This window comes from Megalops cyprinoides, chromosome 23, assembly GCF_013368585.1.
Source record: "Megalops cyprinoides isolate fMegCyp1 chromosome 23, fMegCyp1.pri, whole genome shotgun sequence".
In the NCBI taxonomy this organism is placed as follows: domain Eukaryota; kingdom Metazoa; phylum Chordata; class Actinopteri; order Elopiformes; family Megalopidae; genus Megalops; species Megalops cyprinoides.
The window spans coordinates 5,313,211-5,385,299 of NC_050605.1; the positions used below are offsets into that span (position 1 = coordinate 5,313,211).

The following is a 72,089-nucleotide window of genomic DNA, read 5'->3' on the forward strand; positions in this document are numbered from 1 at the left end:
CTCTCCTCAGCGCCCTCTGCTGGTTGATGCTTGCTTTTGGCATCCTTGTTAAAAGCCAAGCGCTGGCAGTTTTCCCAAGTTCCAAACTCCTCATTCTTCTCTATCATTTTTTTCTGGGCTCCATTCTGGTTTTCAGTAAGAGTTCAAATAAAACTAAAATTTGACATTTAATGTACCTGTTCAAAAGCAAGATTTGCTCTGTACGACATCAGCAAAATCAGGCCCTACCTATCTGAATATGCTGCACAGTTCCTTGTCCAGGTTCTTGTCATCTATAGACTAGACTACTGCAATGCTCTCTTGGCTGGCCTACCTGCATGCACCATTAAGGCTCTGCAGCTGATACAGAACGCGATGGCGAGTCAATGAACCAAAGAGGGCCCATGTTACACCTCTCTTTGCCAGCATCACGTTCAAGAACATCTGACGAACATCTGACGAAACTGCACCCACCTATCACTACTACAAGTCTATGTTCCCTCCTGACCACTACGCTCTGCTACCGAACGGCAACTGGTGGACCCGTCACATTGCGGCACAAAATCACTTCGCAGAACCTTCTCCGCCGTTGTCCCCCGATGGCGGAATGAACTTCCTTTTCTTGTGTTGTACTCTACCTCACTTGTAAGCTGCTTTGGATAAAAGCGTCTGCCAAGCGAATACATGTAAATGTAAGAAGGTACCATTCAAGCAGCTGTGTTGAGCTTGCCTACGGTCAGTGGGATAGACAATCAAGCCCGAAACCAAACTCCAGTGATGTTCCATTAAGTAGCTCGGGTTACCACAAAGTACCTAGCTCTATTTTGTAATTATTCATTTTGCTTTGTACTGATCATCAATGGTAGGCAGGTTCCATCAGTGCACTGTATTTCCCTCTACCATCTACGACCACCCTTGTATAGTATGGCTTCAACTTTGGCTCTTTACCTGCTGTTTAGTCACTTCCTTTGAGTGTGGCAGATGAGTTTCTTCAGAGGCCCAAGGTCCCTCATGGCATCAGCATCTACAGTCCTGTGGTAAATACCACCTGACTTGACTTGTTTGTAGAGCCCTCGTCTGTACATACAATAAATATGACAAATAGCCAGTATTTCTCCCCTTAAATAGCGGATTCAAAGTAAGATTCACAGCAACCTCTAGCAATGAGGGCTGGAGTTATATCCCCAAAATAACTGCTTAACTGGTGAAACTTAATAAATGTGTATGTCAGTCTCAGGATGAGAACACACACCTAAAGAAACCGGTTTCAAAGCCATAATTTGCAGAGCTGAACTTGGGGCTTTTTAGCATGTCCCAAAGGAGACGTAGCACAATGCAGAACTCACTGTTACTCAGGTTGTGACGTACATTACAAAGTGGCAACTGCAGATCATACATTAGTGGAAGCAATTCTCATGGGGAAAAACGCTGGCTGGATATGTTGGGACAACTAAGCAGTGAATCTTCGGACATTACAGGATTTAAGAACAAGATCAAAACTGAGGGGCCTCAGTTCAAAGAGCAACAAAATCATTTCACCATTTTATTCAGCTCTGTGTTGAATTCTGCTATAGCTGTGATTGGGAGATCACGACTCCTTATTGACTAAAGCTCAGTCAGACATGAGACACTTTGAGCGCTGAAGAGATCGGTCTTAAAACTGATTCTTTAATGCAGGGGGCTCACAGCAGGCCTCTTGTGTTGCTTTGTGTAAACTCCCTTTCCTTGGTGAAATCTGCTTTGAGAGCCATCTTGAATATTTACTTTTTTTACTTCCAGGGCAATAGACATGACAGAAATGCATCTAGTGTTTTCCTTTCCTCCACCTTTGGTTGTGATAACCATCATTCTCACGGCTGGTCTTCTGCTCTGCCTCGGCAGTGCCATCCTTGTCTGGAGACAGTCCATCCACAGACAGTCTCTATATTGACCCCAGTCAGCTCAATGCAATTCACACTTAAAAGTCAGCCTCCGTCTTTGCCAGAGCTGTATGTGATGTGATTTGTTGGCTTGTTATGAATATTCCTGAGGGGGCTGTGGTCTAAAACAGAATCTTCAGAGTTAACATGGCAATACAACCAGTGGCAGAACCTACATGCAAACGTCCCTGGGAAGGCAGTAGTTGAATAATTTGGTTGTAACACAGAATATCTGTTATGTCTGTCTCGCTGGTCCCCCACTGACCCACAAGACAACTGGAAATAGTTTTCCTGTGACATCAGCATTGTGACACACTAAGGTAGTTAGAAATTCTATTTGCAAATTAAAACAACTTCTGTCATACCAGTGGTGGATACCACGTTTAGAACACCTTCAACAAAGCACTCAGATAAAATATTGCAATAAATGCACAATCTGTGGACTGCTGAATAGGCTAAATATTCATTTTTTATTTTTAAAAACCATACACATTACTCGACAAGTTTCAAATGTAAATCGAATCACGATAACCATTTACATTGCTCAAGATAAACAGACATGAAGTACTTTATTTCCAAATGTTAAAGATAATAATAAAAAAAATAATAATCCATAAAACAGATGGATAAACATTCATTCCTCTTACAGGAAGATGCTAAAGAATAAAGTTTTTATGGATTCTTTTTTTCCCTCCATTTCTCGCTTTTTGCAAACTCAAGCTGCTTTTTTTTTTATTTGTAAAACAAGGAAAACACAATTGAATCCCATTATAAATTTGTGAGTGAGCCTACGGAAACTCGGGTCTCGTTTCTCCTCGTCCGCCTCCCCCTCCCCCCCCAAAATCATCTGAACGTTCCCTTTTAAGGGGGGCGAACGGGTGCTCGGACCCTGCCATCTGTGCCTGAACCCTGCTGCCAAAAAAACAAATGCAACCCACGTGGTGAACAAGCCATTTTCACAACAATGATTAAAAAATAAAAACGTAGTATTTTGACGGCAGGCTTGCACAAAAGCCCACCTCTGACTCATACTATTGCCACCCTGAGAAAAATATTCCTAAACAGAACCGTAATAACCCTTCTCGACCCCAGACCCCCTCCCCCACCCCCTCCAAAAGACATAGTTGTGTTGATACCCCAAAAAACTCTGGTTCTGTAGGCTGCAAGTTAACATCTGCATTTCCATAAAAAATACAAAGGTACATTTTACATGGTCGTGTGTATCAAAGTTTTCCTTCGGGAGGTGTTATGAAATAAAGTACCCTGTGCAATATTACCAGTGTATATCTATTTTTTTTCTCTTCTGCAAAAACTAATGTCAATTCTTTAGTGTTTCCAGTATATCAGGTGTTGATATTCTACAAACAATTTCAACGCAGCAACATTTCATGACTGTGACGGGAGTCACGTGGACTGAGAGGAAGAAAGAAAAAAATATATAGCTTTATTGGTTTTTTGATGTCAACAATCCATGACTTTTAAGGAAGTATTCAGTTTTTTTCTAAAAAGAAACCTTAAAAAAAAGAAATAAAAACTGAAAATAATCCACTCGCTTTATTTTTGACCAAGACAACATCACTAGCTAGAGACATAATTCTGAGGTTAAAATGCTCTCTCTTCTGGGCTTTAAAATTTAACATTGTTATTTGACTCAATCCTTTTCTAAGCCTGAGTAAACAAAAGTGAATATTGTCCATTGGCAGGGCCAGACACTGCAGAATGAAAGCTGAACCACTTCACCGTGAAGCCGGTGGGTTTTTCACCTTTTTTTTTTTTTAAGTCCTGTATCTTCAGAGTAGAAAAATAAGGGATTGTCTCGTGACCCTCAGGGAAGCTGGTCAGCTGACACCCGCGCTCCTTCAGAGATCGAACCCTCAGCGGTGGAGGCTCCAGTGGTGGACTTCTGTGTGTTTACATCACCTAAATGTCCCAATTTAAAGAACCCCCCCCCACCCCACTCCCCCCAATCCACTGACTGAAATATGAGAGATGGGAACTTAACTGGGTTCCCACAAATGCCACAAACTTAACTTTAACTTTTGAAAATATTTTTAAAGCAATGCAGTAGGACATATTTATAGAAATGTAAATGGACAGAGGCTATTGTCCCTTTCCACTCCATCCTTCCCTTCCCAAACAGACTACAACACCTCTGCTCATCGCTAAACAAGCCTTAGTGTTATCTATTTGGCTATAAGGATCTATTTATCTACAAATATTTAACAAATAAAACTTGCAGGCAAAAATAGTTCAGTTTCAATAGAAACACCCTTTTTTTCCTGAAAATACAGCAGTATCTGAAACATTGCTCTCGCTCTCTTTACCTCGCACGCCCCACCCCGCCCCACCCCGCCCCCTCTGTCTGCCTCACTCATCAGGAAGCTTCTTCACCTACAAACGCATGAAAAAAAAAAAGTATCTACAAACCATGTAAACAGACCTGCTTTTCTGAGACCATAAATAATTCAAAATATTAACAGGCAATAATAGAAGAAAATGAAAGTGTTCCGACGGGCGGGGGCTGGAGAGAGCGCGGTGCGTCCGCCAGTCCAGAGGAAGCCCACACGCCTTCTCGTGCGTCACCGCTGATCTTCCATCGCGAGGAGAAACGCCTCCCCCAACCTCACCTCCCCTCCCCCCCTTTTTTCCAATAAAATGATACAAAAAAAAAATAACAGGTCACTTTTAATCCCAGTTTATACAAGTCCCTCCTCTTTTGCTGTAAAATATTTATCAGGGAGGGAGGGGTGGAAACAAAGTGCCCTCTGCGTTTGGGAGGGATATTTAAAAAAAAAAAAAAAGTGACAGCGAAAACCAAACCCTACATTCCGACGAATGCCTGCTTCTCGTTTCAGTCCGGTGGCGGCCGGGCTTTTGGAGGACGCTCCCATCTCCCTCCATCCCCTCCCCTCCCCCCCTCCACGGCGCTGTCCCCCCCCGAAGCCTGCTCTGCTACGTGGGAAAGAGAGGCGGCCCGGCACGGGCGGGATCAGAGGGAGGTCTCCAGGCTGTGGAGGGGGCTGCCCGGCGCCAGGGGGCTGCCCACCTTGCCGCTCTCCAGGAGGAGGTGGAGGCCGCTGCTGTCCACGGCGTTATTGTTCTTGTTGGGCGAGGGCGGGGGCGTGGAGACGCGGGGGGACGAGGAGTTGCGCTTGGTGGGGGCGTCGTCCTCGGCGTCCGTGTCGTCGATGAGGGGGATGTGGGGCTCCGAGTCCTCTATCCGGAACTCCGGGTGGGTCATGAAGTTGTGGATGGAGCTGCGAGACTCTGGCTTCTCCAGCCCCTCATAGGGGGACAGGGAACTGCGGAATGCGTTCACCACCCGGATCTGCGGGGAGGAGGGGGGAGGGGGGGCGAGAGTGACACAATTAACACCGCGCCGTGGTGGCAGCTTCCAGTCAGTCCAGTTTGCATTTTAAACAGAGGTTAACCGACAGTGTATGGACAACACAGGGCTTGTTTTAGTGGTTAAATTGCGGTGAGTTTGGGCACCAAAACCACATGACAGCTGGGCGAATGCTGAGAAACGTGCAGTATGCAACGAGCACAAAGACCAGGAGAAACGCGTGACAAAAACCTTTACCCTGCGTCTCCCTCCGAGCGGCGGGAGAGCACTCAAGACGGGACACGGGTCACATCTAACTTCCAATCGCAGGCTTTCAAAACACACGGCACGACCAAAAATCCTCCGCAACCTTCACATATCCTTTTATTTGCACAAAAAAAACCCCTCTTACCCTCTCGCCCTGTTATTCAAAATGCAAAAACCCAGATGCAAAGAGAGAGAGAGAGAACCACAGATCCACAAAAGGACAAAGCCGAACACATGAGGTCATCTGTCACCATGCTTGGAGGAGGGGTTGGGGTCAGTCACTTGATTATGTCGTGGAAAAACAAACTGGAGAAGCCAAGCAGACCTAAAGCTTTGCAGCACAGTAAAACTCACAATGAGCAGAGACTGACCCATGCAGAGCGACACTACCTTCGCTTCAATAGCTGTAAACCTTTGAGTATAGCCCATGACACATTTCACAGAATCTAAGGAGGAACACGTTTCAGTCAGTATTAATCGTGTACGTTTGGCCACGTCAGTGGCTTGAACATAGTGCATGATAGGAAGACCTTATAGGTGAACAGACAGGCTGTGGGCGTTAGCCGCACAGCACCTGGGAGAAAAACATGTATAAACAAGAAACAGTGAGTCAGTTTACAAAAACATGTATACACAGAAGGCAAATCTTGCTTCCTAGTGCAGACCCTAAAAGAGAAGGGTAGAGAGGGTTATTAGAGGGAAGAATGATCTTTCCACATTGACTGATCAGTGAAACAATGCTTTGTAGTGTGTGTGTGTGTGTGTGTGTGTGTGTGTAAGAGAAAGAGCGCATGTTTGCGCGTGTGTGTGTGAGAGAGAGAGAGAGAGAGCATGTTTGCGTGTATGTGTGTGTGGGAGAGAGAGTGTGTGTGTGTGTGTGTAAGAGAGAAAGAGCGCATGTTTGCGTGTGTGTGTGTGTGTGTGTGTGTGTGTGTGTAAGAGAAAGAGCACATGTTTGTGTGTGTGTGTGTGTGTCAGAGAGAGAGAGAGAATGAGTGTGTGTGTATATGAGAGCGAGACAGAGAGAGCATGTTTGCGTGTATGTGTGTGTGGGAAAGAGAGTGTGTGTGTGTAAGAGAGAGAAAGAGCGCATGTTTGCGTGTGTGTGTGTGTGTGTGCGCGCGTGTGTGTGGGACTGCTGTTCCACGCAGGGTGCAGTCCCACCCTGTACCCCATGCCTGCCAGGTTTGGCACTGGTCCCCCGTGGTGTTCTCAAGGATAATAAGGCAGCTAACACATCTGAATGCGTGTTCACAGCTATTCTCTTTCACAGCATTTTCGCACTGCACTCACAGGCAGCGCAGCAATGTGCCTGTAGCACATGCGCTGGGGAAGAAGGCCTTTGCCTGACCAGCTGAACACACATCTTTATTCAACCAGCCTTCATTCTTCACGCAAGACTGAAACATAGCTATGACATTACAGTGCAGTCACAGAAATGGCTGCTAATGCACTCTCAAACTAACTCAAGGCACCATGGAGGATGAGCTGAATGAAGGCTGTTACAGAGTGTACCCATCAGTTTCATAAGAGCTGGGAGGAAACAGAAATCACACGGAGAGCAGAGAATGGATATCACACAGATAGCAGAGAATGGATATTACACAGCAGAGAATAGATTCCACATGGATAGCAGAAAATGGATATCACACGGATAGCAGAGAATAGATAATACACGGACAGGAGAGAATGGATATCACACGGATAGCAGAGAATGAATATCACACGGATAGCACAGAATAGATATCACACGGATAGCACAGAATAGATATCACACGGATAGCAGAGAATGGATATCACACGGATAGCAGAGAATAGATAATACACGGACAGGAGAGAATGGATATCACACGGATAGCAGAGAATGAATATCACACAGATAGCAGAGAATAGATTCCACATGGATAGCAGAGAATGGATATCTCACGGATAGCAGAGAATGGATATCACACGGATAGCAGAAGGTGGATATCACACGGATAGCAGAGAATGGATATCACACAGATAGCAGAGAATAGATTCCATATGGATAGGAGAGAATGAATATTACACAGAAGACAGCAGAGAACAGATCTCACACCAACGACAGCAGAGAATGGATATCACACAGATGACAGCGAGAAACAGTTATCACGTTGATACCAACACGGTTTCTTGGAGACAGATGAAGTGAGAGAGAACTTTGTTTCAGAAAGGGGCAAAAATCCCTTCTGAGCACACTATGTCAGAAAATCCCACACCCATTCACAGTGAGACAGGGAGACAGAGAAGCCCCTGTTCAACCACATCTGCAGCATCTCGGCCACCGTTACGACAGGGAAGTGACATCAGCTGCCACAACAGATGTACAGACACAGGAATTGCCTGTGCTGCCAGCTGAACGAAACAGTCATTACAACACACACGGATAAACATTTTTCACATTCACATAAACCCACAGTTCCTTTTTTTTTTTCACCTCGAGAACAATTTTAGTCCTGTGAACATGGGCGTATACTCAAAAAATTTACACATTTACTAGCTGCCACAGACCCACGAAAGCTGGGGACCAGGGTACAGTGCAGCAGCTGCGAACAGAACGGGCACAAAGCCTATTGAGTTAACCCCCCCCACGCCCACCCTCACCCCCCCCCCCAACCACACCACCGCCCACAAGATATCTAGCGAAAGCGAAAAAAAAAATAAAACACAAAAAACAAACTGCCGACAAAAAACCTGGAGGACGCGTGACCTTGTTAAAGAATTCACATTTATAAATACAGTACACACTGGTAATGTGTAGCAGCCATTATGGAGAATGTGCGTTTTTTTTTTTTTTTTTTTTGGACGTAGAGGAACATTAGGAGAGAATGAGAGTAGGTTAGGCGCGCGTGGAAACAGGGAAAAACGTTAATGTCATGCACTAAGAAACACGCACTCACACCCCACAGTGGTAGCAGCAGTGCTGGCGGGAGTAGCGGCAGTAGAATAGGCTACATGTGTAGGGCTAGAAACATTGGTTACATCGTGCTGTTGGCTGGTGCTGGAGGCTTGCCGTCTGAGGGCCCCCTGAAAGGAAGCTCCGCTCTGGAAAGCACTCACTACATCCATCTGCAAGGAACCAAGAGAGCGGGAGAGCTGTCTGAGAGAGAACAGAGGAAGGCCACACAAACGGCAGAAGAGCAGAGGACAGAGAAAGGCACTCTGGAGCTGGGTCTGACCCCGGCCTCGCGCCCGAGGATAACCGGGCCTGGATCCCTTCGACATCCTTAGCTTTGGCTAACCGCTAAAGGCGAGTGTTCCTTCGCTTGCTTCACAAACTTAGCTTGGCGAGTTCAAAATTAATTTGAAAAACTGTGCCTGTCCTGGAAAAAGCGACACTTTGGACTTAGGCGTTAGTCGAAGTTAAGGATGCACTTGACTCGAATCCAGGCATTCTTTCTGCATTTTCGCTTCCAGATCTGGCTGTATACCGGTGTGGAGTCTGCCTGCTCTACGACCACCTGGAGTTAGTGATGGCGTCATGTGGAATGGAGTTTGCGTGCAGTGGGGAAAATGGGTTACTTTTCCAATTTGTTTGAATGAACTTCAATGTCAAGGTACATGTCTTAATTCAAACTCAGTATTAGCCCATACTGAACATTAACTACACAAAAAAGTCAGGTAATGTATTTTTCATATTCATCAAGGGCTGTAAAAGTCTATGAAGAGGGCCAGATCATCTGTGGTGACATGATTTAAATATAAATGTGGAGGTTCGCTGATTTAAACGTGTCCTCTCGAGGCGGAGGCCTGAGTAAGGACTACGGCTGTACTGGTCAGTGCCAGGGTTATCAGGACACAGGGCGGATAGAGCTCAGACTGAGGGCTTATGGCACAAGTTGCTCCAGAGGTCAAGCTGGAAGAAGAGTGGGGGCAGGGAGAGTTAAGAACAGAAGAACGAAGAGTCCGGTTTAAGGCCACTCCCGGGGTCGCGGAGACGGTCGCGGTGCGGTCAGGGGCACCGTACCTGAGTCTGGATCCGGTTGAGCCCCCTGAACCACAAGATCTGACCGCGGCGCAGCTCGCGCTCCGCGTGGTCGATCTCATCCAGGTCGTCCATGTCCTCCAGCTCCTCGTCCGGGATCTCCTCCTTCTGGGTGCCGTGGCCCGCCGTCTTCAGGAACTTCAGCCGGCTCGTGGGGATGGAGGAGATGACCTGTCAGGGAGGAAGGGTGTATCAGTGCAGGAGGAACGGGATCACGCTGTCGCCTCGTACAGGAGTGAAAGGATCACTCTCTGTGATCATACAGGGAGGAACTGGATCACGCTCTCGCGGCATATAGGAGTGAAAGGATCACTCTCTATGATCATACAGGAACATGATCACGCTGTCGCCTCGTACAGGAGTGAAAGGATTACTCTCTGTGATCATACAGGGAGGAACGGGATCACGCTGTCGCCTCGTACAGGAGTGAAAGGATCACTCTCTGTGATCACAGGATCACAGGGAGGATCACAGGGAGGAACAGGATCACACTATGGGCTCATACAGTGGAGAACAGGACCACACTATGGGCTAACGCAGGGGGGAACAGGACCACACTATGGGCTAACGCAGGGGGGAACAGGACCACACTATGGGCTAACGCAGGGGAGAACACAATCACAACCTGCTCATTCAGGGGAACAAGAACACACTGTGGTCAAATGGGAGAACAGGAATGGGATCCTGATATGGACTCAAAGGGGAAACAAGATCACCCTCTGGGCTCATACAGAGGGAGCAGGAATGGGCTCTGGGCATAAAACAGGAGAAACTGGATTGTGCTTTCAGCTAATATGGGGAGAACTAAGCTAACACTCTCAGTTCATGCAAGGGGAACAGTATCTCACACTGTGCTCACACGTTTTTTGGACTCATACAGGAGGAGCAGGAACAAGCTCTGGCTTAATACATGAAGAGCTAAAACACAACAACAGGTGCCCCGTGTACTTGGTAGCGGAAATAATTCAGCTGTGGGTGTAAGGTCACATTAGCAGCAGCACCGGCTCTTAAAGCTGTGCCTGACGGCGCTGTTTACCTCAGCCCGCCTTTCCAGAGCTTGTTTGTTTGCTGGGACGACTGATGCAACCTCCCGTTAATAACATTTTATAACCCGATATCCTCCAACAAGCCACTGAAAGATGACTTGATCCGGGGATGTTTTTTTTTTTACGATCCCGCCACAAGGGGGTGCACTTTCACCACCTGGTACGAACAGCTGACCTCACCCCGCTGCGGCTCGGCGAACGCATGGGGGGCTCAGCTGTGCAATTTTCAGAGGTGTCGCCGTGCGGTGCATCAAGCGCGCGCTCACCTGTCCCCACAGGAGGCAGCCCATGCCGAGGAAGACGCACCACAGCCACTGGTCGATGGTGAGTCCCACGCAGCTGAACGGCTTCCCCCCGAACTGCACGATGACGATCTGCAAGACACGGCAGCGCTGTCTGGAGGGTTCTTTGAAAGGGTGGCGATTGCACATTTCGGACGAGCGCCCTGGAATTGTCCTGTCACTCGATTGCGCTATTGAAGCTGAAAATCAGCACCGCTGCAGCTGAACTGAAAGCTGCTGCGCTCGGCGCGTGAACCCAGCAGGCAGGGAAAGGCCTCGGTGTGCGGGCGTACCTGGATGACGAACGTGCCGAACACGATGGAGCAGAAGATGAGGTTGTTGAAGATGCCGTCGAAGACGTTGCGCTCGCCGTGGATCTTGCGGGCGTTGATCTCGTTGAAGAGCTGCATCATGACGAAGGTGTTGAAGACGATGGTGTAGTGCTCGGACGGGGGCGAGTGCAGGGGCGTGTTCCTGCCGCTGTCGATGTCGAAGATCTTCTCACCTGCGGGGGGGGGGGGGGAGACCAGAGGGGTTTGGACGTGGTCATACCAGCACAGACTGGTAGCTGACCGGTAGCTGAACTACCACGCATGATAACATTGCTGGCGTTTGGAGAAATCCATTAAAAAACTCCAGCAGATCCTGAACAGAGCACTACACTGACCACGCTGGTGTAATGTACACGCATTAGAAGCATACGTAGGAGAGTGTGTGTGTGTGTGTGTGTGTGTGTGTGTGTCTGCCCCACAGATGTGAACACCAACTGCTGGACACCTCAAAGAAAAATGCCGCCTCCGTTGCCTTTTTCCAGGTAGCACGGATGGCTGAATGCACACCACGAAGTGAACACAGCCTGAAGCAATACAGCATGCCGCGCCTTTGTTAGCCGGAATGTTCTGGTTAGGTGTTGTGTAGTTTATCTGCGCTACCCCTCATTTAATCCCGTGCCGGTCGGTTCTCACGGCGAGCCTTGACAGCGTGCTGTGATAATGGAGTGATTGCTCAGAGGCGTCACTCGGTCCTTACCGGCGAACAGCAGGGTGAAGATGATGGTGAGCTGGTAGACGGCGTGGCCCAGGATGTTCTTCATCATGGTGCGGGAGATGAGGGGCTTGTTGCGGCCGTAGGGCTTCCTCAGCAGCAGGGACTCGGTGGGAGGCTCTGTGGCCAGGGCCAGCGAGGCGAAGGTGTCCATGATCAGGTTCACCCAGAGCATCTGCACCGCTTTGAGAGGGGAGTCCTGCAGGGGCGCGCACAGAGCATCGTTACGCTCATACACAGACATGGCCGTACACACATACACACACGCCGCATCCCGCACTGCAGACACACGAAGGTCACTGTCACTCCAGGTGCAGCGCACCGCTGAGAGGGCGGAGTCAGAGCTTTTTGGTTCACCGTCACGCCACTGCAGCGTGCGAACGACACATCAGGCACTGAGCGCAAGGCTTGCGTTTTCCGTGCTGACTCACCACAGTCCCTAGAGGGCACTCCGACCCCACACATCCCATCTTCCATCCGTGGACAACTCCCTCACACAAACAGGCACAGCACTAAACAGCCATCCATGTCCATTCTCTGGAGGATCACTGACTGATTTATCCTGCCTGTGTGAGAGGCTGATGCCTTTTCCTACTGACTCGGCCTGACCACCAAGCAAGCTATGCTAAACAGTTTTCCATGCTTCACTTTCAAATGCAAAAAAAGAGATGGAGCGAGCAGTAATGAAGCAAGCAGAGCACTCTGACATCAAACCACAGTTCGATTTTTGAGCACAATTTGCAGGGATGTGACTCATACTTGTTGGAGAGCTCCTTTTCCTCACACTTCATGACAGGCTCACACAGAACAGACATGATTTTATATAAGCCACTCATCATGGGAGAAACATATCTAAGCAGATTTTTAGTTGTAGTCCACAAACCCCCCCCCAAAAAGACCAAACAAAAACAAGATGACAACAGCCAACATGTTCTTGTGCATGACTTTCAAGTGCTAAATATATAATTAATAGCAGAATGTGAATTTAACATCCTGAAACTTCTTCGTTTCTTCTTTGTTGGAGTTTTGTAGGGATGAGCTCTTGTTTTGGGCCTGAGAGCTCTTCTCTCCATCCCCAGCCTCAGGCCTGCTCCCCCACGCACAGACACAGACTCAGACACACAGACACAGACACACAGACACACAGACCAGCCAGCGAGGGGGACTCTGACCTGCGTGATGCATGCGCCGGTGAAGGCCACGATCACGGCCACCACGTTCACCGTCAGCTGGAACTGCAGGAACTTGGAGATGCTGTCGTACACGTTCCGCCCCCACATCACCGCCTTGACGATGCTGCTGAAGTTGTCGTCCGTCAGGATGATGTCCGAGGCCTCTTTCGCCACATCTGTGCCGGCGATGCCCTGCAAGCACCAATTAGTGTCAGCACTGCGGGGCAGCACTTCTCTGTAAAACACCTATTATTCTCCACTGTGCTGAGCAGAAATGCCCTGCAAAGCCCGCACTCTTAAACACACTCTTAGCTGCAGGGAGTGCAGAACGGAAGAGACACACAATGCATTCACATACAATGCAACAGCTCCTTTTAACCCAAGGTGGAGCACATCATTCATACGCTGACGCATTTATCTGTGGAACGCTCGAAGGGAATCTTGGGTGTTCTTCTGAGAAGTGAGCCACACTTGACTGAAAAAAATAAACAGAAGGTCTACTGACTGAGCCTACCAGCTCATAATTTATTGCCCCTGAATGTAATATCATTTTAGTCTTCTGTTTGCAGTTCTTCTGTCCTTGCGCGCTCCACTCTTGAATTTTTTTTTTTATAACTCACTACTTTCCCCCACAGGAATGAATAAAGTATTTATCCATCTTAGTGCGTGCTTCCTGTGACCTACCAAACGCTTGGCCTTTTTAAAAAGCCACTGACGACTGGTAGCTCCATCTTGATAAAAATATTCAATGACAAATTTAAGGTCGAATATTGTTCATTTCCCCAGAAAAGTACTCCAGGTGCCCTTTAGACTGCATTAAGAGAGATAAAAGCATACCATGGCAAAGCCAACGTCTGCTTTCTTCAAGGCCGGGCCGTCGTTGGTGCCGTCCCCGGTGACCGCAACGACCTGCCTCTGTTCCACTACAGTGCTGTCGATTATACCTGCCAGACACATGAAAAATGTCAGTAAGACGCAAGCTTTGCACTGTCACTCATTCCAGCTGGTCACAGTTACAGACATTCAGTTAGACTGCAGCTCGTTTTAAAGATATTACATTTGACCTTGGAGAATTCTCAACCCACTAAATCCTACACATTTCATTGAAGAAAACACGTCTTCAATGAGGTCAGTAAGGTGTACTTTTCGTAAGAACAGCTGAGAACATTTGGTACCTCGAGACAAAAAAAAAAAAAAAAAAATCAATTCAGGACAGAAGTTCTCAGGGTACCTTTCACTAGCGTGTGTTTGTCTGTGGGGGAGGACCGCGCCAGCACCCGGAGCTTTGGCCATATCTTATCAATGCGCTCCTGTTCGATCTGAAAGGGAGGGGAGCAGCGCGTTAGTCCCGCTGCTGGTCTGAGACCAGCCGCCTTCCCCGTGTCGCTGCCGGCGAGCGCCCACCTCTCCCTTCTCGTTGCGGATCCTGCGGTTGAACTCCTTGCCCTCCATGCAGAGGAAGTCGTCGCCGGGCTGCAGGATGCCGCACTTGGTGGCGATGGCGCGCGCCGTGTTGATGTTGTCCCCGGTGACCATGCGCACGGTGATCCCGGCCCGCTGGCACTTCCGGATGGCATCTGGGACCTGTGCGGGGTGACACCATACCCTCTGCCAGAGCCCAAACATGGCGCACACCTTCCCCCTCCTATCCTCAGCTGGCCTGCCAACCTTTTTCGTTGTCTCATTTTAATTCTTTTTTTATTTTCAATCCCACAAGGCCTCCTGTAATGGCACACTTAGTTTGAAATAATCACTCAATCCGTGAGAGATTCCATTCTACCACCGGCGCAACAGAATGGAATCTGTATGTGAAAACCATAAACTACTTTCTTAAATCAATAGGCTTTCCTACTGTCATTTTCTCCACAGGAAGGAGAGCAAAACCAGCACACATGTAGAGTTAAACAAGACAGCGTATGAATCTGTAATTAAAATTAATTGAACCCAGCAGAGGGGAAAACAGAAGCAGCTTCATCAGTAGCCTTGAAGACGCATAGGCAGCAAGCAGCCCTCATGAGCATATGTGTGTGTGTGTGTGCATGCTCAGAGCACTGTAGAAAAGGCTTCTTCAGAAAATAGGACAATGTGTTAAAAACCAATTCCTCACAATTTATGGAGAACCTGACCCAAATGGTCTCTCACCTGGACTGACTTAATTTAATCAGTAACTGAAATGTGATGACTTGCTGGGTAGCAGAAGCGTCGGCATTCACAGCCAGATGTTGAATTAAAAAATCTCCTTTACTTGTTTTCAGTGCTAGAATCCTGACAAGTGGTTTTGTTAACAAGGGAAATGAAGTAGGAATTCACAGTAGTCTCTGTAGACCAGCTGCGGAAGGCCTGAGGGCTGGTCACTGGACACCTCTGACTGCACCAGCTGTGCAAAATGTCGGCTGTGCTCCTCCCAGGAGACCAAATTAAACCAGAGGCCAAACGACCCACTGTTTGCTGGTTAAAGGTTGTGAAAAAGAAACGTTTTTGTGGGAGAAACACAGGCTCCTAGGAAAAACATTAGCGCAGATTTCCAGCTATGGCTTTATATTTGCTTTATGTTTAGCCTGAACAAAGTGATAAAATTGTTCCTGTGAAATCTGGCCTGGAAGCCAAATTTTTGGATGCCTTCAGGGACAGATAAAACAGACTAATGCAGCAGCCTGCCTCCATGCAGTCCTACCATGTCTGCTCTCACCAAAGGAGACATTGTAGGATGTGTTTTACTCCAGTGGTTGGGCGTACCTCTGGTCGCACGGGGTCCTCGATGCCCACCACGCAGATGCAGATGAGGCTGGTCAGGATGTCGTTCTCGTTGTCCCAGTCGGGCTCGCCCTCGGAGGCGGGGAAGTCCCTGTAGGCCAGGCAGATGGTCCGCAGCCCCTCCGACGCCATGGGCTCGATCACCTTCTTCACCATGTCGTCCCGGTCCCGCGGCCTGAACACTTTTTCCTCGCCGTTCGCCGTCAGGATTTTACAACACCTGAAGGACAATCATGGAACCGATGAGGAAATTCACGGCGAGGCCAACAGCATGATCAAAAGGAGCGTTCAAGAGAAAGCCCAGGGACAGAGCTTTCTTGGATATCCCAAGAATTTTGCCAAACAGCATTTTGACAGCCACTTTAGCAGTGTGGGCCTGGTATCCAGTTAAACTTTTTCCCCCAGTTCCACTTTCAAATACTAGTTTTCCCAACCTTTACATTTATTTCAAGCTCCAACCAGATTCAGAGGTTAAATGATACCCGCAGGGTACAGTACTTGTCATTCGTGGACCCAGAGGTCCCTACAACAAACAACAGTACACTACTTATATGCTACTTGTAAAATCCGAGAAAATTTTGAAGGGACCTGAAGTAAATTCGCTGCTGAATAAACTGAAATTTGTGCAGTTGGGAGGGTTATGACGGCCAGCGTACTTCTTGAGGAGGATCTCCGAGGCCCCTTTGCTGAACATGCGGTAGCTGCCGTCAGCGTTCTTCAGCACCGTGCTCATGGACTTCCTGACCGAGTTGAAGGTGTAGACCTTGTACAGCTTCTCCTCGGGGATCTCGTTGCGGATGGCTTGGTAGTCTCTCTTCAGATCCAAGGCAAACCCCAGCAAGGCACATTCAGTCTTGTTCCCCACCTGTCTCGGCAGCCCGCCCTCCTTCTCGGGAGACTGGGGAGACCAAAAAAACGGGCGAATGCATTTACACGGGCATCCATTTTACTCAGATCAGACTGCATCAAACCGCATGGTTCAAGCCTGCACAGATCTGGCGAAGGTAAGACTCTGGGTGAAAATGAAAGTTACTGCTGTCCAAGACTCTGTGCCCCTCCCCTACCTAATTCTGTGTTGTGATGAACCACAGTTTCTGTTAATGGACAATTACCTGCCATTTATCAAATTCTGTAAGCAATGACAGAAAAGTTTTAAAGCCATCTGTCATTTTGACAGACAAAATCTGGACTTTCAATGGTGTTCAACTACCAGTGTTAAAAATAAATTTCATAGGAATTCATCAAAATCAAAACTTATGAATGCTACAGAAATGTTAAGCTCACTGCACTCACTCACTTCTTCAGTTTAGAGGGGTTACCATTTGTAAAACATACCTTTATCACCTTGTCTTTCTGGCGGTACTCCGACATTAATGAAACAATGACTTGCCAATCTATGAAGACGATAGTGGACAAAACTTCTTGACAGATGATGTTGAAACCTGCCTGTCACTGTGACGGATGAAAATTCCTGCCAGCAAGGCTGTTTCTTCTCTATGAGAGAACCAGCACCGCTCTGCTGCTTAAACATAGGACCCCTGCTCACCATGATCTTGGTAGTGTAGGCGCAGTTGACGCCGATCCCCACGATCAGCAGGTCCATGATGCTGCCGGGGATGAGCTCTGGCTCAGGCACCTTCCTGTAGTGCTTCTCCGCCACGTACGCCTGCACCACCGTCATCCTGTTCATGGTCAGGGTTCCAGTTTTATCGGAGCAGATGGCCGTGGCGTTGCCCATGGTCTCACAGGCGTCCAGATGCCTTACTAAATTGTTGTCTTTCATCATTTTCTGAAAGAGGCAAACAGAAGAGGAAACGGCGTGAGTCAAAAGCAAGTTTCACAGTTTAATGGACAGTGACTGTTCTGTTGTGCTTACATGTTAAAATAGAAACTTTGCACAGTGTCTATTTTAAAAAATGCCACTTGGAAAGAAACAGTTGTTGAGTCAGTAAAATGGAAACCACACGTTTGACTGTGCAAAAGAAAACCTGTCACTTTGTCCATGCAAAATAAGTGGGCAGCCAGTGTCAGTGTTGCGGAGGGGTCACCTACTTTGACAGAGTATGCCAGTGAGATGGTGACAGCGAGCGGGAGCCCCTCAGGCACGGCCACCACGAGCACGGTGACGCCGATGATGAAGAACTTGACAAAGAACTGGATGTAGATGGGGGTGCAGTCCTTGACCCACGGGAGGCCCTGGAACCAGAAGGTGTCGACCACGAAGAGGACCACCAGGATGATGACCGTGATGGCTGACATCACCAGACCTGGCCAGGACAAACACAAACAGGGGGAGAAGAGGAAAAAAAAAGTCAGTTATTTCCACAGTCTGAGAGCAGGAAGAACTCACGGAACGGCAGCAGAAGGCCATGCCCCCTCTCACCTGCTTTGCCGATCTGCACTGCTAGTTTGGTCAGCTTCCCTTGAAGAACAGATTTCTCCTTCTTTGGCAAGTTGGCTTTCCTCTTTTCTCGCTCGCCGCCCTCCTCGCTGTTCAGAGGCTGCATCTCTACGGCGGCTCCATCCTGGGCCTTAGCTGCGGAGAGGGGAGAAGGACGACAACGCTGATGAGAGCAGCACAGACGCTAATGCTAAAGGAAGGCAGACAATTGCATAATTGCTAGAGAGAGGGAAGAGGGAAAGAAGACAGATGCTAACTCAGACTCCGACTGCGAAGGAAAGAAGAGACTGATGCTAATGCTAAGACGACATGGATGCCAATGATTCCCATGACTTGATTTGATTCCAATGTTTAGAACAGGGGAGACAGATACGAATGCTAATACCAACAGATAAGAGAGGCGGTGGGCCCTAACAATGACGATAAGAGATAAGGCACCAGTGCTGTGGGGAAGATGGCAGAGGAAAGAATAAACTAAAGCTGAAGATAAGGAAGACAGATACTATGCTAAGATGCTATGCTAACTCTGAGGAGAGTGCAAACAGGCGCTGCCTCTGCTGTTGAAAAGGGGAGACAGATGCTATTGGCTACAGTGTAGGAGAAGGTTACTAAATGGCACAGGAGAGTGCAGATGGATGCTAATGCTACAAATAGGAAGGAAAGACTCAAATGGCTGGCAGGTTTAGCTGAGGACAATGCAGACATTTGTTAATGCTAACAATGAGGAGAGGGGGCAGATGCTAACTCTAATGCTGAAGAGAGGGGAAATGGGGGAAGGGAGAGTCCGCTTACATTAAAATGACTCTCTCCACTCACAACATGGTTACAATGTGTGGAAAACCACATTAGATGGAAACAAGCTCAAATGCCAAAACAGAGAATGCTTGTAAACAAATGTTCAGACTGGTAACTGATCGCCGCATCTTGACTAAATACAATACTGGGAATTAGTATCACATTTCACCCCGAATTGAGCTGCCAAGAGTCTTGTGTTACTGGATATTGTACTTAGCCACGTTTATTTCTACAGAAAATGGGGAAAAAATGCAAGCTCTAATTAATGATCTCTTTCACCTACCTGTCAAAACCCTGCCCTTACCCTCCCTCAGTTTGTTAGAGTGCAAAGAAGAACCCAAAAAGCATAAATCTAAAGCAATTGTAATGGTCCCAGCAAAGGCCATTTAAAGGTTGAGAACTTGCGCGATTCCTAAAAACGACACACAAGCGCACTGCGAGTGACCCTGATGTGCCTTACGTGAGGACTTGCTGGGACTGATACACAACAACAACTTTGGCAATCAGGGAATCTCATGGTGCGTCATCACCCCCTCACTCGGCAATGCTTTCAGAGCCACACAGTGCTGCCCACCTGTCACTGACGCTGCCCTATACGGTTACAAAGCACTTAACTGTAACTCCAGGTCACACAAAGTCACCAACTGTTTCCTTAAAGCTGCACAGCGATTCATCCCCGCTTATCATGCTTGTATTGTGTTTGTAATGGTGTCCTGATGCTGTCTGGTGTGAATTTATGGGCTTGCGCTTGTGTCTTGTGCTTTTTTCTCTTTCTAACACCACAGAGAGAGGAGGGGCTACAGTCTGAATTTTTCAGCTGTCAGAGAAGGGAAGGGGTTATAGCGCCAGGCATGGAGCTCCCAACACGGTGGGCTTGTTCGAGCAGGTCACCTAGGCAACACAAAGCCTGGTTTCCCCCCCCGCCTCACAGAGACAGTCATTCCCCCCCCACTCCACACACCGACACAAAACATTGGTCCCTCTCCTCTGTGTTAATCCAGCGGGGCGCAGCGGTAACTGCTCTTACTGTGGTGTCTGTGATGGGGCGGGGGGCGGGGGGCGGGGGCTGTGTGCCGCGGTGGCGTGCTCTGCAGCACTCTGCACTTACACGGCCCGTAATCCCAGTCTGAGGATTAATGCTCATTCCTGGCAGAGAATCTGTGCATGGGATTGCTGCTGCGCCGCCGACCGCGTGCGCTCTGGCAAACACGCGGGCGCCCTGTCGCCGCCCCGGACCCTCCCCAAACGCAGGGGGGCGCACTGAGTTTCCGGCTGCGCTCCAGCTTCCTGTGAGGCCTCACACCTGAGCTCTGCTTCCCAGACGACTTTAATCTCTGTGCGCAGTCAAGCGTCCCATCAGAGATCCCTCTCAGTCAAGCTTTGCGTGTCAGCTCCGTCTCATGGTGTGACCTCATACTTGAGCTTCATCTCATCATGCGACTTCGTATCTGGGCTCCACCTTAACATATTACCTCACACCTGAGCTCCACCTCAGCTTATGACTTCATATCTGAGCCCCATCTCGGTGTATGACTTCATAGCTGAGCGCCACCTCTCAGTCAGGCTTCATACCTGAGCTCAGGAGGCCATTAGAGAATAAGGGGGGGTAAAGCAGCTGCTCTTCCCCCATGCTTAATCTCCTCACTAATCACCATAACTGGATTCACGAGCACCTGCTGCTCCTACACTGCACAAAGGCCATATGGGCTGCAGGAACACACTGGCCCATGCTGCAGCAACACAGGACCGTACACACCCAGCCATACATACTACAGCAACAGCAACACAGGACCGTACACACCCAGCCATACATACCACAGCAACAGCAACACAGGACCGTACACACCCAGCCATACATACTACAGCAACAGCAACACAGGACCGTACACACCCAGCCATACATACCACAGCAACACACGGGACCATACACACCCAGCCATACATACCACAGCAACACACAGGACCATACACACCCAGCCATACATACTACAGCAACACAGGACCATACACACCCAGCCATACATACCACAGCAACACAGGACCATACACACCCAGCCATACATACTACAGCAACACACGGGACCATACACACTCAGCCATACATACTACAGCAACACAGGACCATACACACCCAGCCATACATACCACAGCAACACACAGGACCATACACACCCAGCCATACATACTACAGCAACACACAGGACCATACACACCCAGCTATACATACCACAGCAACACACAGGACCATACACACCCAGCTATACATACCACAGCAACACACAGGACCATACACACCCAGCCATACATACTACAGCAACAGCAACACACAGGACCACACACACCCAGCCATACATACCACAGCAACACACAGGACCATACACACCCAGCCATACATACTACAGCAACACACAGGACCATACACACCCAGCCATACATACCACAGCAACACACAGGACCATACACACCCAGCCATACATACTACAGCAACAGCAACACAGGACCATACACACCCAGCCATACATACTACAGCAACAGCAACACACAGGACCATACACACCCAGCCATACATACCACAGCAACAGCAACACACAGGACCATACACACCCAGCCATACATACTACAGCAACAGCAACACAGGACCATACACACCCAGCCATACATACCACAGCAACAGCAACACAGGACCATACACACCCAGCCATACATACCACAGCAACAGCAACACAGGACCATACACACCCAGCCATACATACCACAGCAACAGCAACACACAGGACCATACACACCCAGCCATACATACTACAGCAACAGCAACACAGGACCATACACACCCAGCCATACATACCACAGCAACAGCAACACAGGACCATACACACCCAGCCATACATACCACAGCAACAGCAACACAGGACCATACACACCCAGCCATACATACCACAGCAACACACAGGACCATACACACCCAGCCATACATACCACAGCAACACACAGGACCATACACACACAGCCATACATACCACAGCAACACACAGGACCATACACACCCAGCCATACATACCACAGCAACACACAGGACCATACACACCCAGCCATACATACTACAGCGACACACAGGACCATACACACCCAGCCATACATACTACAGCAACACACAGGACCATACACACCCAGCCATACATACTACAGCAACACACAGGACCATACACACCCAGCCATACATACTACAGCAACAGCAACACACAGGACCATACACACCCAGCCATACATACTACAGCAACAGCAACACACAGGACCATACACACCCAGCCATACATACTACAGCAACACACAGGACCACACACACCCAGCTATACATACTACAGCAACACACAGGACCATACACACCCAGCCATACATACCACAGCAACAGCAACACAGGACCATACACACCCAGCCATACATACCACAGCAACACACAGGACCATACACACCCAGCCATACATACCACAGCAACACACAGGACCATACACACACAGCCATACATACCACAGCAACACACAGGACCATACACACCCAGCCATACATACCACAGCAACAGCAACACAGGACCATACACACACAGCCATACATACCACAGCAACACAGAACCATACACACCCAACCATACATACTACAGCAACAGCAACACACAGGACCATACACACCCAACCATACATACCACAGCAACAGCAACACACAGGACCATAGACACCCAGCCATACATACTACAGCAACACACAGGACCATATACACCCAGCCATACATACCACAGCAACACACAGGACCATACACACCCAACCATACATACTACAGCAACAGCAACACACAGGACCATACACACCCAACCATACATACCACAGCAACAGCAACACACAGGACCATACACACCCAACCATACATACCACAGCAACAGCAACACACAGGACCATACACACCCAGCCATACATACCACAGCAACAGCAACACACAGGACCATACACACCCAGTCATACATACTACAGCAACAGCAACACACAGGACCATACACACCCAGCCATACATACTACAGCAACAGCAACACACAGGACCATACACACCCAGCCATACATACTACAGCAACAGCAACACACAGGACCATACACACACAGCCATACATACCACAGCAACAGCAACACACAGGACCATACACACCCAGCCATGCATACCACAGCAACACACAGGACCATACACACCCAGCCATACATACTACAGCGACACACAGGACCATACACACCCAACCATACATACTACAGCAACAGCAACACACAGGACCATACACACCCAGCCATACATACTACAGCAACAGCAACACACAGGACCATACACACCCAGCCATACATACTACAGCGACACACAGGACCACACACACCCAGCCATACATACCACAGCAACACACAGGACCATACACACCCAGCCATACATACTACAGCAACAGCAACACACAGGACCATACACACCCAGCCATACATACCACAGCAACACACAGGACCACACACACCCAGCCATACATACTACAGCAACACACGGGACCATACACACCCAACCATACATACCACAGCAACACAGGACCATACACACCCAGCCATACATACTACAGCAACACAGGACCATACACACCCAGCCATACATACTACAGCAACACAGGACCATACACACCCAGCCATACCCACTGCAGGAACTCACAGACCCATACACACACTGGAAACACACTAGGCACACTAGTAGCACATTGGCCAACACCGGGCAGCAATGGAAATGGGAGTTAAAAAATAGCCCTGTGACTAGAGGTGTATAAATTAAATCCCTGGGCTGGCTCTGGCTTTTGAACCCCTGATCAAGGTACTAACCCTGAGTCATGAATTGCCTCAGGAAACGCCTGGCAGGCTGGGTACAGGGAGGGTGGGGAATGCAGGATATGCAGAAAGGCTTCCTCTAAGCTAGCATAACGTGACGTAACCGAGGCCGGTGGACTCACCTTTCTTACGGCTTTCAGCAGATCCGTCCTCCTTTTTTTCTGCAGGGAGAGAGAGAGAGACAGAGAAACAGAGAGAGACAGACAGACAGAGAGAGAGAGACTGTGCTCAGTAACTTGTCTGTTAGTCACCATTATGCAAGCGGTGTGTCTGCAGCTCTGCAGCCTAAACACATTTCCACTTATGTAAATGTTCCATTTGATTTAATACGAAGAGAGTCAGCCCTTGGAATCTTGGTCAGGTCACAAAGGGGGGGGACGTGAGCTCATGCTGCCAGGGCCTCGCTCCCCGCGGTCCGAGCGCAGACACCGGAGCCGCCAGACGTCCGTCCAAACCCGGCAGAGCCGTGACGACGCCCGCACACCTGCGCGCTCCATCTCCTCGCACGGCGGACGCGGCTTGCTGCTTGAGGAATGCCACGGCTGACATCACTCCCGTCTCTTTAATTAAACCGATTCCCGCTCATCTCATCTGAGAGAATCATTCCTCTGGCACCGGGGCGATTCACGCGGACGCGGCACAGCACGGCGGAACTGCTGCTCACATTCGGCTGAACACAAGCCTCCCTCCCGATCGCGCGTGGGGGGGTGGGCGGCCGAAACACCTCCAGGTGTTAGCCCGCTACAGAAAGGACAGCAGTGAAATAACGCTGATGCTCAGTACCTGCTGCGTAGTCCAGTCACTAATTCTGCCCCGGCTTCAACACTCCTACAAGGTGTGGAATAACTTACCATTTTTTACCTTACATCAGGCATTGAGGCAATCATTTCCCATGCCTCTATTTTGAGGAGGATGTTGTGACAGTGAAGGCTATTTATTCCCGTATGCTGAAAAAGCTCTCTGTGGTTGGTGTGGCAGAAGGAAACTTTAAAGTAATATTCCAAAGAGAAACACAAATGAATTTTATGCTGTTTAGTCAAGCTGTATAGTCTAACGAAAATCACCTGTTATGATCTGTTTAGGATAAACTTCAACAGAAAGGATGTACGTGGAGACTCTGAACAAGCTTGACTGGCGAAGGCAACCAGTCACTCTAATTATGATTCTCTCTCCAGCTGGACGAAAGAGATTCAAGACCTTGGATATCTTTGCTGAAAAATATATACCTAAAAAAATCCTTCCAATGTTAACTATACTGACGGTATGAGAACATTTGCTCAATTTAGAATTTTTCGGTATAATATTGCTTTAAGGGATTTGGGTCACCTCCTCAGAGCCATTTCTAAGGAGAGAGAGAGAGAGCACCCAACCTCATTCAGCTGCAAATACAGGCTACTGAAGACAATGCCCCTCTTTCTCTGGCTTCAGCTTCATCATCAAGCTACAGCTTCACTGGCAGCAAAGCACTTTGCTTCAATATGGTGACTACTAAAAAAGCGGTTTCAGCTTTAATAAATACTGCCAGAAGTACAAGCTCAATCACTTTCCTGTGCCACAGACAGACTGAAGGTCTGGTTACCCCCCAGAGAGCTCAAGATGAACCAGGGCATCCAGGCATTTCATAAGCCAATAATAAAAAGGTTCTGTCTGCTTCCCTGACTAAATCTTCTCAATAATTACAGTCATGTCGCTCATTACTTCCTGGCAGGCTTGGCAGGACATTCTTTACATTGGTTCATAAAAAAAAAAAAAAATCACAAAACTACCGAGAAATGGCCATCGATGTCAAATGTTAAAACTGTACAAACCAAAACATAGGCCTTTATGTTTCAATGTTGGGCACCAAACTCCACGGAGCGAAACATTTGGCAGCTCGCTCTCACATTTGGACGGACTGCCCGCAGCACTGAGTAACTGGAAGCAGTCTGCTTCAGAATGTGCGTTCTATTTTAACTGTCTCTGCTGGTGCAGGGTGGTTAGCTTGACATGCAGCGATGATGAAACTACCATTTCATCATTGTGGAGAAACATGTTGCTGAAACCGAAACAGATTTTTCCCACTAGAGATCCCAACGCTTTTGCCTTTCTTGTAATGTTACATAATGTTTCCATTTTGCCACTATGATTTAAGTAGTTTGCAAACATTGTAGGTATTGGTACAACTGTGCCCCCATTAATGAAAACACAGCTAAATTAGAGAATGTGTATGGGGCCTGCATCTGGCTGGACAGTAATCTTTTTAAAATGGAGGTGAGCCTGCCATTGAAAGTCTGTTTACTGAATCCAGCGTTATGCATTTTGTCATTTTAATCTTTCAGTGAACAAAGGTAAATGAAAATTGATTGTTTATAAAAGTCAGCCATTTTTAGTAAAGTCCCCTGTCTACCATCTGTAAGCCTTTTTTTAAAATTATTCCCAATTAATGACACCTGGTTACATGATGTGATGCAAACAAGTTACTACAAACACTGGACGAAAAATAAAAATCAAGAGTGACATTACACATTGAACTCTCTGACCAGATATAACCGCCTCCATATCGATCAGCTGAGATGAAACTGGTGAGATCTGCTCTCCCAGAAAGCCAGGCACTCTCACTTGAATGATTCAGTGATGCTGCCATGGCAGATGGTACAATTGCTTGTGTAGTGAAAAAAAAAAAAAAAAAATCTCATGTGAACCCAGTTTTGATCATTACACTGTACATCCTTTTAAAGACATAAACATGCAATCCGTGAGCCCTTTTATGATGGCAAAGGTACAGACCAATGTAATTTCTTTGTATCTTAAATGACTGTGTTAAGAAAACTCAAAGCCAGAAGAAATGGCATAAAAAAATCCTCCAGAACAATTCATAAAATGGACCACATGAACGAGACTTCTGATACTCCTAGCCCCTAGTCTTGGAATGGAGCTACTCTGCTAGACACAACCCTTCCCCTGCGGTTGACTTTATACTACCACAATGGTATCGAACCATACAAACCACCATAACTACTATAATGAAACAGTCTTTCTCTTCTGCTGACTGCACTTTGACATAGCCAAGTGAGAAGCATGCAGTGTGTACGGACAGAACTGATCTAAGCCTCTACATACTTTTCTTCTCCTTCTTCTTCTCCTTCTCCTTCTTCTTCTCCTCCTTTTCCTCGTCATCGTCCTCCTCCTCTCCAGCCCCAAGCAGGGTGAAGATTATTCCAGTTTGAGAGTTCACGCCCACAGCAGTGACCACCATCTTCCCAGAGCCCTCCATCACGTGGGTACCTGGAGGCAAAAAGGAGGGGGTGATTCTACAGGCAGCCCACACACGCTGGACCATAAACCAGCTGTGGTTCACACCACAATACACCATGCTGTCGCTAACCTCTGCATGTATGATGGGTAAATGAGGACCTAAACATTCCCACATCCTACCTCACTGCTCCATGGCACACTGACTATCGCTTAATGTCTCATGTACCACTCATATATATGTAACGTCTATTCCCACGTATTTCCAGATGTTTATCCCAAGGGGTCAGGGAATAATTTAGCAGTATTTCCCCATTCAGTCTCATTTCCCTCTGGAAACACCGCTCTGTAAGACAATCCGTGACAATCTAATTGTAAAAGGCGCTACGCTGAATCAAAGCTGATTGAACGGCGATTAAAAAGCAGGTTAATTTCCCCCTTTAAATGTGAAGTGCGGAGCAGCAGTGAGGCGCGCAGAGAGAGGCCGCAGGCTGTCCAATAACATCTGCGGCAAACTGAGTGGAGCGCGGGAGGCTCGCGACCGCGTCCCTTTCCGGCGCGCTGAACCGGCCTCGCTGCTGGCGTGGCTGCTTTCCTGCCACGGCATTCGTCAGGAGCCTCGTTCTGCCCTCTCCTCTCGGGCGACGGATCCACTCGGCGTGAGCGAGGGCTCTTTAAACGCGGCGGGCAGGAGCGGGTTGCGGGGAGGGGGGGGCTTAAGTCTTCGCTTCTGAAGAGGGAACATCTCCATACGTAGGGATCTGACTAAGAAAGTGCCTTTTATCACAGGATCAACTCGGTTCCGCACAGTGGGATTAGCGACGGCTCACAAGGGCTCGGCCGCCTGAAGCGCGGCCTCAGCACTGCTTCTCCCTGATTGGTGCCTGCTGCTATTAGCACAACGCACACGCATATAAAAAAATACTGCTCGCTCGAACACTCTGAGCTTGGATCAGGGTCAGCCTTTATTGAAGGCGGTATTAAAATGACGGCAAATTGGATATGTAAAAATCAAAAGTACGAGTAGCGAGCTACCCTCATTAGCCCAAACTGGCGGCGCATTATTGCCCGGGAACACGGCAACCGCAGAAATGCACGGAACGATCCGTCGTGATTGGCAGTGAATGAGAGGCATCGAGCCGTGAGAGGCCCCCCCGCACCTGACAACAGCATGGGGTCCTTATCCAGCGTCTTCTTGACATGGTCAGACTCCCCCGTGAGAGAGCTCTCATCGATTTTGAGATCGTTCCCTTGAATCAGCACACCGTCAGCGGGCAGGAGGTCACCTGGAAACACAGACACAAGTTTAAATCTAAATCGATACACAAATCACGCCTTATGGGCTGCCCGAGGGCTGCCTGGCTCCCCCGAATTTCAGACAGAACAATACCCTAAGCTCGGGTGCGTCTCATCCCGCTGAAAAATGTATGTCTAAACACCAAATAAAAACACTTCAGAAGATGACTGAAAGTCTTTAAGCACAGGTTCTGAGATCGCTGACACTACATCGGGTTAATGGGAGTGAACACTGGAGAAACTGTAGGGGTTTTACCATATTTTACTTGTGCGATATCCCCGACGACTATCTCAGCCACGGGGATCTGGATGACCTGCCCGCCTCGGACCACGGTAAACTTCTGCTCTTGTTCGATGCGGCTCTGCAGCCCGCGGAACTGCTTCTCCTTGCTCCAGTCGTTGAAGGCCGTCACCAGCACCACGCAGATGACTGACAGGAGGATGGCGGCGCCCTCGATCCAGCCCGCCTCCGCCTCCCCCTCGTCCTCCACGCCCCCGGCCGCCCTTCCGCAATCTGCCCCAGACAGTGAGAGTGCGTCAGCAGCCTGCGCCGACAGCTGTGCGCTCTCGCATACACCTCACACAGACACACTGCTAATGCTGTGCGCTCTCACATACACCTCACACAGACACACTGCTAATGCTGTGCGCGCTCGCATACGCTAATGCTGTGCGCTCTCACATACACCTCACGCAGACACACTGCTAATGCTGTGCGCTCTCACATACACCTCACACAGACACACTGCTAATGCTGTGCGCTCTCACATACGCCTCACACAGACACACTGCTAATGCTGTGCGCTCTCACATACACCTCACACATACACCTCACACAGACACACTGCTAATGCTGTATGCTCTCACATACACCTCACGCAGACACACTGCTAATGCTGTGCGCTCTCACATACACCTCTCACATACACCTCACACAGACACACTGCTAATGCTGTATGCTCTCACATACACCTCACGCAGACACACTGCTAATGCTGTGCGCTCTCACATACACCTCACACAGACACACTGCTAATGCTGTGCGCTCTCGCATACACCTCACGCAGACACACTGCTAATGCTGTGCGCTCTCACATACACCTCACGCAGACACACTGCTAATGCTGTGCGCTCTCGCATACACCTCACACAGACACACTGCTAATGCTGTGCGCTCTTACATACACCTCACGCAGACACACTGCTAATGCTGTGCGCTCTCGCATACACCTCACACAGACACACTGCTAATGCTGTGCGCTCTCACATACACCTCACACAGACACACTGCTAATGCTGTGCGCTCTCGCATACACCTCACACAGACACACTGCTAATGCTGTGCGCTCTCACATACACCTCACACAGACACACTGCTAATGCTGTGCGCTCTCACATACACCTCACGCAGACACACTGCTAATGCTGTGCGCTCTCACATACACCTCACGCAGCCAGTACACACTGCTAATGCTGTGCGCTCTCACATACACCTCGCGCAGACACACTGCTAATGCTGTGCACTCTCACATACACCTCACACAGACACACCGCTAATGCTGTGCACTCTCACATACACCTCACGCAGCCAGTACACACTGCTAATGCTGTGCGCTCTCACATACACCTCACACAGACACACTGCTAATGCTGTGCGCTCTCACATACACCTCACGCAGACACACTGCTAATGCTGTATGCTCTCACATACACCTCACGCAGACACACTGCTAATGCTGTGCGCTCTCACATACACCTCACGCAGACACACTGCTAATGCTGTGCGCTCTCACATACACCTCACACAGACACACTGCTAATGCTGTGCGCTCTCGCATACACCTCACACAGACACACTGCTAATGCTGTGCGCTCTTGCATATACCTCACACAGACACACCGCTAATGCTGTGCGCTCTCACATACACCTCACACAGACACACCGCTAATGCTGTGCGCTCTCACATACGCTAATGCTGTGCGCTCTCACATACGCTAATGCTGTGCGCTCTCACATTTAGCTCACAGTCACACACAAACACTCCCAATACTGTGCACTCTCACATACACCTCACATAGTCAGGACACACTCCTAATTATGTGCACTCTCACATACACCTCACACAGTCAAGACACACTCCTAATTCTGTGCACTCTCACATACACCTCACACAGTCAGTGCTTGCGACCACTATTGGGAACTTCTCATTTGTTACATGACACCTGGGATTAAATATTAATTTTGTCATTTGAAATGAAAATTGACTGGTTACAGAGCACTTACACCTTTCAAGTTTCGAATTTCCTTAATGAGCATATGATCACTGGAACAGCATTTTGACAGCAATGAAAATATTCAGTACTTCCAACAAATTATAAATTTGCTGGGGAAATGTGCACATTTTTCATTACAATAAACAACCTCATGGAGCTGGAGTAAAGCCTGAAAACTACAACGAAATCATAAAATCGAAATCATTAAAATGCTCCATCCCTGATATCCATGACAATGATGCAGTTATTGGTCTTTAGATAGATATCAGTCTTAATTTTAAATAATGCTGAACAGCTACATACTACCTCCATCTCGCTACTTAACTATGCAAGAATGCTACGCTAAGTGTCTAAATACCAGCCCCACAAATTGAATTCAATACTCATCTGCTTTAAATAATCGAAAATTGAGCTTAAACTTAAACAGGTAACAGTGAAGAACACACCACATTAGTCATGACAGGATTTTGACAAAGAAAAGATGCTTACGCTCTCTTTCAGCATCTGGAGGTCTATAAAAAGAAAGGCCTAAGGAGACTATGGCTGCCACTTCTAGAATAATTAGTGTTACATCCTGCAATGCTTCCCACACTAATTGGAGAAATGTTTTTGGCTTTTTTGGAGGTATAAAGTTCATTCCAAATGTTTCTTTTCTTTTACTGATGTCTGCAGGCTGTCCACTTAAACCTAAAAGACAAAAACAACAACAAAAAAAATCATTAGCATCATCAAGCATTGAGAAACCATACCAACAATTATTATTTTTTTTTTTTGCTTTGGTGGTCAAATCAAAACCAAAGATGCTCAGAGCTGCAGAACAAGATTCATCTGTACACAGATTAAGGCACCATTAGAATTTTGGCATCCACGAGTCCCGACTTCTGTGAACAAAAACCTTAATCCGCACTGCAAAACAGACCAGGTAAGCAATCAAGCAGAGCAAATGTACTCCGCTGTATTCTGTAATACACATTCTGTGGGGAGGGGAACAAAGCACATACTTTAATAGAATAAGACCAGAAGATCCGTGGTGCGTTATGTAAGCAGGCTTCCCAAAAAAAGAAAGGGGAAAAAAAAAAACTGAATCTCTGATTTTACTTCTAAAGCGCATCAGCATTCCGGACAGCCAGTATAATAGGCGTGCGCTCGAATGCGATAACGTAGCTGGCGTCAATGCGCTTCCTGCTTGCTCCACGCTTAACAGGGGCAGCTCTTTGCACTCCTCCTACCTCAGGGGGAAATGGGACAGGCACTGCGTCAGCAGGATGCTAACAGAAGCCCAGTGACTGACGGGGGCCATAATGGGGAAATGTGTACGGACCCCGGGACGCATCCGCCTGCCACTATAACACGGAAAACCGCGCTGTGGGTCGCTATAGGTCACGTTGATAGAGGCCTAGAAATAGGTCCGCCTGCTTAGACTTAGTTTTGTTCTCACCTTTTCTTCTTTTTAAGTTCAAGCCAGGCGTACAGTGCATTCTCATGGACAGTATGAAAGAAATGAACACTTAAATATAATGACCTGAGAATCGAACAGCTGCCGCAAACAACTGTTGTACTGAGCCCCTGCTCCTGACAATGCTCTCTCTCTTACCCCCGTCTTCACAGTTTCTCCCTGTTGTCTTCAAGTTCTCCTCCACTACTCGCCCTTTACTCTTCCTTTACTCAGGAGCTCTCCCCTGCTACTCAGACTCTTCTCCTCCCTGCCTCATCATCATCTTTCTTTCTCTCTCTCTTTCTCCCTCCCCCCTGTCTCTCTGTCTCTCTCTCTCTCTCCTCTTGTAAAACAGGACCGCAACTCTCCTGATCATTGTGAGAATGCCCCTCAGTCTGAACATTACTGCTGATTGCTTCCTTGCTGGTAGTATTAGCCTGGTGGAGCGAGAGATCTGTTCCAGAGCTGAAATGCATGGGCAGGCTGCATGAGAGGGACAGGCTGGAGAACAGACACCTGGGAAATCAATCATGTCTTCATCCTCACAGCGGCCTCAGCCACGACACTGCAACTCTCAGGTTACTGGCAAGTTAACTCTCCAAACATAATGATAATGAATAAATAAGTTATAATGACGATCATGTTGACTACCATTATCACCAGATTTTATTATTATGGCTAATTTTTGTGTCATGTTCACTAGCACACTAAACTGCACAACCTTTACGCAGGCATCTAAAAAATACAAATACTTGAACACTTGAACACAGTGTAATCGTATTTTAAAACACTCATTAAAACCTCAGAACTCATTAGACTTCATGGCAATTAATCTTTGTCAGACCTCTGAGGAGGAGAATGCCCTGGGGATGTGAGGAGTGTGGGGTGCCGTTTCAGTAATGAGGAGGAGAATGCCCTGGGGATGTGAGGAGTGTGGGGTGCTGTTTCAGTAATGAGGAGGAGAATGCCCTGGGGATGTGAGGAGTGTGGGGTGCTGTTTCAGTAATGAGGAGGAGAATGCCCTAGGGATGTGAGGAGTGTGGGGTGCTGTTTCAGTAATGAGCAGGAGAATGCCCTAGGGATGTGAGGAGTGTGGGGTGCTGTTTCAGTAATGAGGAGGAGAATGCCCTAGGGATGTGAGGAGTGTGGGGTGCTGTTTCAGTAATGAGGAGGAGAATGCTCTGGGGATGTGAGGAGTGTGGGGTGCTGTTTCAGTAATGAGGAGGAGAATGCCCTGGGGATGTGAGGAGTGTGGGGTGCAGTAATGAGCAGGAGAATGCCCTGGGGATGTGAGGAGTGTGGGGTGCCGTTTCAGTAATGAGGAGGAGAATGCCTTGGGGATGTGAGGAGTGTGGGGTGCCGTTTCAGTAATGAGGAGGAGAATGCCCTGGGGATGTGAGGAGTGTGGGGTGCAGTAATGAGGAGGAGAATGCCCTGGGGATGTGAGGAGTGTGGGGTGCCGTTTCAGTAATGAGGAGGAGAATGCCTTGGGGATGTGAGGAGTGTGGGGTGCTGTTTCAGTAATGAGGAGGAGAATGCTCTGGGGATGTGAGGAGTGTTGGGGTGCTGTTTCAGTAATGAGGAGGAGAATGCCCTGGGGATGTGAGGAGTGTGGGGTGCCGTTTCAGTAATGAGGAGGAGAATGCCCTGGGGATGTGAGGAGTGTGGGGTGCCGTTTCAGTAATGAGGAGGAGAATGCCCTGGGGATGTGAGGAGTGTGGGGTGCCGTTTCAGTAATGAGGAGGAGAATGCCCTGAGGATGTGAGGAGTGCTGGGGTGCTGTTTCAGTAATGAGGAGGAGAATGCCTTGGGGATGTGAGGACTGCTGGGGTGCTGTTTCAGTAATGAGGAGGAGAATGCTCTGGGGATGTGAGGAGTGTGGAGTGCTGTTTCAGTAATGAGGAGGAGAATGCTCTGGGGATGTGAGGAGTGTGGGGTGCCGTTTCAGTAATGAGGAGGAGAATGCTCTGGGGATGTGAGGAGTGTGGGGTGCTGTTTCAGTAATGAGGAGAAACTGAGGATGTGAGGAGGTGGTGAATGCCTTGGGGCATAAACAGACTAGAAGAGTTCCTGATGAGGCTGACAGATGAAACTGCTGCTCATGGAAGAGCTATGTCACATCCTGGTAATGAGTCAGCCTCAGAGCTGCACGCCGCAGTGGGATGGAGTCCACACAGCACAACAGAAGCCAGCCTTTCAATCACGACCGATCACCAACCCTCCGTCAGCTCCTCACTGCGCTACACTGCCTCACAACGGTCAATACGGCTCGTGTTTGACTTGGAGAATAGTGAATAGTGTTCTACAAGCCTTCTGCCGAGCCACAGAGAAACCTGCAGCAACAGCACCAGCAGAGCTGAAACCATACAAAAAAAGAGGGATGAGGCAAGCACTTTCATACCCCACTAAATCTGAGCCCATCAAAACCAACCATTGTCAAAACTAAAGATTCTAGCCTATATCTTAGGAGGCAATCACAGTGTCCAGCAGGGCCTTGCTTTAAATTATTTCATTGGCATTTACTGGCTGTTGTACCTCTTAAGCAATAACACCTGCATAACTACAATTACCATAAGCAGACAGAACTGAAGCATTAGAATTCACAGTTGGAAACCCTGCATGGGAATAAGGCCGATTTATTTAAAATCTGCACATAAGATTAAATACAAATTAAAATGAGTAATTAAGATCATTTAGATAATTACTGCCTAACAATTCCCTGTGTAAAAACACAATAAACCGACCCTCATGTATCCATATTTGTCTACTTCCTGCCTAGCAACACGAACCTCAATGCATCAGTACCACAGGATGTACAATATGGCAACCGGCAATTAAATACTTTGAAGAATGAAAGGCAGTGTGGGATTGGATACAGGGGGTGGGGGGGGTGGCAGAGGACAGGGAGCGATGTAGAACTGAAGAGGGGGGGGGGGGGGGGGGGGGGTACAGGGGCTGGGATGCTGAGTAATTGAGAAGGGACACAGGCTGTGATTCAGCGCGAGCGGGGAGGGACGGAGAGTAATTGGGAAGAAGGGAGGGGGGGATTTACTCCTGCCTCTGCCTCCCAGTGGAGATGACACTGATGACTCAGCTCTTATCTCCCAACCAAAGGCCACAGGTTTACCCTGCGCGGCGGCGCGGCTCGCTCTCGCCGCCCGCTTTGATTCCCCGCAGATGTAATGAACGGACCGAGAGCAAAAACCAATTTCGTTTATCAAACGGCTTTTCTATTTAGGGAAAATAAACAGATTATTTGGGGGGGGGGGACTACAAATAAATAATAATAAACAAACCGCCGCCAAACAACCAAACACTGTATTTACACAACTCCAGAGTCGACCACAAACTGTAGGCATCTAATCAAAAGATGTCTTCCCTTTTATGATTTATCTACCTAATAGTTATGCTTATCCCCAGTCGACCCCCACAAGTACTGCCGGCTCTCCTTGGGCTTCGGGACATGATTAGCCTCCCCCTCCCGGCTCAGAGGGGGACGAGGCAGGCATCTAAATGTGTAATGGTGTTCGCACGTGGATAACACCCCGTCCACTGCCAGCCACAGTGCTGACTGCGCGGGCATGATGCTGCATTTGCCCTTGCGAAGGCGCTGCAGCGCACTGCTCCGTTAAACGCCAGTGACCCTCCGGGTTGGGTCACGGTGCAAGGACACCTGGCGTTTACGCCGTAGCACCAGCTACAATGCGGCTGCGGGACAGGTGAAAAGCGGGGGGGATAAGCAATGGCAGAAAAACATAGGAAATGAGAGTAAAGCAAATAAATCCAGAAGAGAGCAATCATCTGCTGTTATGTGCTTTCAGGTCAGGGGGATTACACAGGTAAATCAGGCTGCTCCAGCTTGTCTGTGGGGCGCAGGCACAGGGGGAGGCGGGCTGTGTCCATCTGCCGGCTCTCCCACTGAGGGGTGAGGCTCCTTGTGATGCTTAATGCTCTGAGCTGACATTACAGAGACTGCTCTGTAAACGGGGCAGCAACAAAGGGCAACTCTAGCGGGTGCAACTGTCCCACATGGTCCTTTTCAATGTTCACAACCAAACTGTACGGTTACCTGGGTACATAATGGCACGGCTGCAGTAGGGAGCCAAGGAAATATCCTATTCAAATCCTTAGAACATCTCTGTCCAAACAGACCAGTGGTGTAGACATCCCTGGTACTAATACCTCAACACAGACTCTGTCCACTATACCACAGATCTTTCACAGTGCTCTGTATCCACAAATGGATATAGCCCGCACAACACTCTGTACGAATCAGAGGCAAAAGATACTGTGTGTTTAGAGGGTGGGAACTGAGATCTAATATTACAGCATCGCAGGCATTTTCTGCAGAGAGGAGAGTTTGAGGGAAAACGTAAAACGCTCAACACGTGAAATCAGCCTTTTTGCTTCTGTGTTCGCTGCCATGATGGATATTCTTCCTGCTTCTCTGATTTACAGTGCTGACCGAGTCTGAGTCTGCCTAATCCTGAATATTAAAAACAGTGCCAGCGTTCAGAAGAATAGGAGGAACAAATCTACAATCAGACCTGGTAAATGAGAGCACAGGCATGGTAAGCTGATCTCCCACAGAAGCTGCCCTCCATGTGCTCCTGTAAATTTCACCTGGGCTGTACAGAAACATGCAATAGCGTAAAACAATGATGTGAAATTACCCAGTAACCCTTTTCAGAAACACTTTCAAAGATTACATATATTTTTTTGGTCTCAGTTGACTTTAGACTACAGTATAACACCTTTGGCCTCTTCATCAAATGGTATTTACAGAGACGTGAAAACATTTACACAGAATCCTGGGCTGCCAGACAGGATAAAATTCATGCAGCACAGAAAAGCAAATCCTTTCCTTTTTTTCCTTTTTTCCAAATGCACATTATCAGAGCTGTGATTCCCTCAGAAAAGGTCACTCAGCCCAGGCAGCAGAGCACTCTTTTTTAGTATATGGTAGTACTCATGCAATCATAGCTAAAGATAAGGCACAAACCTTTAGCTCGTACTGTGAATAAATAAGCACTACCATGTACTGAAGAAATTAGAAAAAAAAACTGCTGCCTGATATGAATGCAGAGGTTTTCAAAGCCCGGCAATCACTATTTGAGTCTAACATACCAATTTACACATAAGTGAAACAGAGTGTGACGGTTCAAAGAAAAATCGATATTGCCTGTTCCCGGCAGGGGCCTCTCTGGTCCACAGGGCACCAGGGTTTATCGAAGACACAGAAACCAGACGCAGTGGGGCATGAAACACCCTCAACAGGACAGTTACAATGACTGTGCCAGGGCTGCATGAATTTCTGCACCCCTGATTGGACCAGACTGGCTGGAAATGTACCTGTTACAGCCTCAACAAGGAATTGCCCTGGGTCTACAGCAGCAAGGACCTGCTGGCCTGTGAAGTTTCTCCAATGGAAAACACACCCACGTTATTGACAGACTGCCGGAAATGTCAAGACTTGTTCAGGAATGTCATCAGAAACACACCGCAAAAACACTGACCAAATAGTGTGGTTTTCTGCATCATCTATCAAACTTGCAGCTTGGCTTGGATGCAACCTATATGATTTAGGTTTAATCATGAAATAAGCTACATACTAGAGGGTTAACATTTTACAAACACACTGTATTCAGCATAATAATAAATGTATGATGGTTGTAATTGTATTACGTACACAGTCATCTAAAACACTTTCTGTGTATTATTACAGCAGATATTTGCATGAGAATAGTTGGTCATTGACTTGTACTTATTTAATGTATTCATCACTGGTGAAACAGATTTACTCCTCACTATCAGCCAGGAGGTACAAATCCAATGAACAGTCATTAAAGGGAGGAAAACTGACTACACTGAAGGCTTTCTGTCATATTTCTATATTCACTTGTTCAATTTAAATGCATAAGGCTAAGGTGCCCAAATGCATTTTGCAGCCATTTAGGTAGCTCCCAATCCTGGCAAACAACTATCTTGGCATGTTTCATATGCAGCCTAATAACCTCTGTGCAAACAAGGAAACTGTACAGTACACTCGTGCTTAACAAAATGAGAGTATTTTTTAAAGAGGATGTTGGCTAAAAGTCAGTGTTCTGCATACACCCAAATGCAAAGAACAAGACAAGCTATGTAATGTGTAATTTTTCTGGCATTACCAAAATTCTGTCAGACAGGAAATGGTTGTGTGACCACTGTCACTGCTGGGAAAAGGTGCAACCAATTTCTGAGCTCGGGCCATAGGGCTAAAAGCCAGCACCTTGCCAACTGAGCCACTCAGCACCCTGTCAGACAGGAAATGCTTACCAGAGAGTCACCATGCCTACACATAATAAGCACTCAATCAATGCAATTCAATTACCATCTTCCAAAAGGAGCGTCAAATGAATGAGGCATTGACAGAAATCTTTTGAGATGCAACGCGTTTTTGAAATTGCATAATTTTATGGCTGATGCTCATTTAACGGAGGTACCTCATCTAAAAATTTAAATTTCATGCTTTATGACATTTATCAAGTTCTGAAAAATTGGACATCTTCCTGTAAGCCTAGAATCAACCCCTCCTCCTCCATTCAATGACGCAAGCCACCTTATGACCGGTTAGAGATTTCATCCGAGTGAGCAGAGAAATACAAAACCCTGCCAGAAAAGAAGCTGCTTTTCCCCCCAGATAGCTCTCTGATCTCTTAAAACACCAATAATCACACAGTAAAACTTGCGCGTGTATAAATGTGTGGTATCAAAAGCAGCTTATTTTCAGCATGGTTTTGTGTTTCTCCATTTACTGTAATGAAAAGCCCCTGGCTGATACTGGCTTGTGTCATCGACTGAGGGGGGTGGGTTCTAGACTTACAGGATGCAGTTCAGAATGCTCAATCGTGCGTGCCGGCGCTCGATAGATATCATATAATCATCCGATCTTAATCGCTGAGCAGTCCTCTTTTGATGCTGCAACTTAGAAAGACTGCACTAACTACCATTTCCTAAAAGCAACCAACTCGCATTCATTTACTTGACTGAATTACACAATACTATAAATTGACACAGCACACAAAAAAATCTGAATAATAAATCTACAGGGGAGCTCAGGCAAAAATAAAAGGGTTAAGAAAACCAGCACGGAAAGGCAGAAATACTACCCTGAAGTATCAAAACTGACTTAAAATGTAATACCGGGGAACTCTAAAATACCCAAGATTAGCAAAGGATTTGCTTATGAGTTGAGAAATAGCCTACTTACTACCTAATTAGAAATCCCTTTCAGTTTTTAAAGCCCATGTAATCTTGAATGACTGCTTCACTTCACACGCCAAAATTGAATTAGCTTATTTAAAATGTGTCAGAAGCATAAACCACACTGCCAATTGCTCGCTGCTGGGGAACTGGTGCTGCCCTGTACCAGCTTATCTTATCCAAAGCTGAGAGGACATTAACAATGCGGGGCTTTGATTCCAGCTTTAAAATCTCCGGTCCCTGGGGGGTGGGGTGGACTGAATGGCTCATACACGGTTTGTGACATTCAGTGTAAATGCACTGATGGGACCTCTCCGTGCGAGGGATGCCATTAAGAGCAGAGCTGTGGTGCCGATCCTCCGCCTGTCACCTCGGCTCACCGAGTCCCCCCCTCGGCCCAAGCATCGAAAACCCCTCCGAGAGGTGGCATTTTACGCAACCCGCTCTCTGAAAGGGTCATCAGGGAAGGGTGAGAAAAGGCAGGTGGAAAAGGGAACTCAGCACCTGAGGAAACGGTTAAGTTGCAGGACTCAAGTGCACAGCATTCTTGAAACCATCATGCGAGATATATATACATATATACAGAGGCAAGACAAAAATACTGTATACAGTACAAAGGCTGTCTTTTGTAACTGCACCCATCACTATAAGTCACTAATAAACTGATAAACTCACCAAATATAAAGTACACATAAAAAACATACAAAAGTGCAGAGGTTCAGGATCTCAACAGGGATCTCTAGAGAAAAAAAAAATCTTGTTCTACTTTTTTCAGCATTCTTGTAATACAAAAATGAGGTTGACATATGGAATTTCTTTGTTGTATAATTTTATACGGCAATTAATAAAAGGTAACTATCTCAATGGAGCCAATATCAAATGTATGACTGAGCAAGAAAAAAAAAAAAAAAAAAAAACTACTTTGAAACATACTGTACGGAAATTACCAGTGATTCATTACAAGAAAAATAACCAAGGTAGAAATTTCTTATCTGCCCACCCAAGGATTAAAGAGAAATTCTAAAGAGAAAATTAAGCTTGTTTATGAGCAATTACTATTGCAGGACAATTGAATTTATCGTCTAAGATTTTGTGAGGAATTTCCTGTGGGTTAGAGGAATTTCCGGATCACCAGTGAGCCAACAGCTGTAATTCCCATTTGCAAACAAATTCAGTTTAGCAATGTACTTATCAAAACACAGACAGTGTATATACTTCAGAATTTATTGAACAATGGTAAAATTTAGGCATAAGTAGTTGGTAGCTAGCTAAGTGTGCCTATGCAAACAAATTGACACAGATGATCAGAAATTACACGTTTATTTCATACTTCACAGTATTATAAGTGACTGATGAATTACAGTAGGCTATTCAGTAAGTGAACACTGACTGCAAATTTCTTGATCATGTCCACCTCTTTTCTCCAATGCTGAGGTACACAGCTGCAAGTAGCTCCACAAAAAAAAGAAAAAAAAAAAAAAATCAGGCTGATGCATGATTGGCTGGCATCCAATACTGGTGTACTGCATAGATCTGATGCTGGCGACAGACATGTTGGCACTTCCATCAGGCAAGCTAAGGCAGCTACCTTAACAGAACGACACTTATTTCAGAATATCCAACACGAATAGATTAATGATTAGGTGTTCTTCAAATATTTCATGCACTGAGCTACACATTACACACTAAGAGTACAGAATCCAGAGGGATGAAACACTGGCATGTGGTACATGGTTTGGTCATCAGCCAGCCAGTTATCTTAATGCAAAACAAAAAGGCAAGTTTGTGAGGGCAAGTTTGGACTAACCAAAATGCCTTGCCCAGACACTCATAGTTACTCATGCTTGAACAATGAACTCAGGGTTCCTGTGATTCTAAATTTGTTTCAACAAGACATTTCTGGCAGATTAAACATTAGTAGCTTTTGTCTCACATGCCTTCAAATAGCTCTGGGCAGATTACGGAGTCAAACGTAATGTACACCAACACCCTGAAATTGCCAAATGTGATTCTTTTTGCATATCAATTGAAATTATATTCCAATGACTGACAAGCTAGAAAAGCAGACTTGCTTTTGCATGAGTACAAAATAAGAATTTGTACTTAATACACCAAAAACCTACAAGCAGAGTATGTGTGCGCAAACTCCGCAGTAGTTGTTGTGGGCATGATGCAGGTATTGTACAGTTTGGGCCTGATGAAAACCACAAAAGCTGTGGTGGAAATGGTGCCGTTTTAATCTGGGATCAAAACGAAAATCTCCACCCACTGGAGTTCAGCGAGGGTCACGGCAGCGATTAAGCACCATGTCTACGAGGAGGTAATAAAGCGCCCTGGCCTCTAACGGGGCCAGTCACCGTTACAGGCTCTGACTGGGCACTTTCCACACGACCACCATCAGCCAATCAGCATGGGCGCGTGTCAGACGGAGAGGAAGCAAGACAGAGAGGCTGCTTTTGGAATTGAAGAAATGCAGGAAACGACGAGAGATGCTCACAGGACGTGAAGGTAAAACGACTGCATGGAGCATTTTAAAGCACCCATACGGAGCCAATGCCAATGTATTTTGGCCTGAGAGTGCTAGCCTCACAGGGTTTTGTAAGTTAGCTTGCCGAGTGGCTGCTTGTAATAATCAATGCTTCACTGACATCCAGGATGGTTTGTGAAAGCTAGCAAGCATACAAGCCAACCCTACTACAGCAAAGTTAGATAAAATATTGCCTCTAATATTGTTGACTCCTTGTGTCATTGTGCTTGTGCTGTACTCTGCCTCACTTGTCAGTCGCTTTGGATAAAAGCGCCTGCTAAATGAATAAATGTAAAAGTAAATGTAAAATATGTTAGCAAAATAATGCCAGCTAGCTTTTTCAACCAAAGAGCAGGCAAATAACTAGACTAACTACAAAAAAAAAAAAAAAAAAACATCACTGTGTTCACTTCAATATATCTGACCACACCAATATACCACAGATGCATGTACTTGTTGTATACTTCTCTCTGATGTACACAGTCTGCACTGCAGGAAGATGTCTCTCTCTGTGATTAAATATTAATTAAATGTACTGATACCATACATGAATGAAGTATTAATATTTAATGAATGGCTGCTGTGTGTGGGCATTCTGAGCACAAATAATTTACTATATAATAAACACACATTACTGTAACTTTGTTTTCACTGCACATAGCAATGATGAGATTCAGTTATGCCTTATTCAGTTGTTTTTTGTACCCTGACAAATTCAACATCAATACAACATCAAACAAACACATTTACCCATTATAACTGGAGTAACTATTAGCAAACAATTTTCTGTGCATGAAAAAGCCTTGGCTAATTGTGAAAAGGCTGTAAAATGTGAAATGTAACAGTACAGTGTGAAGTAACAGTTCAAAGGAACAGCCACGGGGGAAAAAATCTAAACATAAATTCTCATAATACAATTCAACCAGCTAAATACAGAGGCAGAACTGTTAACAAGCACTTATGCCAGGGGACACTTCAAAACAGTTAAAATCATCTCAGCATGGCTGTATCAAAAGGCACCTGCAGCCATACAAAATAATCAATAACAGGACTTACTGCTAGCAAATAAATCATAAATCGAAGATCCTTTAACTTTCAACTGGCGACACATTTCAATGGGCCCTTAAATATGTTCACGCATTCTTACTGTAGTAAATTCAAAATGAAAACAGCTGATGACAAGAAACACAAATAAGCACAGGTAATGTGGAACAAACAGGGAAAGCCACTGGATACAGAACTACACAATACTGAGTCACACGTGGGCATAGACAAAGTGTGGAAACCAGAAGAGGCCTTCTTAAAATGCTGCTGCAAGGAGAGCCCGTCGGACACTGACCTTACAAACGTTACAACCGGTTGGACTAAATGAGGGCAAATTACATAAGTTTGCCAGAGGAAGGGGGAAAAAAAAAACCTCTCACCCTCAGTGGGTCTGTCAACTCTAAGGGTTGTGGGCTGTATCAGAGTGACTAGGACATGCAGTCTCTGGTTTCGACCAGATTATTATTATTATAACCATCAACAGATTTCACTATTGTAGCAAACTTACCAATGGAATCAAATAGGTACTTCATACCGAATTACACCAGTGGGTCATTGACTGGTAACAAATTAGTGTAAATCCATGGATGCATGTATAAAATACTGAGAGGTATAGCAATAAGGAGCAGGATTCATTGCCCAAAAATGGACAGATTGGATCCCCACATGGGCCACTGATACCCAAATTGCCTCTGCAAATATCTAGTTGCATAAATGGTGAACATGTGCAAAAAGAAAGCAATGCATGCCTCTCTGGATAAGAGAGTGTCTGTTAGGCAAATGTAACGTAACATATGAATATTGACTTCAATGAACTGCACACGTGCTTAATTATGTTGGACATTTACATTTTAACTTTAGTGGATGCCAACACACGTATAGCCTTCATATAAACTATTACTGTATATATTCCATGAATTCCTATTTAAACTATTAATTCTGCATTAACAAAATCTCCTGAGTGCTTACAGCTAATTAACTTACTTCCAATTAGTAATTAAAGCAATCACAGAATGGGAAGGAATACATAATTTTTTATTAAGTCATCAGTAATTAATGCAATGACAAATCTATTACAGACCTCCACCACATTTCAGCTATTTTGTATCGTATATTTCACATGACTGCTAAGGAAACTGACAGCATGTCAGGCATTACCTACGATGCAGTGTCCCTCTCACACACACACACACACACACACACACACACACACACAGTCACTGCAGAGACCGACAGCACACCACTGGTGTCTCAGACTGTCACTCGTTCCGCCCAGAGGCCCACAGACCTGCCGCTGCATCTTTCCCCTGCAAACACAGCACGGGGGCCCTGCCACATCGGCCCAGTCACAGATGCGGGGGCCAGATGTCTGGAGAGGAACGACACACTAAACACAGTAAAACACAATGTACCATTACTGCGCAGAGCTGGGGCCAATCAGTAAAATGCTGCCAAAAACAAGTCTGCAATCCTTTTCCAGAGTTTTGGTCCAGTAGCCAGGCATACAGCCACTCTGTCTGAGGTTTTCATCTGTGCCCATGTGTGGCACAGGGCGTGAAAAAGCTGGTCCTTGGCCCAGGTGAGGTCTGCTCTGACCATGAGCATGCAACACCTTGCCTGAAACGGCGCTCGACACTGACTGTGGACTGCTGGCTAAAAACTGCTGTCTGACCTCGCTGCTATACAGTCTTAACCCTAAGGACCCCTATGGCCTGGACCATGTCTTAGCTTGTAGAACATTCCTCTCTGAACCCTGTCTTAGCTGGGAGAAAGAAACAACTGATTCTTCTTCATTCAGTTGAACAGTACACCTTCAATATCATATAGTGATTCGATTCTAAAAACAACAAGAGCAGACTATGGTTGGAAACACAGTTTACTACAGAATGTATGACAAGAGTGGATATTCTCCTTTAAGATACAACTGGAGAAAACGAATCCCAAGATACTGTAGTAGCCCTCATTCACTTCCTTTGTGACCAAGTTAGCATATCCTACATTTACAACCTTCTGCCACTATGAGGTGAAAAAGCCAGTAAAACAGTCATGGTCACTGAACAGTGCCTGTTCATGTATTCTTTATGGAAGGTATGCGGGAGACTGAAGATCCTTTTAGTCCTCCTGACAGGGTGAATGAATACTTAGTTAAATCCTGACTAAACCAAGCGGACGATGCTCCGTATCTGCAGTTAGTTGATAACCAATGAAGGGACTTCATTGGTTATCTTCAAGGGACTTCCCTTCAAATATTGCACTGGTGTATCGGTATTGGTATTGACCTGTACAGGACTAATAAAAACATTCGCTGAAGGCGAAAGTTCAAATCTGACCCCGTTTTTTTTTAAGGGGTTTACATGTTCTTTCTATGTCCCTGTGGATTTTCTTGAGATAATCCTCTTTCTTCCAACAATCTGTAGACATATTGATATAGGTGCGCGTGTGTGTGCGCGTGTGTGCGCGTGTGTAGTGACAGACCCACTCTGCTGTTCCTGTTCAGTTCAGCTCAGCCCTGACTCACCACGCTCCTCCAGAGGATAATATGGGTGCTGAAAATGGACGGAGGGAGGATCAGCTAAGGCTGAAGGCAGACTGATTAATCATTTCCCTTTGTTCTGGACTCTGTTTGCCCTGCAGCAGCTGATGTTCGGATTCCTCGTGCACCGCACAGAGCCCTCCAGAGCTCCCTCGCTAACACGCGCATGTGCACCAGGGGCGTTTAAGACTATGCTGACTGGTCGTCTTAATGGTTAACACAATGCTGAGAATCAGTCTGATACGGCCGTGATTAGAAGGGCAAACGTGGAGCTATCTCAGAGGGCTGCCAGTGAGTGACCAGAGCCTGAATGACTTAATCCAGAGGAAACCACATCTTTTCCAGAAAAGCACTCAACAAAACAAAACAAGACAAGCATGCATGGACTGTCCACTCCAGGGGGAAGGTAAAGAGAGATAATGGCTAAATAGGCACTAAATATGCATTCACAAAATACTTCACACTACATCCAGGTAACTGCCATTTCAAGAGATGCCTTCACTGTGGCTTCAGTACAAGGGCATTGAAGATGAGTTATAAAAGACACATTTAATGGAAGTATCAGTCCAGCGCATATGAGCAGGAAGATCAAACAGAACCATGAAGACCTAAAAAGGAAAAGGAAGGCATTAAGTACATAATGAAGGACACGCTTACCGTCTATAGGTGACGATTTCAATCTGGAACAAAGTCCTTGAACACCTCCGTAAGTCTCCTGTATTTTGTGTAATCCTTCGCCTCCCCGCAGTTCCATGAGAGATCGCAGCTCTTTGAGGGAGCAGCCGAAGTCTCCATCGTGATTGGCCTCCGCCATGGAGTTCTTGACTCCACTGTACGAGTTCTTGGCCATGTCTCCTCTGTGCCGCGCACCGCTTCAGCTACAGGGGTGGGGGGGGAGGGCAACCCAACCGGAGAGAAAAATCCTCAGTGATAAAAGCCAGGTATCTCCCATAAACCGCTCAAATCCTGTGGAGGGGTACGGCTAAGTCCGATTCCAGGAAGTGCAATCTCGGTGAATTAAAAGCCATTTCCTTCAGACAGCAGCGTGCCTATTCTTTCATGTTGACAGGCTCCTGTCACAGCTCCGGAGATTTCAGCATGCAAAGATCTGGAACGCACAAAGAGAAAATTAAATTACTCCAACCTGCATTCTCAAAATGTTCTGACGAAATCTGTGGCAACATATACATTTAATGTTTTCACAGCTTGCTATTTCACCGTACAACATCAACATCAACAAGTGCTGGGGTGAACCAAAATTTTATATACTGCACTGCCACAAACTGTACCCACATATGTGAAAGCTCAGGTGGAAATACTGGGAGCTGGTGGCACAACTAGATCTGAAAATAGAAAGTAGGAACTCCAGGTCACTGGCAAGAGTTCAACATGAAATGCTACCCTTTTGAGGGGAAAAATATCTGGACTTATTTGAGGACCAGCGTGGGAACCAGCCTTTCATCGACACAAGACATGCATTTAAAAAGGGCAGAGAATTCAGTTCGCAGCTCGGATGTGAACATGTAACTGACTGCTGAGTCTCCCAGGAGCAGATTCCTGCTCATCTGAACTTGGAACAAACACAAACACGTCATGTTTAGCTTGCTACATTTGAGCTGGCGGCAGCATACGAAACCACACTGAGGAAAGCAGGGTTAACTCGTACCCATGGACGACTACAAGGCTCCTTGGCACTTGATTTTCTTTTTTTTCCCTGAGGGAATTTTACATCACTGCCTTTATTTTCCAAGTGAAATCCTTGCTCTTTTCAGCAGCACTGTGTTTGCATTTGAGGGTGGAGTTGCCCCCTGCCCCGGAGCGTTTCTGACCCCGAATGTGGCGAATGGTCACCTCAGATGCGGCACACTTAATCAGGCACAACTACAGCTGCCTTATCAGCAAGGAGAACTGTTATCCCTGTTACACAGAGGATGGCAGACAATACATCAGGGAGCCAGTCTCCCAAAGTGTCACTACCATTCTGTCCAAGTTTCTGTGCTCAGTGGACTCTGAGGCACAAACACACACACACACACACACACACACACACACACACACACACACACACACACACACACACACACACACACACACATACACATACACACACATACACATACATACACATACATACACATACATACACATACACACACATACATACACATACACACACATACACACACATACACACACATACACACACATACACACACATACACACACACACACACACACACACAACAGGACAGTTTTTACTGAAATCAACCAGAGGGAATACCTGCCAAGTCAATTTAAGACACGAGGGGCCAAAATTAGCCCTCTGTTATGCATGATTATCATACTGGCCCGAGAGACATCTGCTCAGGGTAAAATGTGTGTATGATTGATGCACCTATTCAGAAAAGTGAAGGTTTTTAATAAGAAATAAAGAGATGAAGCAATCAATAAACTACTGAAAAGCACAGAGTCATTTAGTGCTATATAATGAAATAATGAGAGATGGAAGTTAGCCGAGTTAAGATAATGAGAAATAGAACTTTCAATGGCCTTCTGAAAATCCATACTTCATGCATTTAAAAGCACACACAAAATGTAGCTAAAATAAATCAATAAGGATGTTGCCTTTTAGAAGTTTTAACTATGCATTGTCATTCAATCTTATAAACCTAAGACAGAGTTTTCAAAGTGTGGTAGTCCACAATCGAGTAAACAGTTATTTGCCTACATATTTTACACTGCGACTTTCACCAACTTTGTCCATCTCCAGATTTTTCCATTAGGACTTAACAAATAACAAATACAAGAAAAAAAAAAACATCTTGCAATCCAAGGTCAAATAAGCAGCACAAGATTTATTTTTGAAATCGTACCAACATGTTGAACTAAACAATTAATTCATGTCCTCATGGCTGAATACTTGATTCACCCCAAAAAGGGTGCTTCTAAGGTCTAACGGCTGTCCATAAAAATCCTAACCTGGCATTTCTATTCTACAGAGGAAAAAAATAAAGAAAACTTTTAATCTGCCAACTCAAATATTTCAAGAGTGGAAAAGAAATCGCAACACCTGGGGAAACCAGCAGGACTGTTGATGAAGAGGACCTGTCGCTCAAGCAATCCTCATCTTTTCTGGCCTTTTACAGGTATAAAATTTAGCCTTAGCCATCTGTTAAAATGCCTCACTGAGATAAACAGCTATCTAGCTAATAGCAGTCATCTGACATTTCGTAATGAAATTTACAAGCAAGCTGATCTGAAATCCGACCAAGGTATTATATATCTTAATATAACATGGAAGTGAACAACAGGCTTTTGTGATTACCAAATAAAAACATAATCATGATTTTTTTGGAGTTCAGTAACTTGAACAAACATTGTCTTACTGCAATAGAGAGTTGATATATCTATAGTGTACAAAGTGTTAAATGTGCAAAGTCTATGTGGGAGTAACAGTGTGGATGAGAGGGGAAATTGCCTCTGTCTGTCTTCTCCCAGTTCCCATCCCACACCAGGAACAGGGAGCTGCTCAGTCCTGCATTTCAGAGACACCACTACCGGCTCGCTGGCTGGCTGCCTTATCGCTAAACACACTTCAAGTCAGTAGATTCACTGCACACCTTCTCAACTGTTAACTCAGCTGAACATTATTTTAAGTTATTTTAAATTATACACTCTCTAAAGCCATTTAGCCATCTAAAGCAAGGCCAATTTATGCCAGCCAAATATATATATATACTGGGAGTATCTATGGTGGCGTTAAAAAAAAACATCGGCAAATTACAAAGCTTATCTTTTATCATTTAACCGAATGCATGTAATTTTTTATTTGCAAAAGTCTTCCCGATAACCCTGCCTTCCTACAGCAGACAGAGCTTTAGGGTTGGTTAAACTGATTGCTCGGAATGCAAAGAGTGTGTCACCTTCAAAGGCTGAAAAGAGAGCAAATTGTGAAGGTGGATCTGAATGAACGGCAATGCGGACAGGCAAGATTAGCAGGCCTCATCTCAAAACACCCCGCAGTTTACACGGCTGTCACTACACAACTGCAACACAGCCAGTTCTTCACTTTTATATGGTGGCTCGGTGGGGAGAGAGGCCTTTCCCTTAAGCTCACATTCAGGAGCACGTTATACAAAACCACTGCCACTTGTGCATTCACTTAAAAGCACACGACCCTTGGACAGAATCAATCTAAACAAATTCGGAAAAAGACTAAATCATCTGTTAGGCCAGGACAGCTAACGCAATTTTTCCAACTTAACTTCCAAGACTCTTTCTCCGATTCCTCTGTAATGACTGACGAGCGTACTTACATAAAAGCCCCAAATTTTCTTCCCCATAGCAACAGGTGGCTGGAGCCGAGCAAGCGAGGTCATGGAATATGGTGCCTTTTATATACCCCCATAATTATGCCTGTCGTCATTTGCGGAGGGTGCCATTTTCTTGGGGAAAAGCAAAATTCTTCCTTGAAAAAGCATATGACCTTCAGCGCGCGAGCGCCTGCTTTGTTAGAGGAAGAGGCTCGCTAAATGATTATCTCAGGAAAGCTTCTCCCTTAATCTAATTAGGCAATCTGTGGCACCAGAAAGGATCCACATCTCTGTTGAGCGCGAGGCCTTCGTACGTGGCTCAGAGGACGGGGGAAGTTCCTCTTTGAAATGGAGCTAATGCAACCCCACCAAAACTACGCTCGTCCTGCCACTTTCACCATTCCCGCAGCCCTAAAATTCCCCCCCGCCTTCACAGCAAAACGCAACAGTTGCCACTCTCCATAAGGAGGATTCCATTTGGATGAATTTCTCGGAATAAACACCAGGGGGGAACGTACCATGTTAAGAACACACCGTGGGGGTGTCCAGGACAGGGAAGCCAAAAGGCAAGGGGAAAGAAAAACACCAGCGGTAAAGAATGAAGTGAAAATGCATAAGCCGATCTGCAGGTTGAACGTGTATGAATTCACACTGGCCGTCTGCAATGTGGCAGAAAGAAAAGCTCCTGAATGACAGCTCTTCGGATCCTATTAAAGACACGACCCACTGCAAGCGGAGCACACTTCCTCCTCCATCGGAGAGGTCAGAGTATGCCACGATCTCAGAGGCCACTCGCGGGGTGCGAAATGTAAAGCATTGTGAGACACTTGTTTCCAATCCACTTTACCCACGCTCTTTCCAACCTGGGGGGACTGCATATTCATTAGACTGGATAACCTTCTGTCATTGTAGAATTCAAATATTTTGTAATTTCGTAAAACTCTCTGCATCCATTTTCTCTGCATCTCTTTTTGTTTATTGCTAGATTGGGGATTTATTTTGGACCAGAGGCTTACAACCATAACTCTCTTTACTGTTGAACATTGAAAGCCCTTGTCAAATGTGCTTATTTCTGTGGGTCACAACAGTTGCTCACGCAAATAGAAGTTATTCAGCAATTTGGAGAATCCAGAAAAAAATAATAGGGCTGTAACAATCAAACAGTAGAAAACATCCAAATATGTCAAAAAGCATTACTGCAATAAGAATTACTACTATAAAAACACTTACCATAAAATACCTACATATAAGAGTGGTAACAGTGAAACAGACCTTGGCTTTTTTCTCTGACGATCAAAATGAAATGCGTTTCATTGTGCTGGTCACCTTGACATTGCATCCCACTGAATGTCATCTTAAAGTGGTCTGCCGGTGCAAATACCAACCAGGTCTTGCCTAGATGCAGATTGGAATGCAACAGCATAACCTGTTATGCCAGAATGCCAGAAAGGATGATGGGAAGCTATAGGAAATGAACTTGCCTGCTTTCCATTACCATTTTTGGTTTCTAAACTTTGTTCAGTTCATATTAAAACTGCTGAAAGTGCATGCTTTTTCCAAAAAGATTTTCCCCTGATAGCTACATGCGCTTTTTTTTCCAGAGACACATTTGGATGTCCAATAACACCTTCTCAACTGTTAACTCAGCTGAACATTATTTTAAGTTATTTTAAATTATACACTCTCTAAAGCCATTTAGCCATCTAAAGCAAGGCCAATTTATGCCAGCCAAATATATATATATATACTGGGAGTATCTATGGTGGCGTTAAAAAAAACATCAGCAAATTACAAAGCTTATCTTTTATCATTTAACCGAATGCATGCAATTTTTTATTTGCAAAAGTCCCGATAACCCTGCCTTCCTACAGCAGACAGAGCTTTAGGGTTGGTTAAACTGATTGCTCGGAATGCAAAGAGTGTGTCACCTTCAAAGGCTGAGAGCAAATTATGAATCTTTTATTATGGTCTTGCCTAGATGCAGATTGGAATGCAACAGCATAACCTGTTATGCCAGAATGCCAGAAAGGATGATGGGAAGCTATAGGAAATGAACTTGCCTGCTTTCCATTACCATTTTTGGTTTCTAAACTTTGTTCAGTTCATATTAAAACTGCTGAAAGTGCATGCTTTTTCCAAAAAGATTTTCCCCTGATAGCTACATGCGCTTTTTTTTCCAGAGACACATTTGGATGTCCAATAACACCTTCTCAACTGTTAACTCAGCTGAACATTATTTTAAGTTATTTTAAATTATACACTCTCTAAAGCCATTTAGCCATCTAAAGCAAGGCCAATTTATGCCAGCCAAATATATATATATATACTGGGAGTATCTATGGTGGCGTTAAAAAAAACATCAGCAAATTACAAAGCTTATCTTTTATCATTTAACCGAATGCATGCAATTTTTTATTTGCAAAAGTCCCGATAACCCTGCCTTCCTACAGCAGACAGAGCTTTAGGGTTGGTTAAACTGATTGCTCGGAATGCAAAGAGTGTGTCACCTTCAAAGGCTGAGAGCAAATTATGAATCTTTTATTATGGTCTTGCCTAGATGCAGATTGGAATGCAACAGCATAACCTGTTATGCCAGAATGCCAGAAAGGATGATGGGAAGCTATAGGAAATGAACTTGCCTGCTTTCCATTACCATTTTTGGTTTCTAAACTTTGTTCAGTTCATATTAAAACTGCTGAAAGTGCATGCTTTTTCCAAAAAGATTTTCCCCTGATAGCTACATGCGCTTTTTTTTCCAGAGACACATTTGGATGTCCAATAACTCTAACATTTAAAAAGGTACAGATGAAAACTGCATGTAAAATTAAAAGGTATCTGAGCAGGATTTGCACAGTTTAAGGTACTTAAAGGCTCAGATTATTTTTTTTCCCATTCAGTAAGCACTCCAGCCAAGTACAAAGTCTGGATTCAGTAAAACATCATCAATTGCATGCTGTGTTGATAGTTTATTATTAAATTGTATGCATTAATGAGTTTGCGGACTCCTCCCCATTTCCCCTCTCAACAGGGCTCAAACTCCAGCCTTCCCCTGCACTTCCCTATTCCTCACTCAAAATGACTTCAACTCCCAGCATTCATAGAGAAAGTCACTATAATGTGAAGATGAAAGCAGTGTCAACATTTTCTACAGTTACATTTTCAGGTTGTGGAACAGGTTATCTGCCACAACAGGAGAAACTCTGTGTCTCCTGGGCAAACAGCTGGCATGCTAAAATACAGATGAGGAGAGACAGCATTCATATCTTTGCATATATAGCCATGTACTGACACAAACAGCAGTTTGGGAACAGACACAGTGTGCCGTAGGAAAGACACTAGACAGAGGCTGACGCTGAAGGACAGACCGCCGACGGAAGACAGACGCACAGTGAGCGAAGGGGACGAAAATGACACAAGGGCCGAGAATGACCCGCCTGCTTCTCCAGCCACGCTCAAATCAAAGGAAATCCGCCTAGCCGAGACTGGCAAGTCGTACCCCACGTACGTGCCAGCTTACTCAGCGCGAGTCAAGGACAGCAATCCCAGGGATCCCTCTGCTCCAGCACTGCCAGGGGGGTATTTTTAGGAGCCTCTGTGTGGTTGTCTGTCCCCCTAACTACTCTACCCTCCCCCATTTTGGCTGACCCAAGTCATGCCTTGTAAATCTGGAGGGTACAAAGCAGAAGTGCTGCTCAGGCCTCACAACTTGCTGCTATCAGCACAGACAGGAGTCCGCTCAACACTCCCTTCATTTAGCTCAACTGCAGGCCTGCCAGTTCACGTCACGGTGGTCCATCTAAAGTCGACTTCACCCAGTTGTTTTTGCTGCCAAGAAAGCAAATGCGTAGCCCTGGTAAATGCATAAGATCATTTCAGCTTCAGAGCTGATAAACTTCTACGCAAACTGCAATATCATGAATCATAAACAGGAAATGAAGAAAGTTTGCAGTAATAAGAATGCATATTTCGCAAAACGTCAACATCACACTTGTGCCTTTAACATGAAATGTTAAACTATCCTAAGGTCAACTCATCATCAACTCAAGGTTTCATCATAGACCACAAACACAAGTTTCAAAACTAGAAATGTTACGTTTGTACTTTGAGGACACTATACCGCTAAATGTATGAACATAAACCAACTTGAAAAATGTTGCACAACAATATGTATCACCACAGTTATTAGCTACATCTAACATAAGTGTGCTGAACCCAATGTAGCCCCAAACAGCACATGTTCAACTGTGACTGACATCTGCACATCTTGTACTTTTTTATTTAACATTGACTACCATAGAAAACATCAACAGTACACTGGTAAAAATCTTCTAGCAATGACCCATTGTACTTTTCCCTAGTTTTGAATGCTGCTGTTGGGGTAATAAGTGGAGAAAGAGAGTTCTGGTTACAAACTTAGCTACAAAAAGAATACTAAACAGGCCATTGGCTACAGCTAACAAGGTAGCTATTAGTAAGTAAATAGTAAATAGCTAGATAACCAAGTGGCAAAACCTAACCTGAATTACTCCAGCTAAGAAAGCCAACTCAAACTACTAGGAAGTTGCATAAGCTTGCTACAGTGCTACAGTGACATGCTGAAATGGCATTAGTTATAAACCTGTGACATAGTGAATGCAACAGTCATGGTCACCGATGCATTAAGAGGACACTGCTTTAAGGGGACATTATTTTGTTTGCATCACTGTTTAGACATCGTCTTACATATGGGTTTGGATATTTTTATCCCACAAAGGAACCAATGTGACCTCTGATGAATGAGTCTTCATCTGGCACACGCCTACCACGGCAAAGCACTGTTTTTCAAGAATATGCCCGGCCTTGATGCAGCCACTTTGAAGATGAGAACCCACACAGAAAGCTTTGTTTCCTCTGACACACAGAGAGCAGAGCTTTGTGACCTGCGGTTCCTGCTCCCCTGCCAGCCGCAGCCCAACAAACACCACAGCTGCTGCCAACTGGGTGACCCTACAGACCCCCCCCCCTCCTTTCCACCTGTCACGACTCGCAGCAAAACAGGCTTTTCAGATTCATCAAAAGCTGACTGCTCACCTCTCTCAACCGAGCCAACGCCTGGGTTTCAGTCTCAAAGGCGGGGGGCCCCTCTCTGCTGAGCAGCGAATCAGGACCTCGTCGAGGAGGCTGGGAAACGGGGGCTGATTCAAGAGTGGCAGCAGAGGGTTTCGAGTTCATCACTCACGCGGTTCCCACCCTCACACAGCCGGCTGGCCACAGAAAGCCATTATCCACACTCTGAACGGGAGGCTCACAGCACCTCCGCATTCACTGGCTTGGCCGGGTAATACAATGACTCCATTCTGGAGGAGTCACCATTTCATTAACAGTGCCATTTCCTGTTTGGGTTGGTCTGTTTGGGTACGGGCACCATGCCCAAAATATTGTACCATGAGAAAGAAGGAACAATTTATACTTTAATAAGCTTGCTCAAATACTGTGGAAAGTATGTATCAGGTTGCAGCAGTCTGTCCAGTAATTGGGTTTGAAGTCCTAATTTATTGTATGGAGCCTAAGCGGGAAACAACAAACAATGTAGCCAGCAATACCAATGGAAAAAGAGATGAGAAAATATTAGATTAAACTGAGAAATAGTCTTCATATTATTCAATTGTAAAATCATACGCTCTAACTTACTGCTTGGAAATGGGCAACTAAGGGAAAATGCAGAATTTTGCTTTCAGTCTAGGGATCCACGAAGAGTATGTCTCACAGCTATTACCGCACACACTTTCTCTACAGCCTCCACTCATCCTATATACCAGAACACACTGAAACCAGATTGGACAGATAAGACTGAAAAGAAGACAGGGCAGCAAACTGAGCGCCACAGTAGCGACCCAGATTAAAAAATACATTTAAACTTTTTACCTGGTAAGGCCTGTGCTTTTAACTGTAATCCTCAAGAGGTGTTTATTCAGGAGCAGTGCTCAGCTGTAACAGTGTCGCAAGCTCGGTTCCAGAACTGCAAGTATCCACCAGCCTCTACATCTACACTCTCACAAATGTCATACATTTAGATGAAATATCCCAGCCCTCAACATCCAGAAAGGAAAATCACACTTTAAGGTTCCACGGTGCGTAAACAGTTACATTATTAAAATGTACTTAATGACACAGTGGTCTATATTTAGCTGCTCATGATAGCCTATGTGTGGTTGAATGTCACCTCAGATTAATGTAACACAAAGACTCCAGTACCTCTTACATAAACAATACTACTACTTCAGTGGAGAGATGAATTACCAAGTTTCCACATTAGGAACGTTAGGAAAATTAAACACAGTTCATTCATTTGCAGTATTTCACTTTGCTTTACTCTTGAATCATACTGAAGTCATGCACATGATTATCTGTTCAGTTTAAACCACATTAAAAGGTTGTTTATTATATATTATATGAAATGACAAAACAAAATAATCAAAAAACTGGGTAAAAACATAAGGGAATTGCAACAGGCATTGCCAATATCTAGGTGACTTACATTATAAGAATAGAAATATTAACATCTAATCCTCTAATCAGTATTACAATATTCTTTGAGAATTACATCAGACAGAAATTAAACTGGTTAATATTTTGCATGACATCACAATTCTCCATTGAAAATGATGGTCTCTGGCAAGTGTTTTTTTATAAAAGCATGACATTAATGCTCTTAATGTCATGCATTCACAATTGCCACATGGGTTTCAATGGACTTTTAATATCACCAAGAAACAGTGATGATAGTGGTGTTATGCACATTATGCTACACCTTAATTTAGCCTAATTATCTAACCATATAAGACTTCTTAACATCATAAAACATCCAAATTTCAAATTCTTTGCATGAGAAAGGATTATTGGCTTTCACCTGCTTTCACACTTAAGTGACAAAAAAGTATGTAACAAACACTTTTCAAGCAGACAGGCTAATTGTTTAGATTTGCCACCTGAACGGTAACATAACACAGCACAGAAAAAGCATCTGATGCACTGCTAGTTCCCACGCTAACCTTATCGGTCCATTCTCTCTGACATTGGAACCGATACCGAGGGGAATGACAAATATCATCTGATGAAAACAGCAGAGGCCTCCTGAGTTCTTCTCTCCTGAGTCATTTCAGCCATGAACGCTGGTCAAAAGGCTACACAGATACACATTTTGTCCACATAAGGAGGAGCTCTGCCATTTCCATTATTACAGTCTGCTGATGACAGCATGGCTTAGTCATGGATATTTATCATTCTGGAAAGTTATATCTATGCAGGGAAATTCTGTAACCGCTGCACATGCACACGGCTTCCCTTTCTTGACGGTTAACCGCTTCGACTTAGACAAGGGTCCCCTAGCTACAGGAACCACAAACCTCAATTCAGGGCAGGTTAGAAAAAATACCAAAACATAACACACAACAAACACAACAGGAGGAAATGCATAAATATAAAGCGGAACGAGACTCAAGCAATCACAGGCCCTTATAAGAGCTCTGACAGGAATCAGTGTGAACAGCACACAACATTCCAAATATACCATTGAGGAATGTCAACAGCATACCAAAGCTGATCTTTCCAGTCTTCAAAAATAAGACCACTTAAATAATCTGTCAATGCCAAAAAGGTGTCCGTAACTACAACAAACAAAGCAGGTGAGGATCCCTTCTTCCCTCTTGAGAATAATTACATCAATGCCTCATGCCTGTGAAATCTATCAAACTGGCAAGGGTTCGTGCTTTTGGGCGAGGAGGGCAGGAGTAGAATTAGTTCTAGTCCAAAGGCCTCAGAACCTCATCTGACATGCAGTCAAGGGTTACTCTGTTGAATGAATGAGGTAAATCATTAAACAGTTAGTCTTCCAAAAGAAGCACTCGGTGATATTGAACATGCAGGTTGCCACAGTGCATATGGCAGAGGAAACCCAAATACGACTATGGGAAATATCCTGTTTCTACAGGACGTCCGATAAATTCCTGGATGAACTATTAAAAAAATGACCCATCTACTGAGGCAAATTACTGTGTTCTCAAGCAGTGAAAGCCTCATCTGAGATGATGTCAAATGCTTTTTTTCCCCAGTAACCATGGAAATGCCAAAGCATCACTAAAAGAAACTTCCACCTGACATTTCAGGCATCCGGGCACGGAGAGACCGGGTTCCTCAGGTTCCTCAAGCTTTACAACCACTTTCTCGTGAGGCATGTGCCTGTTGCACACTTCATACAACGTCATGTTGATGAAAAGGTCTGTAAATAGGTATGCGCTCATACAGGGCGGTTGAAATACACTGTAACATGCTTTTGAGTTCTGGTATGAAAGATAAAATTAGCTCAAAACGAGGGGAAGGATTTTACTGAGGGGGAAAAAAGGCACCTGCGTATTTTCATGCTTCCGCCGAATAAATAAGTGCGAAATGTTGTGCGCTCGACTAATTTAACATTTCTGCACCATCAGCGGTAACTAAAAAGATGACTCAGTACGTAAATATCAATGTGCACGGCTCTGTCCGACAACAGCCATTATTACACCGAAATCAGGACGGAACGTTTGCAGTTGAAAGCATCATCATCTCGATAAAGAGAGCTGGCAAGCGGAGGTCAGCGAGCCAGATAACACAGGATCCAACCTCAACACCAAAACAGGTTCTTCTCCTGTAGGACACTGTGCGATTGTTTTGCTCGGTAGCTATATTTAATAATTACAGGGGAAACAGCCTTTGGACTATTTGTACTCAAGGTCATGCGTCGCGGAGCTTCTCATATTGCAAACAAATGAGCGGGACAAAAGCGCACAGCAGACAGTAGGAAAAACACAAGATTCGAAAGTAAAATGGGTCATTCCGCCTTTAGCAAACGTTAGCTGTATTTTAGTGTAACTTAGCTTGACTACCTAGCCAACTAGCATTATTCCACGGCGACAACATTCAACCAACTAACTCAAATCATTCGTGCTAGCAAGCACAGCTGACTAACCAGCTGAATAAAGACTATGGTGTCAATTTTGTCGTGTCTCCCGTTTGACAACTTATGTTAGCGTTGCCAGATAACTATCTTGGCTATACTACCCAAGTTGACAAAATAGCTTACTAGGCTAGCTAAGTTTCAGCATATCATTGCGGTGCTTCGCTAGCAAGGTAAATATAAGCTACTCGTTAGCTGTCGCTGGTGCCCTTTTAAGCATTTGGCTACGGAGATTGCTAGACTACATTCAGTAAATTTCAAAACGACCAAGCTGCTGAAGTTGCCTTGACTGCCTCGCTAGACAGCTTGCAAAGTCAAAAGACCAACTAGCTAGCCATGCATTGATACTGAAGCTTTGTCAGCAGCCAATCAGCAAATGTTACCGTCGGTAATGACACACAGGCGAATCAATATCTGGCAACATCTAGTTTCAAACTAAACTTTACATAACATGACAACCGAATACCTGGCTGTCTAGGTAGCCAACGTCCGACAGTTTCACAGTGCATGTACTGCTGTTAGCTAGCTAGCTGATTACTAAGAGATTTGCCAGGCTATTTATTCCACTTAGCTGGTTATCAGTTTGATCATACACTGCACTTCGCTAGCTAGCGAGCTGAGATACATTTGCAATCATTGCAAGGAAGCTTGCTAGGGTCTTCTTTTGCTTAGTAGCTAAGGTTAGCTTACTAAGCTATTTTCCTTCTTTTCGAAATTGAAACACAAGGTAGCTAGCCAAGTAGGTAGCTTGACATCTGGCTAGCTCGCTGTCAAGTTAGCTACCCAATATTATCTGGGTGGAAATGTCACCGTTCTTGTCGCTTTTCTTCGTTATTTATAGAAATAGCATCAGCTCGTCGTTGCTTCGGTTCCTCTGGTGTGCATGTGATCAAGCCGGGCGAACAAAAAAAATACAACACCGTGCCTCTCTTTTCAGATAATACTAAAGTGTGATGATGATCCGCTAAGCGGTCAAAGGAAACAAGCGATACGGTGATACATGCGTACACATTTTTTTTTTCAAACCTAGCGAGCAGAGAGGTCAGCTACCGTCCATTATTTGGGACTCCATACGCTGAAAACCGGGGAGGGGGGGGTGTCACATCTCCCCACATCCCGTCCCCCTTTCCCAAAAGCAATATCGGCTCGCTTAAATTGTTCAGCTCCGGTCCATGCGCACTGTCAGAGGAGATTTCAAAATACAGCAGCGGCGAAGCACCGCCACCAACTTTCCAACATGCTGTCCGCTCACTTTCCAGCGGCTCCGTGCTCCTTTTTTACACACACACACACACACACACACACACACACACACACACACACACACAACCGTTTCGCTCACAGAGCAGCCGGGGCAAGTCACCCTCCCCTTAACGCTCCAATCCCGCACAGACCTTAAAGTGGAACACTTCGCAGTTGTTCCCTTTGAATTCCCAGGAAACACACACACACGCGCGCGCTCACGCACACACACTCACGGCTCAACACATTCTGTGAGCTTGGCTAACGTTTGGCAGCGACTTGCAACCTCGCTGAAGTAAAAAGTGTGTGAAAACGACAGGGGGGCTGTGCCTTTTTTGTAGCCGTCAAGGTATGTCGCTGTCAAATTAATATCAATAATTTAAAAAACGAAATACGAGATAAAGAAAACGGGGAAATAACACTTACTCCGCTCTCCGACCGTAGCCTCGGCTCCCCTTACCGCTCTCCCTCGGTCTCACCGAAGACTTCAACAAGCTGCCTCCCTCTTCCAATCTGCAGCGAAAGCCCGCCCACCACACGACGTCGCCTGCACCACGTGACTCGGGACTAGAGGAAGGGCTCGGACATCTTCGTGGATCCCTATTGGCTTAACTGATATATCAGTCGCCTGAGGAAACGGGTACGTCAGCAATCTCGCAGCCGGATGGGGGATTCTCTCCCTTTCCCCACTTTCTCCGTCGCTCACGCCGATCTCTGCATTAACATAATTTATATAGAGATGAGCGTTCGCGCTCGACGGTGCTATGGCGCGATCGCGCAGCTTTCAAATACCACTCACTCGTGCGGGCTGCTACCTGCTTTGTTATGCAAACCCCACCCACAGTCTGACACCAGTCTTCCCCGACGGCCAATTAAACCTGACGTCATTCTTTCCATGACGTCCCGTTTTTTTTTGCTTTTTTTCTTGCAGCTCCATGAACTACTGAAGGAGCCACTCACTTTCAGTAAAAATCGTCGATTTCGTGGCTTACAGATAATATTCTTGTTATTAAAAAGCACTCTATCTCACCATGGCTCTTCAGAGAAGGATATGCATGGGTCTGTAAAATTGTGGTTTATGTCAGTTATGGCATAGCAATATTGCACCTCCCTCTCTTAACCAAGGCTTACAATTAGAGAAACAATTTGCAAGAGTTTCCCTTGATTATTATAACACCCGCTGTGGACATCTGGTAAACATCTGCAGCATTTTGAGTTTTGAGGACAAAAAATGCTGGTGCATTTTTCTTATGCATACCGTGCTGACTTCAAGATTACAGATAAAATACCCGTGCACTCCTCATCTCATCCACAGTTTATAAAACCATGAAGCATTCAATGCCATCTCCCAGGCCTGTGTGTACATGAAGCAACACATGGAATGGCATGTCCCAAAGAAAATCACTGCACAGTTGCGTCGTCTCATTCTTTTTAAATGAAGTTTCTTAAATTTCATCTCAGCATCCAAGCGTTAGTTACTCCTTTCCCAGGATATTTTCACAAAATTTCACTTTTCCAATTTTGCCTGTCCCTCTAACTGTAACCCCCTGACTCTGATGAGGTGTTTCCAAGATTCCCACTGTTCGAGGCCTGGACAGATGACCCCACACATGTAAGACCTCCAAAGATCTTGACACACTAGTGCAGAGGTTGACTAGTCTCCAACTCCTTATTGTCAGACATGAAATCTGGCAGCTGTAGATACGTATGTTCACCACACTGCTTGATTTAGCATGAGCATGAATCTCACGGCACATGATCTGAGAGCATGGCAACCCACCCAGTATGGCATATTTTTCCTTTTTTTAACAAAAATTTTCACTTCTCTTGGCCATACATTTTACTGCTCCTAGGCTTCCTGTCATAACCTGCTTTCACGGGCAGACCAGGAAGATACAATTTTAGACATGCTTAGAAATGCTGGTGCTGAAGATATTCACAGAATACTTCCTCTTGTCAAAGATGAAATACGCATCCTGTTTAAAGGGTGGAGTGTGTTTAAGTGTAAAAGCGTAGCAATAGCTGAATAAACAGTGAATATCTTAAAGCCATAAACAGTCTTGCATACTAAAATAGAGCATGCTATTTTATCTTCTACGAGGCATAATAATTGTATTGTAGGTGCATAAAAAGTGGTGAAAATCATGATTTAAATGTTCACATTTGTGTTGCTGATGATTTATAACACAGTGATATTGACTAATCAGCAATCAGGTTCACTGTTATTTGTACATGATATGACTGGTGCTCAGAATACTACTTTGGAAGAGAAGCTGTGTTGTTCAGTCCTGTCAGACTGAAATTCACAATATAGAAAAGCTGCTACTACAGCTGCTGAACTGTAATCTGTCATGTATGCTCAGGGCAGAGAAGAGAGAGAGGGAATGGCACTATGTTCATGTTAACCAGAAAGAGCAGGACCCGTGCAGATCACATTTGCATAACAAATCTGTCACCGAAGCAGAAAAGGAGGATTCATCTCTACTGGACCTTGCCATCGAAAGATCTCCGCATCACTTGTTACTTTCAACTTTCTGTTTAAACTGGCTTGTGAAACTGTGGGATTTGTTTAAGTCTAAGATGACTAGAATAGGAAAAATGTGAAGCCACTTGCAACAGTGAAAGCATGCATGTTTGGGCCTTTCCTCGTTCCTATCCTTTGCATGAACAGCAGCCCTACTTTAATCCTAATTCTTAGTTAAACCTCAAAGCCATATGAAATAACACAAGTGTGTTTCTTACATAACAGGATCTCCATATAGTCTTAGAGACTTGCACTGAACTTAAAATGCTTCTTAATGGCCACTTAAATGTAAATGTGGCTTGGGTTAATTTTTTAGCCTCAGTATTAACAGCATAATTGACACGGTCTTATAGTAATTAGCAGTATTCAACAAGACTACAAAAATGTTACAGAGATCTCTCAATTACATGTAGCTGTTGTGCAGATGTACTATATGTGTGAACAATGGAAAGTGAAACTATTCATAGAAGAGGTCTTTAGTCTGTCTGCAAGGGTAGTTTATCTTGCGTCTGCATATATCTCAGTTCTCATCTCCATGACAAAGCACGCCCATATCGACACACTGATTTCAGTGTGTTATCTGCAAATCTCCATGCTGCTTCTGTGAACTTACGCTCAAAGATGTGTACAGAGAGCTTCATACAGGGCTCTGATCAAAGTTAAAAAAATCAATATTGTTTATGTGTTCCAAGGTGCACAGATCGCTGGTGAAACAGATTGTCTGACCTTCTCAATGCACATTTCACATAGGTATGACAACCTTCACGATTTTGCAAGGCCAAGAGTCATAGCTCTTCGTATATTAACAATATTAATCTCCACGTGTGCCAGGTCGACTTGGCAGCACATAGCGCTATCTCAGCATTTCGGCTACATTTCAGAAATGTGATTTGGCTGTAGGCACAGACAAGCAGGCCACGTTCAAAGATCAGAGTGTAAGGTACAAAAACATTTTTATTGTGAGAGTTGAGCAGTGGGCCTTGAGTGAGGAGAGAGAAGAACACTCAGTTGATAATAAACAGGGAACAGCCTTCCTGCAGGAGTGACAGAGTGCGTCTGTCTCCTTCTCTTCACGTAATGAGCTTCATCATTAACATAAGTGTAATGTAATGGCATTATTGTACAGCATAACATTTTCTGTTTACCACCCTGGATTGATAAACCAGCCAAAGGTTAAACTCATTTAAGCCCAGGTAATTGGAACTAAGGTCTGCTAATGGTTAGTGCGTCGCTCTGACGATGATTTACTCACTGGTGACAGGCAGGGCAGCGTACATTTGAAATGTGGCAAAAATGGTAAAAACTGTAAGCACACACAAAACACCTGTACATGCACATACACACACTCACATGCACAAACACGTACTCACTTGCGCACATGCACCATTAACACACACACACAAATACAAAGATGCAGACAAACACACACACACGCACACACACACACACACACACACACACACACACACACACACACATACAGAGGAATGCTGTTCCATGAGACCATATCCCTGGCTGTGATTGAAAAATCCCTCAAAGTCTGAGACTGTACTCATCAAGACACATCCTTTCAGTCTGTATTTATTTCAAAAAGAAGAGGCTGACATTGACCTTGCGGGCGGACGACCATTTCCTCTCGGGCCTCTAGCTCCTCCACCAAGGAGGCAGAGGGAAGCCCACTTTGCTCTGTGCCAGATTCCACCTCAGAGCAGGAACCCACTGGGGGGGGGGGGCATGGGGGGGGCCCTGCAGCGCTGTCCTCAGCCCCTACGGTGTGCCCAGAGTTCCAGGGACACCACTGCAGCTGAAAAACCGCCATTCCGCCCAGCCGACATGCCCGGTTACCATAGAAGATTCTGACAGGGTGCCTGAGTCGCGGTTGCCGCGTGTTCACGATTCAGCAGTCTGGCTGTAAAAGGATTGTGAGTTTGGGGCTCGTTGCTGGAACAATCAGTGCATAACATTAATGTGCAACATAACATTGCCGGTTCAATTACGCTTTAGGCCACTGCAGTTGCACACAAATTGAGTCAGTAAATATCCAGCTGTATGAACGGGTTGCATTTACTATTGTAAGCTGCTAACCTAATGTAATGTCTTATAATGTAATGTGTGCCAATATCTAACATTATCTGCCTACCTGAGGGTGTCTGAGTGTACAGAACCCACACTTGGGTCCCCCAGTGTGGAAACAATGGCATTAAATGAGGGATAGCGAGTGGGTTCCGACATGTATGACACATCTGTGTGTCGAAGGTCAGAGGACACAGCGTCCAGGACAAACATGGGCCAGATCGCGGTCACTGTCACCACTCATTGCTTCACCGGCTCTGGCCGCGGCGATCACAGGCCCAGTCACCCTCCGTCACGTGACCGGGCCCTGGCATTGTTTCAGGGGTGCCCTCACCATCTGCATGCTGGTTCTGTGCTGGGGAACATAAAGCACGTGGTGTATGAGTCATCGTGGCCATGCCCAGCAGGTGCAATGGGGTCACCGGTGAGCAAAGAGCAAGCTGGGCTGTCACTAAGGAGCCTGTCTTAATTATACACATTGACTCCTCTTCCCCCTTTCAACCACTACGCTCTGGTGGTCCCGTCACATCGCGGTGCAAAATCACTATCCAGGACTTTCTCCTCCGTTGTCCCCCAATGGTGGAATGAACTTTCACACTTTATCCATTCTGCTGAGTCCCTCACTATGGTTTCATGCACTTGTATCTGTACCAGCTAGCTTGTCTGGTCAACTATTGATACTTGGTCTTGCAGTAGTTCTAATCTTGTTGTCTCCTTATATGGGTTTTTGCTTGTGTTGTACTCTGCTTCACTTGTAAATCGCTTTGAATAAAAGTGCCTGACAAATGAATTAATGTAAATGTAAATCTAGATGTAAATGGGGTATGCCACTCACTCAGTGCCATATCCCAAGATCTGTCTGCAGGGTGCCAAGAGATGATTGGTCACCCAGCCTCCCCAAGACATTCAGGGATGAGACTGTTAAGCCTAGTGAAAGTGTAGCCAAAGGTATTCCACACATTGACCGGATGGTCAGCTATATTTACTTCACATTCAATGTTCTGTCTCTGCTATTGTTGAAGCTGCAGGTGCTCCACATTGCTTGGATCGTTATGATCTTTCTTGAGGGATGCAAAGCAGGAAATCCATAGCTACCATAGCAACACAGACCAAACCAACAACTCCTCTTACCAATCGTAACCTCCCAGACAAGGAAGTACTGAGGACGGAAGGAAATCTGGAGCCAGATATCTGATAAGCATATAGAATATCTGTGGTACAAATCTTGAGCAACGTTGAGGAGGCTCACATGAAAAGGGCTCTGTAAAGTCAACTCTCCCACTCTTAAATTCCCCTTTCCCACGCTGTCCGCATCCACGCATCTTTGAAATTCCCCCCGTCAGATTCTGATTAGTTTGTCTTGGAGTACAGCACAAAAAATTGCCCTGTAATCCTCAGAGATATCAGCACTGTGCAGCATCAAGCGACGGTTCAGTGAAGGTTAAGTGAGTAAATCAAATAAAGGCTGCTCCTGATGCATAATTCATTGTTATTGATGCCAGCAGCTCCCCTTGTCCATTTTTGCAGAGAGGTTTTTCCTTCCCATTAATTACTCGGAGAGTAGCTGCTGTTGGCTTCCTCCTCTGTTTACTTCGGCACAGCATCCATCGAATATTAAATCTGTTCCCTCTCACCGAGTACATACATTTGGTCAGTATGGATAACGCAATCAGTGGTATAATCCATTCAAGCCATGGATGAAGATCTTCGAAGGCCTGGTATTTCCATAACAAGCTTGGATAAGATAATAGTTAACCCATAACTCATTACAGCAGTGCCGAACAGCTGGAGCTAAATGGGTTTTGTGATGCACTTGCAAAGATTTCTGAGTGAATGCACTTCCTGGGGAAAGCACTGGTGAACAGGCCTCTTCATGTTCTGAAGCAGGTAGACTGTTCTGTTTACAGGAAATGTCATATGGCGCCATGCTGTTGTGCTAAACAACAGAAGCATTTCCCAGAATCCTCTGCTTCTGACTCATTTCTTTATGACTTCCTCTCATGTGTGCCTTTATTGCGATAGTGAGGCAATGCTGATCCCACGTTGAGGATTTCTTTCTCTGGTGATATGGAGTTATTTCAGATGGTTGAATAATTATTCCATCAAACCTCGCCATTATCATTTGTACTGTATGTGTGGCTTTACCTGCAATGAACCAAATGGATGGCACAGTATCCCTAGCCAAACAGAAAGGGTACCATCATTTGCCTTTAACCAGGTCATGTAACTCTATCACACAAGCAGAGTAGATAGTCATCACCCTCTGGCATAATGTGGTTGTTTACTTGCTTTGCATAAAAAAAAATCTAAATATCAAGTGTCACTGGACGTTGTGCATGGTACCATTTTTTTTTCTATTGCTTATGCACATTTTTCCAGCTCATGTTTCTACATTCATGTTTTCACATTTAGGACATTTTTCAAAACCAATAACAATATTGAAAAAAGCAAGTCAGACATGAAAAACTGTAGCACATTTATGTCTCGCTTGGTTGGATGTATTTAAAAAAAACACAGATTTGCATCAAAGTAAAAAGCTGTAATAAACTTATACTTTAATAGTCAAAACAAAATTGAATAAAAGGACAAAAAAATAAAACTTAAACAAGCACTGTATTTTTGGGTTAATAGATTTACAATATAATGGCTAAACAGATTTTTAGTAGTTGTAATAAAATAATTATTGTTACCCCATCATTCTGGTTGATCTTGCCTTTCATTTGTATGTAGTCATAAATTTTTGTCAACACCGCAATAAATGTTCCCCTGAGTCTCGGAAAATATCTGTGTGGAAAATTCATAATTGACATCACTATGGTGTTACAGTACATTGTGTGTCATTTCACAACTCATGCACAGTGTCTTTCTGATCATGACACATGCCATAAGTATAATGGAAGACCCCTTCCATTCCAAAGCTGAGAAAAACATCTTTAATGTCATTTTGGAAAAGGGAAATTACAGTAATAGCACAGAGCATCTTGGTCTACATAATTCTGTATTGTTACATAACCTTTACCCTGGCAACTACTGTAAGTTCACCTTACCCAAAGCCATCTGGAACATCACTGTGACCTTTACCAAGATACAGTACAATAAGAAGACAGTTTCATCGGCTTGTCTCTGGTTTGCATACAACCCAGCTATTTATCACACACAGCCTAATGATTATCATTAAAATACTGCATAATTTTGACACAAAATTATCAATAATGGAAACTGAGCATTCCAAAAAGCACTATCTCTTAGATGGCTAGCTGAAAGGACTGTTTCAAATGACAAATGGTTTTAACTGAGAGAATGGAATTATAAGGAAAGGAGACTTAAACTAATATAACTGCATTAACAGTTGTGCAAAACATCTCGCAGTATTATGCGTTGTATTTAAAAGTATTGGAAAATGTGTTAATTTTTCAAAAACATTCATAAGCATTAGAAAAAAACTAACATGCAAACACACAGATACAAATAGACATGAGGATAGATGTACCTGGAGCACTGACTTTCAGATTTTATGATGTAATTAGCCGACATCACTCTCTTTTGGTACATATTTTAACAGTTAGTCTAAATGACTCCAGAAGGATTCTGTTGGTATTCATATAGAGAAACCCTAAGTTATTCCTTTGTTGCATTGCATCCAGTGCTGCTGAATAACAGATATTTGGTGCCAGGGAACACTCCACTTGTTCTGGGTCTCCCCTTTATGTTGGAACTAAATCATGGACTGGGTTGGCCCTTAATCACCCCTTAGTGTTGGCACTGATTTGTGGAATGGTTTGGTCCAGGGAAGCCCCCTTCATATGTTGGCACTCCTTTACTGAATGGTTTGGTCCTGGGAAACCCCCCTACCCCTTATGTTGGCATTCAGTTACGGAATGGTTGGGTCCTGGGAAACCCCCGTGTTGGGTCTGAGTAATAGAATAGTTGGACCCTTGGACATCCCCTTGAGTTGGCATTGAGTGACAGGGTGTTGTGGGTGAGTAACAGAGATGACGGGGAGCTGTATTTCCGCTGTGACCAGTGGGGAGCTGGACATGCCTCTCCTGGCAGGATGATTGATGGCAGAGAGAAGGCCCTCGCAGACCCGCCCCCACCCCCACATTGAGCTCTCCTATCTGTAATCTATTTTGGGCACCCAAGTGTGTCTACAGTCGTGTGGTGGTGTGTGCGGATGTGAACGGGCATGCATGAGGGGACTGTGTGTGTGTGTTTGTGTGTGTGTGTGTGTGTGTGTACTAAGTAGGCTCTTGTGGTCCTGCATGGAGAGCGTCAATGCTTAGGGCTCCTACACACCCAAAGCCAGGACAGCATCCGACGAAGCAGGCCAGGTGGGTGTGATGAATTAGTGAGGGGTTGCAAGGCCTCGGGGGTGGAGCAGGAGCAGGCGCAAAATGGCCGCCGAGCTGCCACTGAACTGGGGGGGTCGGCTCGCAGCAGACGTGTTATTAAGGCTCTCGCTAAAACAGACGGGACGGGTTTTAATTACACAGCTGCGCTGCTGATTTAATCACGGGTTAAACCAGACAAAGTACTGCTCAGCGGTGGAAGTGGATTCAGAACTTAAGAAGTGAGCAGATCCTGAGTCTGCTTCACACACAGCAGTTTCAAGCGCATCCGTGTGTAGTAGGAACCTAAAAGGGATAAAACATATTAGAGGTTTGCAGTTATAAATAAACGGCTACGCCTTTTCGCATTTTAAACTACAGATGAGTCATTATAACAAAGGAGTGGTCATGATAAGCTTTATTTAACAGTGCCCTGCAGGCCTCCAGTCTGCCTCTTCAGATGAAGATGCTCAAATCAATTCATCTACCAACGTCTCCAAATTTATTTAATGTGCCATTTATATCAGACTAATTTTCACAGCATGCATGACAGAAAAGCATCGCGAAATTCGAGGAGATACAACACGCACCAGGAAGGAGAAGACCTATGATAAAGAACAATGTAAAATGCACAGTTTAAACAGGATTAAGCGGCCTCAGTGGGCACCGGGTACCTGCCTTATCTGAAACTCCACGGCGAGTTCAGGAGCATTGGTGTTGTGCAGTTTCGTTGACCTTTAAACAGTAACATGCATGGGGATGAACTGATAACAGTCTCGGGCAATGATGTGAGTACATTCAGATAAAATAAAAAGACGGAGTTTACATGGATTGCACGGTTGCTGTGCGATTCTGAGGTTGGAGGTGCCGACAAGTTTAACGTCAGGTCAGCCAGGCTTGCTCCAGCTTGAAATGTACTAGGAGATCACACCCTCAGCCAGCTTGGGTTGTTATGCCTGTGGGAGGCCAGTTTAAGAGACTGAGGTTGGCAGCAGTTAGCTCAAGCATGTGAACACAGCGGCAGTTTATACTCTTATCACAGGGCATGGCAAAGCCGCCAGATGATAAAGTTAATCTGCGCTCATCAACTTACCGAAAAACAAAAAGGCACTCACGTGCTGTCGAATTTAAAAAAAAAGGAGAACTGTTTGTAGCATACCCTCCCCGCTTACAAACAGAACACCTGACACAGTTCAGCGTACACTCCTCTTGGTCGTGTGACTCTGGAGCAAATGTCGAGTAAGTGGAAAGTGTGCGTGTGGAAACGGTTCCTTTATCAGTCATTAGCTGAATGACTCAGGATGGCCGGGGCCTATCAGACGGCACACGTTGGATTATTGCTTCCTTCGGTCACGGCCGCCTCGGCCTGACTGCTGTTTTCTGGCATTTTCCACTGTCTCAGCACATTGGCGGAGCACTTCCCCCTCGCCAGGCAGGCCGGTCAGCCGCGCCGAGGGGGGGCCCGCCGTGTTTTTTAGGAACTGAAACGGGCGCGCTCATCCGCCCACCCGTGCGGCTGCACGGTTACAGGCCGGAGCTGCGATGCATGCCGCAGCTCTTTCAGGCAACAGTTGGACGGGAGCTGAAACGGAGGAGGTGACGGCGGGGACGGCGCGTGACAGCTCCTCGGAGAAGTGCAGGGGTAGTGAAATTCGGGTGGGGGGAGTGGCTGGGGCCTGACAGTGTTGTGTCAAAATGAAACGGGACTGATGGCAGTATGGTTGCGCTGCGGAGGGTTATTGAGGCTGCGAGTTCGATGAAATATACTCATTATGCCAAACCTATCATCAGGCTGACATAATTATAGCAATCACTTTTTCCAGAAATCCTAGATGGAGCGAGTGTGGGTTTGTCTGGTGTAAGACTCCCCAATTAAGTTGACAATAAACTTTAATACTCTGCTGACACAGGGCAAAAAAGCCTCCGCCAGCCCTTCTTTTTCCGGGAGGAATCGTTGGCAAAAATAAAGATCGGGGGGGTTGACTATGTCACAGCGCACACAAAGACCCCTCAGAGGTGAGAGGAGTTGGGAAGGGGATTTTTTGCAGGGGGGGAGGCTGGTCTCGCTCTCTCTCTCTCTCGCCAAATTGCCCTGTCCTCCACCCAAGCGTGTTTGTGTTTCCAGCTATTTCTGGAATTTACCACAGAAGCTGGCCAGGGTGCGAGCGAGAGGTGAGCGGGCAAATCGGATGAAAGATGCAGTTGTCCTGAGAAAGAGTAAAAGAGACAGAAAGAGAGAGAGTGAGAGAGAGGGAGAGGAAAGTGAGGGAGGGAGAGGGAGGGGACAGACAGACACTGTTCTTACAGCTTGGCCGTCAGACAGAGTTTCCACTCGCAAACAATAATTCACCTCAATTGCCCACTGAGTAAGGGACACACCTTCAGAAGGGAGGCGGGGAGTGGGGCACGAAGGACTCTGCTGTGGTTTTTTCCATCACTCTGGTAGATTTCTTTTTCACATTACGTTAGACTCTTGTTATTGGACAATAGATACCCCTTTCTTTCCTCATGTATATTTTGCATATTGGAGTGGACATTTGACTCAAGCTTTGATAAGTCTTTTAACATATACATCTCCCGTGGGCATGCAGAATATCACTATATATAAAATGGATAATATCACTTGCATGTCTGGTTTTAATACACCCACATCAAAAAGGATGGACTCCGTGTAAAAAGTTTTGACTGCTCTCAGACTCTCTTTGACTGCTCAAAGCTGTGGGTCAACCCCCATACCAGGGTAACAGCCTGGTAGTTAGAGCCATGGTGTAAATACCTCTAACCCTAGATATAGCCCTGTATCTGCTCCAGCAACTCCCAATGCTAGAGATAACCCTGTATCTGCCCTGTCTACTCCCAACCCTAGATATAGTCCTGTAACTGTTCCATTTACCCCCTACCCTGAATACAGAGCTGTATCTACTCTGTCTGGTCCCAACCATAGATATAGCTCTATAACTGTTCTAACTACCCCTCCTCTCTGCTCTGCCCACCTCAGACACTATGTACAGGCCCAAGCCAGACTCAAACTACTCACGGTGAAGGCAGTTTTGAAGCAGTCTGCTCGTTATAAGGAGTGAAGGGCGTGGTGTTTGCTTGTTGGCAGGGCTGATATTTGCAAATTGGCTGTAACTCGCATAATTACAGGCAATTTTCACCACGTTTAGCCATTCATTTA

The 72,089-nt window shown here is 45.7% G+C and overlaps 1 protein-coding gene across 4 annotated transcripts; it reads right to left on the bottom strand.

The window, feature by feature from the left end:
* Positions 1–4,834: 4,834 nt before the first annotated feature.
* LOC118770107 (plasma membrane calcium-transporting ATPase 1) lies at positions 4,835–60,515 on the bottom strand. Of its 4 annotated transcripts, none has more exons than XM_036517536.1 (22): positions 60,413–60,514; positions 46,118–46,568; positions 31,169–31,366; positions 28,662–28,919; positions 28,270–28,395; positions 26,978–27,142; positions 24,001–24,039; positions 18,177–18,329; positions 17,846–18,060; positions 17,340–17,582; positions 16,450–16,691; positions 15,776–16,013; positions 14,444–14,623; positions 14,271–14,358; positions 13,877–13,983; positions 13,040–13,231; positions 11,853–12,066; positions 11,117–11,328; positions 10,809–10,916; positions 9,479–9,667; positions 8,494–8,580; positions 4,835–5,226 (listed from the first exon to the last, which is right to left on the bottom strand). In XM_036517536.1, the coding sequence occupies exons 2-22, from the start codon at positions 46,308–46,310 to the stop codon at positions 4,888–4,890; spliced, it is 3,786 nt and encodes a 1,261-aa protein (XP_036373429.1). In that variant the 5' UTR covers positions 46,311–46,568; positions 60,413–60,514; the 3' UTR covers positions 4,835–4,887. The 4 variants fall into 4 exon arrangements, with proteins under 4 accessions (XP_036373429.1, XP_036373430.1, XP_036373432.1 ...); XM_036517538.1 differs by having other exon boundaries at positions 5,111–5,226; positions 8,412–8,580; positions 60,413–60,515; XM_036517537.1 differs by lacking the exon at positions 8,494–8,580.
* Between the last annotated feature and the right edge of the window lie 11,574 nt (positions 60,516–72,089).

What these genes read in the sequence shown, in the direction of transcription:
- LOC118770107 (XM_036517539.1), bottom strand. Translation starts at nt 46,310, where the DNA reads ATGGCCAAGAACTCGTACAGTGGAGTCAAGAACTCCATGGCGGAGGCC. An exon ending in TCGGAGATCCTCCTCAAGAA is followed by an intron (nt 16,014 to 16,449) that starts GTACGCTGGCCG and finishes ATTGTCCTTCAG; the next exon opens with GTGTTGTAAAATCCTGACGG. An exon ending in CAGACGTTGGCTTTGCCATG is followed by an intron (nt 13,232 to 13,876) that starts GTATGCTTTTAT and finishes TGGTGCTTGCAG; the next exon opens with GGCATCGCCGGCACAGATGT.